At 41.0% G+C, this 60,960-nt stretch overlaps 5 protein-coding genes and 1 long non-coding RNA gene across 17 annotated transcripts in view; 2 read left to right on the forward strand and 4 right to left on the reverse strand.

The window, feature by feature from the left end:
- Window positions 1-3,388, reverse strand: part of LOC127008606 (prohibitin-2-like) — a 9,412-nt gene extending 6,024 nt beyond the window's left edge. Inside the window, exons 1-2 of one of the 2 annotated variants that reach the window (XM_050880824.1) lie at window positions 3,222-3,388; window positions 2,340-2,494 (exon numbers count right to left, since the gene is read on the reverse strand). In XM_050880824.1, coding sequence (XP_050736781.1) covers window positions 2,340-2,466 — 127 coding nt within the window. In that variant the 5' untranslated portion in view covers window positions 2,467-2,494; window positions 3,222-3,388. Of the gene's footprint in view, window positions 1-2,339; window positions 2,495-2,892; window positions 3,037-3,221 lie in introns of those variants that run through there. The other variant, XM_050880825.1, reaches the window with a different exon arrangement.
- Window positions 3,389-8,487: 5,099 nt separating this feature from the next.
- LOC127008604 (uncharacterized) lies at window positions 8,488-24,048 on the reverse strand. 2 transcript variants are annotated; one of them, XM_050880817.1, is made up of 8 exons: window positions 24,005-24,048; window positions 22,025-22,096; window positions 21,053-21,168; window positions 20,493-20,608; window positions 19,246-19,418; window positions 17,716-17,912; window positions 16,857-16,967; window positions 8,488-8,794 (listed from the first exon to the last, which is right to left on the reverse strand). In XM_050880817.1, the coding sequence occupies exons 2-8, from the start codon at window positions 22,083-22,085 to the stop codon at window positions 8,612-8,614; spliced, it is 957 nt and encodes a 318-aa protein (XP_050736774.1). In that variant the 5' UTR covers window positions 22,086-22,096; window positions 24,005-24,048; the 3' UTR covers window positions 8,488-8,611. The 2 variants fall into 2 exon arrangements, with proteins under 2 accessions (XP_050736774.1, XP_050736775.1); XM_050880818.1 differs by having other exon boundaries at window positions 23,998-24,041.
- On the reverse strand, window positions 11,793-14,368 carry LOC127008605 (uncharacterized). Of its 9 annotated transcripts, none has more exons than XR_007761211.1 (4): window positions 13,824-14,348; window positions 13,468-13,626; window positions 13,165-13,257; window positions 11,793-13,005 (listed from the first exon to the last, which is right to left on the reverse strand). XR_007761211.1 is itself a non-coding variant. In XM_050880822.1 (4 exons), exons 1-4 carry the CDS (start codon window positions 13,996-13,998, stop codon window positions 12,527-12,529), a joined length of 906 nt encoding a protein of 301 aa, XP_050736779.1. In that variant the 5' UTR covers window positions 13,999-14,368; the 3' UTR covers window positions 11,813-12,526. The 9 variants fall into 9 exon arrangements, 4 of the variants coding, with proteins under 4 accessions (XP_050736779.1, XP_050736777.1, XP_050736778.1 ...); XR_007761208.1 differs by having other exon boundaries at window positions 11,813-12,684; window positions 13,006-13,257; window positions 13,824-14,354; XR_007761210.1 differs by lacking the exon at window positions 13,468-13,626 and adding an exon at window positions 13,627-13,692 and having other exon boundaries at window positions 11,813-12,846; window positions 13,006-13,257; window positions 13,890-14,348.
- A 4,982-nt stretch (window positions 24,049-29,030) lies between the features above and the next one.
- LOC127008607 (glucose-induced degradation protein 4 homolog) lies at window positions 29,031-42,849 on the forward strand. Of its 2 annotated transcripts, XR_007761212.1 has the most exons (5): window positions 29,031-29,264; window positions 32,603-32,770; window positions 34,283-34,515; window positions 35,013-36,494; window positions 37,203-42,849. XR_007761212.1 is itself a non-coding variant. In XM_050880826.1 (4 exons), the coding sequence occupies exons 1-4, from the start codon at window positions 29,109-29,111 to the stop codon at window positions 35,074-35,076; spliced, it is 621 nt and encodes a 206-aa protein (XP_050736783.1). In that variant the 5' UTR covers window positions 29,031-29,108; the 3' UTR covers window positions 35,077-42,849. The 2 variants fall into 2 exon arrangements, 1 of the variants encoding a protein (XP_050736783.1); XM_050880826.1 differs by having other exon boundaries at window positions 35,013-42,849.
- An 896-nt stretch (window positions 42,850-43,745) lies between these two features.
- Window positions 43,746-47,186, forward strand: LOC127008609 (uncharacterized). Its single transcript, XR_007761213.1, has 4 exons — window positions 43,746-44,119; window positions 46,432-46,529; window positions 46,655-46,726; window positions 47,111-47,186. It is a non-coding gene; the product is annotated as an uncharacterized LOC127008609 (long non-coding RNA).
- A 7,952-nt stretch (window positions 47,187-55,138) lies between these two features.
- Window positions 55,139-60,960, reverse strand: part of LOC127008608 (proteoglycan 4-like) — a 9,684-nt gene continuing 3,862 nt past the window's right edge. Inside the window, exons 2-3 of the mRNA XM_050880827.1 lie at window positions 60,568-60,741; window positions 55,139-56,956 (exon numbers count right to left, since the gene is read on the reverse strand). Of these exons, the coding sequence (XP_050736784.1) occupies window positions 55,406-56,956; window positions 60,568-60,741 (1,725 nt within the window). The 3' untranslated portion in view covers window positions 55,139-55,405. The remainder of the gene's footprint in view (window positions 56,957-60,567; window positions 60,742-60,960) is intronic.

Consider the following 60,960-nt stretch of genomic DNA (forward strand, 5'->3'; position numbering starts at 1 on the left):
AAAAAGTTTTAAGCAACAAAAGCTATTTCCAATAGGTAAGGTTAGGTTTAAGGAACTTTCAAACACATGATATCCAGACACCTATAGCATAAATTAACAAAGAAAGCCTTCACTTTGTTAGAGAGAAAGTCTAATTAGTAAGGAAGAATAGATGATTTTTCTGACTCAAGACATGGTAGCTTTTTGTGGTTTTGTTAGGATAGGTTAAGTTTAGGGTATCTTCCAACACATGATAGCCAGCAACTTATGGGATAAATCACCAAAGAATGACCTCACTTTGTTGTATAGAGTCTCATTCATTAGTAAGGAAGCATATATGAATTTTCTGAGTCAAGACCTATCGTAACTTTTTGGGGTTTTGTTAGGTTAGGTTAAGTTTGGGGTATCTTCAAACACATGATTGCCAGCACCTTATGGTATAAATCAACAAAAAATGACCTCACTTTATTGTATAGAAAGCCTCATTAGTAAAGGAGCATGTATGAATTTTCTGAGTCAAGACCTATAGTAACTGTTTGGGGTTTTGTTAGGTTAGTTTAGGGTATCTTCAAACACATGATTGCCAGCATGTTATAGTATAAATCAGCAAAGAATGACCTCGCTTTGTTGTGTAGAAAGTCTCATTAGTAAAGAAACATACATATATGAATTTTCTGAGTCAAGAAAGACCTACAGTAACTGTTTGGGGTTTGTTAGGTTAGGTTAGGGTATCTTCAAACACATAATAGCCAGCACCTTATGGTATAAATCAACAAAGAATGACCTCACTCTGTTGTATAGAAAGTCTCATTAGTAAGGAAGCATATATGAATTTTCTGAGTCAAGATCTATAGTAACCATTTGGGGTTTTGTTAGGTTAGGTTAAGTTTAGGGTATCTTCAGACACATGATAGGCAGCATCTTAAGGTATAAATCAACAAAGAATAACCTCACTTTGTTGTATATAAAGTCTCATTAGTAAGGAAGCATATATGAATTTTCAGAGTCAAGACCTATAGTGACTGTTTGGGGTTTTGTTAGGTTAGGTCGTTAAGTTTAGGGTCTCTTCAAACACATGATAGCCAGCACCTTATGGTGTAAATCAACAAAGAATGACCTCACTTTGTTGTATGGAAAGTCTCATTAGTAAGGAAGAATATATAATTTTTTTGAGTCAAGACCTATAGTGACTGTTTGGAGTTTTGTAAGGTTAGGTTAAATTTAGGGTATCTTCAAACACATGATAATCAGCACCTTATGGTATAAATCAACAAGGAATGACTCACTTTGTTGTATAGAAAGTCTCATTAGTAAGGAAGTGTATATGAATTATCTGTCAAAATCTATGTGACTTTGAGATTCTGTTAGCTTTGGTTTGGTTAACCAGAGGGCAGCATGTGCCTCAATAGGCATCACTTAAGAAATCCTACCTGCGCTGCCACCAGGCTAAGGGACATTCACTAACAGCCCCTTAAAACTTGAGTCTAAAGAGGCAACAATAACCTAAGCCTCAAATAAAAGCCCAAAGGCACCAAAGGCAAACTTGTAAATTTCTCTCAATTCTCAAAGTCCTCAAAAATTCCTGAAAATTCCCATGGAAAGTTTTCTAGTTCAAAATTCCCAAGAATTTTACAACCCTAGTCTGGATTAGTGATGAAGTGAAGGTGAAAAAAAAAAAAAATGGCAGATGAAAGACAAATATTTTACCAAACCATTTGAGGGAGTACAAGTATGCAAAGTATGTATACAGAGCTCATTATACACAAACAAGTGACCCATGAGAGAAGTGTGTGCTTTGATGATTGAATGAATGAGTTGCTGGGTGACTGGCTGAATGGCAAGCTGGTACTCAGGGGCTGGCTGAGTAACTAGAGAAATTTGTAGATGACTAGTGAATGGTGTGTCTATTGGGGTGATAAAGATCAGTACAAAACTTAAATAAAACTTTAGGTGAAGAGCTGAATTACTGATTATAAATTAGTAATTAATACTATGAGAGAATCAACATTATAATACTTTGAACAACTTCATCAACTGAGCAATTATGGCAAAGATAAAAAAAAAAGATCTTTGATTATCAACTCAAATAAAAACTCAAGAGAAACTGAATAAAACTTGGCAATCAATACTAAGAAAATGAGCATTACAAAACTTTAAGCAGCCTCACTAACTGCTCAATTATGCCTTGCTTTTTTTATTTCCTCTTATTTTTCCCCTTCAACTTCCTCTGTTTTTTTCACAACAAAGGAGACAGCTCAAGGGCACAAAAAAAGGAAACAATAATAAAACAAGCCCGCTACACACTACTCTTGTAAAAAAAGATAAATAAAATCACATCTCATCCTACATCAAGGCCCCACCTGTGTACATGGACTGGCTGATGCCATATGCTGCAGCCCCGGCCACTGCCAGCACCTTCAGGCCAGTGCCCATGCCTCGGGGCCCCTTGCCCAGCCGGCCCAACAGATCATTCAACTTGTCCGCCATGTCTCAGCTGCTAGGGGTCTCTGGAAGGCTGGAAATAAAGGGGGAGTGTCAGTAACCATAGTTGATATATCATACTATTCCTTTATCCTCTTTTAACCTCTCTGGTTACGTTTCTTCTTGTCATGATATTCTTGATTAATCTTATGATAATAATAATAACGATAATAATAATATTAATGATAATAATAACAATAATAATAATTTCATTTTCCCCTGAGGCATATAGAACAATAGCATACATAAAATATATATAACCAAAAGGAGTGCAGATATACAGTGCTGCACTCAGGCATTATTCCAAAAGTACACCCTTCTCACTGTGAAGGACACTTTTGAGCTATATACATGAAGTAAGTAGCTACTTAAAGCACATACAACACACTGCCATGTTGCTTTCTGTCTTAAATCACTTGTCTGGTAAGGTACCGTAAGGTAAAGCTGGGGGCATACGCTGTAGCAGCTTCTGGAATACCGACGTTACACCCTTGCGTAAGCCTTGGCAACAGAAGCCGGGCCGCGAAAATGTTAATGAATAGGGATGACACGGCGCCAGAAACACCCATGCCCTCTGAAAACACACTCAGGACCGGAAGAAAAAAAAACCTGTCGCCATTAAACCCAAAACAGCGAGCCACGAGTTAAACCCCTCCCAGCAATGCCAACCCACCATGCCCCCAGCGACACACGTGCAGCACAGCGTTATGGCGTTGTATCATGAGACCTTAACTATACCAAAACATGCCAACACCCATTACCTTTATTTAGGGGAAGACACGCTCAGGAACACGGGAGGGCGAGGGAGTAAAAAGGAATAATGTAGGAAGGTCGAGGAGAGATACAAGCCGCCTCCCGCACATGTAAACAAGGCATGGGCAGTCTCGTCTCATGGCTTACTTCATTATTATCGCTATTTTAGACATATTAAGAAAACTAAACACAAAGATATCATGATCAGGTAGTACTAGTTCTTTTCTGATGTCTTTATTTGGATTTTCTGGTCGGTATGCGTAAGGGGAAGGTATAATATGAGGACAGTCCCGGGTCTTGTATTAGCCATGGTGGTCTGCAGCCGGCTGATGTAACTTACAGGATGGTTCTATTCTTAGGGGTAATTTCTTTTGTAATGACAGTTTTAAAGAGAAATATACGATACTGCTGATATTTATTACCCATGAACATTTTTTAGTTAGGCATCTTTTTCCTATTTTCCCATTTGTGCCATATGTTCTACTCTATGCTGCCATTTCTACGATACCTTTTCTTTTTCTCCTCTTTTATTTGTGCCATTATTACCTGCTATTCTCTTTCTGCCTCTCTTTATCTATCTACCGATCTGTTCCCCTGAGAGATATTGAAAGCCGAGCACTAACTTCCATCTCCCTGTTGACTTCCATAGCATTTTTTCCCCTATACTACTTGTTTGCGAGCGAAATAAATAAACTTCTTTTCTTCCATGAACATTGCTATCTCTAATTTCTTTTATTATTAACAGAACGAGGCAGAATATATAGCGAAAGACACTTGGTACAATCTCTTCAGTGACCACCATGGCGTCCTGGGCATCCAAAAGACAGGTAAGCATAAACAAGGTTGTTGTGAAATGACGTAAGGCTTTTAAACATGACAAATAATTCAACGCTTACAGTTCACTACCTACAATTAACCTTCACCTCATCATCATCATATTCAGCTATTACTATTATTACTATTACTGCTATTATACGTACATATACTACTATCATAAAAGCGTAGGCCTCAAATTTTATTCCTGCCCCCCCTCCCCCAAACGATATGTCTCTCTCGCTCTTATCTTTCCTACATGTTATTCTTTTATAGTCCACTTAAGAACAAAGCCCTTTCCAAACGTTCTCCACATCTCTGTTGATATTACGTACTCCATCCTGCTTTTGCAAATATTTTACTTTCATAGTTCGATTTTTGTTGTGGGCAAACCTATTTACGCACATGGGATAGCCTCTAATAATAATGTAGAGGTTTCATTTAGGTTTAAGACTTATAGTTCAAGATAAATTCAGTCCATCTTTTTATAATTTTCCACAGTTCATCCACATACGTTTTATATTTCCTTTTTCCTCTAGTTGGTTCGGCCGCTGACACACACGAAAAAGGGCAAGCTATATAATGGACTGGTTGACGGTCGATTTTTTTTTCAGTAAACATTTTATTAGGGGTGACATATGCATTGAATTGTTATATATTAGTACACAGCATCATGAAGCCATAATTATCGGTGTTACTGTCAATAAGCGTGTAATACTTGTTAATCACCGTACGTAGGCTGCGCAGAGGCGTAGGTCAACATTCTCAGACGCTTCCGCCTCTCACATCAGTTATTTTCAAAGGCTAAAAGGAACTCAGTCGGGTTCTAATGGGTGTTTTTTAGGTTCGTGATACAGAAGAAGGGTTTGCCTACCACCAGGATCATAAAACTACCCCTGAAAATGCTCAAAACTCCTACAAAAGCCTTGTCAAATATTTGTGCTTGAGCGACGAAATGAATAAGAATATGACCTTTATAATGGACCCATCTCTTCTTTTTTTTTTTTCTTATGTGCTGCCTGAAGCGCCGGTAGGCTTTCTTGAGGGGCCATGTTGGACGGTCCCACCCCGTTAGTCGCGCAGGCTAATTTTATTCATAATGGCTGCCGTGATGTTTTATTCCTGCTCCTCTTCCTTTTCTTGATCACGCGTGTATCGAGGCTCTTCTGTCAAAATGCATTTTTTTTCGTCATATTTGTTAATCCCTGCAAACTCTTTCATATACAGCAGACTCTACTGCTGCTGCTCTTGAGGAGATCTCCCCCCAGGCTACTAATGATTCACGGTTTGTTATTCACACAGGTACGAACGACGTCACCACGACCCGGTCTGAGGAACTCCTGGACTAAATCCCCTAACATTTTTTTTTTTTTCTACCCTTACCACGGACTTAGCGAGAGCGACTTTTCAGTAAGGCCTTCAGCCTAACAACCCGCAGCACAGACTTTGTGGGAGCTTGACGTGGGTTCTAAACGCATGGGACAACAATTATGGGACAAAAACTCTTCTTCCACAAGGGACGGATTGCACCTTTCTCCAGCAGAGGCAGACTCGGAAGGTCCTCAAAAGCAGTGCACGAGTCGAGAGCAAAAAAGAGTCAAAACCGAGTCACCCCACGTCCCCCAATAATAGCACGCCGTGCAGTGATCGTGCACCATAACCCACCCATAACCGTGATCCTACCACCTCCCCCACCCAACTTAGTAACCCTTTCAATCACTTAAACATTGCGCGTAGCCTAAGAAACAAATTTGATGAACTGAGATATGAGAATTCTGACGAAAATTTTGACATAAAACATTTATCGACACCACATATAGATTCACAATACGATTTTGCATGATATGAGATTCAACATACAACAAGATCAACTCTTCAACAAAGATCAGATCAGCGAAGTCGTACTTTATGTCAAGCGCCTTTATTAAACAAAACAAAACCCGGAAACACTGATGCTGAACATTAAAGTAAAACAGGTAAACATTTGCAAAAGTCAATTTAAATATATCAAACAATCATCAATGACCCGGGCAATCACTGATACAGACCTCCAGGCAATACACATACTTAAGCGCGAGTCTTAATAACAGCGACTAATCATATTAAGGAGCTTTAAGATCCCCATATCGACTGGGGCGACACTATCCATTGGAAGACACAGTCAAGTAAAGAAATCAATTTCTAAGAGAAATTATCTCTAAGCCAAAATCTAAGCCAAACAATTTTGAACCAACTCGACAAAATCCATACTATAACGGCCGAATAACGTGGTAGTGTACTAACCGTCAGGAGATTACCTCACCAATCTTCGCGCGATCCATATAAAATCAATTGTTGCTGATCATCAAAGATGAAGTCCCAATCAGCTGAAAAAGAAAAAAAAAAGTGAATTTCAAAAAAAACACAATAATAAAACTATCAAATAACAAACACAAGGAAATCAATGAAACCTGCAGCAAAAGCAAACTTAAGCCAGCAGAACATCACACACAACTTGAGCAACGAATGGACAAAATTCGAAAGTGAATAAAGCAAATTTATTCTAATAAATTTAACCGTAAACAAAAAGTGTTAATTAAAAAATCAAAGAACAAAAAAAAAGAAAAGAATGAAAAAAGAAAGAACAAAGCAAGCCCCAAAAAACGAGTAGAAGACTAATAAGGCGTAGAAAAGAAAATATTGTCAGCCAACTGTAAAATAATGTAAAATTTCTTCAGTTACATAAAACTAAAATAATCAAAAAATCTAAAATCAAACATAAACAAACAGCGAAAGCAAAACAGTGTAATTGCGGACAACAACCAAGCGACGGTGCACTAGTGACTGACAGCCAACACAGGCGCAAACAGCCTCTCCAAACCACCTCTTTTCCACCTTACTTTAATAATTCGGCTCTCCTCTGCCCACCTTCACCAGTATTATTGTAAATCTCGAGCATGCATTGCCTAATTTTGAAGTCCTGGACAACCTAAAATCCAAAGCTCTCAATTCAAAAAAAACAAAATACTCCTCCTGAAAAAATATATATATATCTACTCTCTCTCTGTGAAACAAACATCTCCTCCTACTCAACCTCATTCAATATGTCCTTGCGAAAAGAGTACAACAAGGCATCGTCAAGAGAAAGGAAACCTAACAGTCCATTTTGATTTTCAAAAACTTGAGGGCATAATTAGAGACAAATTAGTAAAGTTACCTTGAAAGTTAAATTGTGAGTTAGCTTGATAATTAGAGAAACAAATGGAAGTAAAGAAGCCACTCATTGATTGGGGACTCTGCTTATCTGTTTCACCTCTTCACTGTTTATCACACACTGTTTATTAACTATAGACCCTTCTTAGTTCTTCTAACATTTGATAAAGTCCATCATATCTTATTGCATTAAATAAATGGCACGTATTAAAGTCAAGATCACCAATACGGCATGATAACCAATTTAACATGATGAAAGAGTAGTGATAAAAATCTTTAATGATTATGGATGCGCCCTCCAGAGTGGGCGCAACAGGAGTTCGGACAGTGGCCTGAAAGATCACTAATTTTAGTGGGCATTTGACGATGTTAACTCAGTCCTGGCGATTCTCAATTGTATTATCTTCAAATTCGTGGGCGTTTCAAGATTTTGCCACCGGTTCTTTACCCAACGACACAAGATGTGCGACACAAGATTTACTGCAAAAGATTGCAGTACGAATAGATGATTAATATCCAAAATTTAGCCCTTTAGCAAATTTCAACTGCGAGATTAAACAAGACAATTTGAAAGGCGTACAAGAAGAAGTTGCGAACTTAAAAAACAAGTTGATATGAAACAAAGTCCAAACACAAAATAACGGCAAATAAAAAGAAAAATGCATTGACCGAGCGAAAAAAAACGTCGAATTCAAGAAAAGAAATACTCCAAAGAACAATATTATTCAGAATAAAGACCAAATATAAAGAGAATGCATGCTCCCAGAATCTTCCTATTGGATTACCTAATTGAGGTACCGTTCTCCTAGTGCAGATGTCTCTAGAACCCAGTGCGGTATGCCCCTTGGGCACCGCAATCCAATCCATGAAGACCCAACCCATACGAAAAAGGTGTTCTATCTGGCATCCGAAAATGATCCTTCGTCGCGCAACAATCAAAGCGATCTATGTTTTTTACCACTTGAGTGCGACTCTGAATTAGATGCGTCAACTTGGAAAACATGATCGATGTTTAGAAAATGACGAGGACGAATGTAGACAGATCAACATTGTTTAGAATCGATGACAGACTGCCAAATGAAACTCAGTAACTAAAACCAAGATGTAGACAAGTAAATTCAGACAGCAATCAAATTTTTCTTCACCAACGTTAGAAAAGTGCGATGGGACTTTATTCCAACAACATCTGGTAGAGTGATAAACGATTGACTCTTTAAAAACAATATTACAACCACTTCTCCTTCAAATAATATCAATCTAAGGATCTAATTCAACTCCTGCTCCTCTTGTAATGCTTTTCCTGAACACGCTTTAGATGACTAGTCTCTTCTTATATTCCTGCCCCTCTTCTCTTCCGGACTGTTCTTGAGGTTTGACACTCCGTATTCATGTGTCAGTACTTGTAAGTCTTGGCGTACATGTTGAGGAGGTGCTGGCGGGCCTTGATGGGCGGCGGAGAGGAGGCGCCGTCGATGGGCCGCACCACCACCTCGTTGTCGGGATGCACGAAGAAGGCGGCGGAGAGGCGCGAGGCTCGCAGACGTGTTTCCTCCTTAGGGATGATCACGCGGTGCTCCTGTGGGGAGAAGCACCTATTACGAGGGCATGTTGGTATGAAGGGGGGGTATTATGGGGGTCATTTTTGTATTTGTATTGAACGGGCATTTTTGTATGGGGGTATTAGAGGGGTCATGTTTGTATGGGGGAAGTATTAAGGGGGTATTTTGTATGGGGAAGTATTGGGGCATGTTGAGAGGGGAGTATTAAGAGGGAGTATGGGGAAAAATTATAAAAAGGGCCATGTTTCTATCGTATACGTATAAATAAATAAATATATATATATATATATATATATATATATATATATATATAGATATATATATATATATATATATATATATATATATATATATATATAAGAACCTAAGAACGTAAGGAGTCTGCAAGATGCCGATAGGCCTATACAGGGCAGGTCCTGTACACTCAACCCCACCTTACCTCACCATCCATGGCTTTATCTAACCTCTTCTTGAATGTATCTATGGTATTGGCACCCACAACATGGCTCCCAAGCCTGTTCCATTCATCCACCACTCTATTGGTGAACCAATTCTTGCCTATGTCTTTGTTGAATCTGAATTTGTCTAACTTAAAACCACTGCCACGCGTCCTACCTGGCTCTTTCACTCTCAAAATATTATTGACATCCCTTTTATTAAATCCCTTCATTCATTTATAGACTTCGATCAAGTCTCCTCGCAACCTTCGCCTTTCTAGAGAGTGTAGATTTAACTGCTTCAGCCTGTCTTCATAAGGCAAGTTTCTCACCCCCTGAATCATCTTTGTCATCCTCCTCTGTACAGATTCTAACATCTTGATATCCATTCTATAATAGGGGGACCAGAACTGAACTGCATAATCGAGATGAGGTCTAACTAGTGCTAAGTAAAGTTTGAGGATGACTTCAGCGCTCCTATTGCTCACGCTCCTTGAGATGAAACCAAGTACTCTGTCTGCCCGATTTTTAGCCTGTATGCATTGAGCTCTAGGACGGAGGTCAGCGCTCACTAGGACTCCTAAGTCTCTCTCACGCCCAGACCTGCTTAGAGGAGTGTCATTTAAGGAGTAATTGTGTAAGGGGTTATTCCTACCTACACTCAAAATGCTACACTTCCCGACATTGAATTCCATCTGCCACTTCCCCGCCCAATCATATAGTCTGTCAAGCTCATCCTGTACGGTAGCGTCGCTGTCTGATTGGATTACTCTACCGATCTTGGTATCATCTGCGAACTTACTGACATCGCTACTAATTCATGTCTCCAAGTCATTGATGTAAATAATAAAAAGCAGAGGACCTAGCACCGACCCCTGTGGGACTCCACTCGTAACACTGCCCCATTCAGATTTCCCACCATTGATTTGCACTCTCTGCTTCCTACCACTAAGCCACGCCCTGATCCAGTTCAAAACTTTCCCATCTATGCCGTGAGCCTGTAATTTTAGTAATAGCCGGTGATGAGGGATTTTGTCGAACGCTTTACTGAAATCTAGATATAATATGTCATAGTTTTCATCTCTGTCAACCGCCTCGATTACTTTAGTGTAGAAGGACAACAGGTTAGCAAGGCAAGACCTACCCTTTGTGAACCCATGTTGTGAATCATGAATTAAATTATGCTTTTCTAGATGGTCCCGGATGCTCCGGGCTATAACTGACTCCAACATCTTTCCTACAGCTGATGTTAAGCTCCTCGGCAAAACCCCACAAACAGCAGGCACCCCTCGAAGTCCCTCACTTTAGCGAACGATTCCCTGAAGCGCCGAAATATCTCTTCGCTACCCACCTTACTGATGTCATTACCACCGAAACTGCAGAAGACGATTGGCTGTGTCCCCTCCCCTGCTAAAATTTCCTCCATTCTGTCAGATACGTGCTGGATGCCTGCCCCGGGTAAGCACACTCGAAGCCTATTTTCCTTATCCCTTGAACAAAAGTACCTGTCAATGAACCTGACTTGAGTCCCCAACCACCAGTACTTTCCTCTTATTAACTTTGTCAGTAGACGGAAGGGAAGCCGCTACAGGAGGAGAGGGAGGGGCGGCAACAGGGGAGGAGGAGGAGGAGGAGGAGGAGGAGGACGATGAGGAAGAAGACTTGAGAAAGGGAGAGAGTGGGGGAGACTTGTGGAGGGTAGAGGGAAGGAGTGAGAGGGAGGAAGGTTAGATCCTGGCCCCGTGTTACCGTTACCCGCCACGCACAATGCAGTGACTCCTGATGTGGGAAGCGACCCCAGATCTTTAATCAACCCTAACTTCAGCGAGCAGCTACAGCGTATGCCTCCATTATAGATAGATAGATAGATACAGATAATTTTCCTCTTACCCTTCCGACCATATCACAAAGCTTCCTAACAAAGAGCAAATCGCAGCAATTGGAAGAACGCAAATTATGAAACGGACTTTGAAACACTCCAGCTAATAAAGTAGTTTGGGACGAACAGAACCTCCACCAGTGTACTATGCGAAAGAGCAATTATGTCGTCTGTTCCTATACGTAGTCCTTATAACTCTTCATTGGTAGGACGGGAGGAGAGGGAAAAGAATATAGTAAGTGTGATGAGTAAGATAATGGTGAAAGATGAATAAAAACAGCTATGAGAAGGAACGAGGAATAGAAATGCAAGGAAATGAGCGAAAGGAAGGAGAAAAAACAGAGAGAGAGAGAGAGAGAGAGAGAGAGAGAGAGAGAGAGAGAGAGAGATGCAATGATAAAGCGGGAAGGGGAAAGGGGGAAGTTCCAAGTGAAGTGACGTTAAGCATCCTTGTACCGGACCCCTGAGCCTCGCATCCTCCTTAAAACACACACACACACACACACACACACCAAACTTGATATCACAATTCCTTGCCGTCGTGTGTGTGTGTGTGTGTGTGTGTGTGTGTGCTTTCTTTCGTTCGACTCTCCCTGTTCTACAAAAACGAATCCTACGGCGGGGGAAGACCCAAGAGGATTTTTCTCCCTGCCGGTCGGCGTTCCGGAGGCCATTCTGTTTTCAATCCCTGAGCTGACGAAAGCGGTTTTCTGCCACAAAACCGTAATTATTTTTAATATCATCTCACAAGCGTCAATTATGAAGCTCTTCGTTGTTTGGACGATCGTCATTATCCTAGGGAATCTGGCTGCCAGCAGCCAGCACTTGGCCGGCGGGGCGGGCTCCACTGGGGTCCCAAAGGACGGGGTGCCCTCTGCTAGCCTGGAGAAGGCCGGTGAGGACCTATGGAAGAAAATTGACGAGGGGGTACTCAAAGATTCCCCCAAATTCTCTGATCTTGAGAGAATGAAGACAGGTTTGCAAAATGGCGCGGATGACACTATCAAGACCATGGAAAGGAAAGTGACCGAGAAAGAAGAAAAACTACCTTCACAGGAAACCATTATAGAGACATCTGTGGAGACTGAGAATGTAACAGAAAATGGCGCTGGGCCTCAGAAGGTAGAACGAACAGAAAAAACAGTGGAGATTCTGCCCGGCAATAAAACGAATGAAGCTTTCGTAACAGAGAAAGAAGAAAAACTACCTTCACAGGAAATCATCAACGAGACATTTGTGGAGAGTAAGAATTTTACAGAAAAGGGCAATGGATCTCTGAAAGTAGAACGAACAGAGGTAACAAAGGAGATTCTGCCAGGCAATAAAACGAATCAAATATTAGCAACAGAGAAAGAAGAAAAACTGCCTTTAGAGGAAACCATTAGGGAAACATGTGTGGAAAGTAAGAATGATACGGATCAGAGCGACGGACGTCAGAAAGTAGAACGGACAGAGAAAACCATTGAGATTCTTCCCGGCAATAAAACGAATGAAATGTTAGTAACAGAAAAAGAAGAAAAGCTACCTTCACAGGAAACCATTAAGGAGACATCTGTGGAGACTAAGAATGTAACAGAAAATGGCGATAGACCTCTGATAGTAGAACAGACAGAGAAAACAAAAGAGATTCTGCCCGGCAATGAAACAAATGACATTACAGTAACAGAGAAAGAAGAAAAACTACCTTCACAGAAAAGCATTTCGATGACATCTGTGGAGGAGAGTAGAAATGCTTCAGAAAATGGCGATGGACCTCAGAAAGTAGAACGAACAGAGAAAACAATGGAGATTCTGCCCGGCAATAAAACGAATGAAATTGTTGTAACAGAGAAAGAAGAAAGACTACCTTCACAGGAAAGCATTTCGATGACATCTGTGGAGAGTAGAAATGCTTCAGAAAATGGCGATGGACCTCTGGTAGTAGAACGAACAGAGAAAACAAAGGAGATTCTGCCCGGCAATAAAACGAATGAAATTGTTGTAACAGAGAAAGAAGAAAAACTACCTTCACAGGAAAGCATTTCGATGACATCTGTGGAGACTAAGAATGTTACAGAAAATGGCGATGGACCTCTGATAGTAGAACGAACAGAGAAAACAAAGGAGATTCTGCCCGGCAATAAAACGAATGAAATTGTTGTAACAGAGAAAGAAGAAAAACTACCTTCACAGAAAAGCATTTCGATGACATCTGTGGAGACTAAGAATGTTACAGAAAATGGCGCTGGACCTCTGATAGTAGAACGAACAGAGAAAACAAAGGAGATTCTGATGAAACAAATGCTGATAGTAGAACGAACAGAGAAAACAAAGGAGATTCTGCCCGACAATGAAACGAATGATATTTCAGTAACAGAGAAAGAAGAAAAACTACCTTCACATGAAACCATCAAGGAAACAGCTGTGGAGAGTAGGAATGTTACAGAAAATGACGATGGACCTCTGATAGTAGAACGAACAGAGGAAACAAAGGAGATTCTGCCCGGCAATAAAACGAATGAAGTTGTAGTGACAGAGAAAGAAGAAAAACTACCTTCACATGAAACCATCAAGGAAACATCTGTGAAGAGTAGGAATGTTACAGAAAATGACGATGGACCTCTGATAGTTGACCGAACAGAGAAAACAAAGGAGATTCTGGCCAGCAATAAAACGAATGAAATTTCAGTAACAGAGAAAGAAGAAAACAAACGAATGAAATTTCAGTAACAGAGAAAGAAGAAAAACTACCTTCACATGAAACCATCAAGGACACATCTGTGAAGAGTAGGAATGTTACAGAAAATGGCGATGGACCTCTGATAGTTGACCGAACAGAGAAAACAAAGGAGATTCTGCCCGGCAATAAAACGAATGAAATTTCAGTAACAGAGAAAGAAGAAAAACTACCTTCACATGAAACCATCAAGGACACATCTGTGAAGAGTAGGAATGTTACAGAAAATGGCGATGGACCTCTGGTAGTAGACCGAACAGAGGAAACAAAGGAGATTCTGCCCGGCAATGAAACGAATGAAGTTGTAGTAACAGAGAAGGAAGAAAAACTACCTTCACGGGAAACTGCTGTGACGCCACCGAAAGTTGTTAAAAAGCTTAGGAGAAGGAAAGCTTGTAGGTGTGACTCGTTGTTGACCCTTGTGGTGGTAACAGAAGAGTTAATTGAAAGAATTACTCGTGTTGTATTGAAGGAAATGACAACAGAGTAGTGATAATGTGTTGCTGTTTCTCTTATCAATTTCTTTAAAAAAAATCAAAATCAAAATAAATATTGAATAAGTTGGGAGACCGTGATCCATTCAAATATGTCACTTATGAACACGGTGATTGCGGCCCCGGTTTAGATTCGAGAGAGTTTGTTTCTTTTAAGAGTGTACACACACAATGCCGGTTTGTGTCCGGCCCTGGATATTATAGCATTTAGTGCCGTCCTTAGTTAACAGTTAACCACAGTTTACCTTCCGCAGGTCTCCCCAGTGAGCACTGAGGCCACGCGCAGCTATTGAGTTGACCCTCTTACCTATATAGTTACCGCAGCACCCAGATTCAAGGAGCCGTTATTTCAGGCAACATGTATAAAATTTCAGCCTGTCTCCATGCACGCTTTATTCACGCCTAGTTAGTGCCACATCAAGTGTCAAAGAGCCATTTTTTTAAGGTAAAATATACATGATGCCAGTCAGTCTATTTTCATGTATTAATCCAGACCCTGGTAACATCGCATCCAGTGTCAAATACCCATTTTCTAATACAATATATATACATAATGACAGTCTATTTCCATGTATTAGTCCGGACCCAGCTAACGCCGCATCCAATTTCAAAGAGCCATATTTTCAAAGATAATATATAGGTAATTCCAGTCTGTCTCCATGTACTAAACCACACTCAGTTAATTTCTGCACCTGTATTACGTTTAGGAGAGCCAGGTTTTAAAGGAAGACCTGCATACATAACGTCGGTCTGCCTCAGTTCAGTAAGCCGCCACAAATGTAAAACAAGAATATGAACGGGCATCGTATTGTTCCACGCCCAGTTAACGTCGCCTCCAGTTCCAAAGAGTCACAATTTTTAGGCAATGTGTGTGTGTGTGTGTGTGTGTGTGTGTGTGTGTGTGTGTGTGTGTATATATATATATATATATATATATATATATATATATATATATATATATATATATATATATATATATATATATATATATATATATATATATATATATATATATATATAGATAGATATATATATATATATATATATATATATATATATATATATATATATATATATATATATATATATACACACATACATACATACATACATACATAACCCACATGCATACATCTGCCTCGTAATATTCAATAAATCTGCATCTAGCTAAACCTAATAAGACACTTCCTTCCTCTTTGGCAGTGCAAACAGTCTCCAAGTAAAGGCATCACAAGGGGTCACCGTGTGGAGTGAGGGAGCAAGGGCGGCAAGGTAGCAAGATGGCCAGTGGAGCGCTTCATGTATACTGTTCTACCGTATATTATAGGGCGTTATACACTCGCACGTTCCCCCACTGGATGGCGATGAGGAGAATGAGAAAGCTCATCTTGAGTGTTGGTTTGTTAAACTGTTGACACCTCCACCTTGCATAGACGAAGGCTGATAAGCAGGTCGCGTACCCTGAACCCTATACCCTGTCAACACGACGCTACCGCCGACAGCATCTTCTTGTATCTGGTTCAGAAACACTCATAAATGTGCCTGTAGGGCCTTTCTTTAATACATTCAGCCATTGTTAGACCGTGAGTGGTGGATGGCAGGCAACGCGCGATATTATATGCGTTGTTTATGTTTTTCTAAATATAATGGTAGGAGCAATGACGCCAACGGAATATAAATGAACAAAATTACTACAGATATGATTCTGGGGACGCGGTGGTGTGACGGTTCAGAACGTCAATATTCATGGAGAGGTGATTCGAATCCGAATGCCGGCGCGTGGCACCCCAAGCCACGACCCCTAAACCAACAACCCCAAATGAAAATAGGTAAAAAGCTATGAAGAAGAAAGAAAACACAGGAATGATTAAAAAAAGCGTAAGTAAAGAGATATAAATTAATTAGATCAACCCTACCGTTGCGGATGATTTAAGAAGTATGTTTAATAAGATATAAATCAATTAGACCAAGCTTACCGTGGAGGAATGCTTCAGTTAGTATGTATATAAAAATATGAATTGAGATGAATTAGACTCTGCCTACAGTGGCGGAAAGATTTAAGAAGTATATATGTATAATAAGATATTGAACTAGATAAAGCTAACCGCGAAGAAACGATTAAAAAAGCAGATACAATTAGATACGAATACATTAGACCAAGCTTACTGTGGGGAATGATTAAAAAATAGATAACATGAGATACGATTGAATTACACCAAACTTACCGCGGAGGAACGTTCAGCAAGTGTACACAATATAATATAAATGACTTAGGGCCGCTTTCACAGTCACTTCGTTTGTTTTGGTCGTTATCAAGGGCGGCGATCGACACTATAGTTTTCCACGTGAAACTGGCTTATGGGGTGGTGGCGGCTGCAGAGGAAACGAGAGGTGTTGAGAGTGTGTGGTAAGGTGCGGGGCTAGGCTAACCCCGCAGCTGCCACTACCCCATCGGCCAGTTTTACGTGGAAATACTATAGCGGCGATAACAGCCATTGGTAACGATGAAAACAAACAAAACGACTGTGAAAGCGGCCCTTAGATCAAACTTACCGTGGCCTTCAATCTGTTCGCCGTCCATATCTGCAGCAAATCCCCAGCGTTGACCAAAACAGTGCCTGGGATGGGTCTGGCGTGCACCCACTCCCCGGCATTGCCTCGCACCTGTCCAGCACGAGAACACCTTTAGGTCGGCAATGGCAAACGCTTCCGCACGTCCTGTAACATTAGCTATCTCAAAAGGCCGAAAAGATCACTCGGTTTTAATTATTATTATTTTTTTTTAGGTTCATGTACTACCCCAATACTCCCAAGATACGCCTGTCAAAGTTTCCTGCCCAGTCATCATTCATTTATGTTTTTTTATAGTAAATCACCGCTCTTATCTACTTTGTTGTTATCTGTCCCATCGCCCATCAACGGCTTGGCCAATACACGATCCTTTATCATTATTATCATTCTTCTTCTTCTTCTTCTTCTTCTTCTTCTTCTTCTTCTTATTATTATTATTCTTATTCTATTATTATTATTATTATTATTATTATTATTATTATTATTATTATTATTATTAGTAGTAGTAGTAGTAGTAGTAGTAGTAGTAGTAGTAGTAGTAGTAGTAGTAGTAGTAGTAGTAGTAGTAGTAGTAGTAGTGTTGACGTATTTGTTGTTGTTGTTGTTGTTGCTGTTGTTGTTGTTGTTGAGATCCATGAAAGGACATGGAGTGAAAAAAAATGTATAGACCCAAATAAATATAGATACGAAAAACAACAGAAAGTGACAATAAGAAGCAAGTAAGAAGTAAAGAGCCGTAAGAAGAAGAATAAAAAAAGGAAAACAAAATCAGTACCCTCCCTGCCATTCACCTAACCTTATTATCTAATTTATCCTTTTTATCCTCAACGCCTTCCCGTACCTGTAAGCCGCCCATTGAGTCTTGGAAGAGCAGCGTTATGGAGCCGTAGTCTGTGTGAGCCCCGCAGCGGATGGCGTTCTCGGGCACAGCGGCGGCCAGCGGGGGGTAGTGGTTGATCCTGAGCACGGAGGAATTGGCATCAGGAGAGCGGTTGCAGATGTACTGATGTGTGGACGTGAAGAAGTCCCGCTCCAGGCCTTAAGGAGGGAGGACACAACAGGATGAGGGCTAAGAAGAACGTGGGGAAGGGTGAGGTTTGAATCTATATATAAATGTCTCCGCTATTTTTACCTGCTATTCCAGTTGCTCTTTTTTTTCTCTATCGTTATGTCTCTCTGCAGGTCTTAAGGAGGGAGGACACAACAGGATGAGGGTTAAGAAGAACGTGGGAGAGAGTGAGATATGCTTGTGAATGGCTCTCTTTCATTTACCTTATTTTCCGTTACCCAGTCGCTCTTTACTCTCTATCGTTATGTCTCTCTGCAGGTCTTAAGGAGGGAGTATATAAGAGGATGAGGGTTAAGAAGAACGTGGGAGAGAGTGAGATATGCTTGTGAATGGCTCTCCTTCATTTATCTTATACTCCGTTACCCAGTCGCTCTTTATTCTCTATCGTTATCTGTCTCGCTGCGCATCTTGAAGAGGGAGTATACAAAAGAGTGAGGCTTTGGGAGATTGTGAGGGAGGCCGAGATATGCCTCTACATGCCTCTAATTCATTTACTTTCTACTCCGTTACCCAGTCCCTCTTTATTCTCTTGCGTCATCAGTCTCGCTCCAGGTCTTGAGGAGGAAGTATTTAGGAGGGTGAGGGTGAGGGAGAATGTGAGGGAGGCTGCAGAAATAAGAGTCTGAACAGTGAAGGCCGGGTAGTTTCGCGCGGGTGGGATGCTGGGTCAAAATGTCTCTACTTGCGCATGACGTCAGTAAGAAAACGGACATGTAGAGGCATTTTTATGATTAAGAAAGTGAGGTCAGTCACTCAAAACCTGCATACCTATACACGTACTATATTTGTCCCTATTGTTCTTAGTTGGTCTTTTCTTTAAATTCCTCCATGCCTTATTTATATTTCTTCTGCCCTATACTTCGCGCTCTGTTCTCTGTGCTTATTTATATGCAGTGATATACGTCTTCTATCCCTTCCCTCCCTCTCCGAAGTTTGCTAACGTCACTCAGTCTGCGCGGGCCCGGGTTGAGGTGCTGCAGTTACCTAGGTCCATAGTGCTCAAACATTTCGGAGTTTATACACACGCACATGTGGTAAGGCTTTCGTAGAGATTGTGTTAGTATTTCCATGGGTAGTTTTATGACCCAATAGATAGTTTGACAAGGCCTCTAAACCATGAACGTGAAAAAAAAAAGATCTCGAGAACCCGACTAACCTCCTGTGTGACCTTTGAAAATATAGTGGTTGTGAGAGCCGCAAGAGTCTGAGATTATGGACCCTGGTTTTCCTCTCTGTATGTTGGAAAGAATGACGTTCACCTAAGATGGAAAAGAGACAAGACAGTGAAAACAAATAACTTACCAAGGCCAAGGGCAAGGGCGGTAAGGACGCGTTGGGCCAAGGCGGTGCTGGAGGCCACGAAGGCTGCCGCGGCGGGTCTCAGCAGTGGCACCTCGGCGTCGGGAAAGGCGCCATCCATGTTCTTCATATAGAAAGACTCCCGGAGCTCCAGGAGACTCTTGGCCGCGTCCAACCTGTGAAGGAGGGAGGTGAACCATACTCGTGAATATTAAGACATTTTACTGTTATTATTATTATTATTATTATTATTATTATTATTATTATTATTATTATTATTATTATTATTATTATTATCATTTTTTTTATTATAACTTATTATTTCTATTATCATTATTATTATCATTAGACCCTATCATTATTATTATTATTATTATTATTATTATTATTATTATTATTATTATTATTATTATTATTATTATTATTATAGCGATCAGGCACTATCCTTTACCCTCCTCAGCTCTCCTTAAGCTATGATGGAAGAAGAAATGAAAAAGTTGATTGAACAAAATATGATGAGGAACGTGAAAATAAAAACTCAGAGGAGGACCATGGAGTAAAGAACCATTGTGGATAACAGAAGGAATAAAGCAAGAGATAAAAGAAAGGAAGAGGAGAAACAGAATTTAAAGAAGTACTCGAAATAAAGATAAAAAGGTACAGTTAGAGAAAATTACCAGCGTGCAGACACCGTAAGCCGCCTGTTAAGCATTCACCAAACCCTGAGACGCCGAGAAGGAGAAAATTTAAATGAAAACCATGAGAGAAAAGGAGAAACAGGACGAGAGAATATAGAAGGTTATATAAATCAAGTGACAGAGGAGTAATAAACATTCTTAAAATACACAATCAACAAACAAACAAGTAAAATCAAGAAGTAAAGACAACAAATAAATAAACAGTAGATAAAATAGGACACTCACGCCTTGGTTAATGATACCTTAGTTAATTAAAGACTCATTAGCCTTGTCCAACCCGTTAATGAGGCAGGTGAAAATCATACTCATAAGCTTGGAAGCAGTAGATTAAACAAGACCACTCGAAATTGACCTCTCTTCTGGCCTCTCGTTCTGTTTTATTTTATTGGAGCAGCGGCTAACTGTCTTTTTTGTTCCTATTTTCTGTTTTTTTGCCCTTGAGCTGCCTCCCGTGCCGTAAAAAAAAAGACACTCACTGCAGGCTCTAGGGACAATGTGATAGAGATGACCACCTGAGTCAATCACACCTGAGTTAATTAGTTAAATACTCACTCTTCCCTCCCGATGCTGTTGTAGCCGTGTTGACTCTCCACGTCAGACTCATAGGATGCTTTGGTCTGCTCGGGGAGGCTGAAGAAGGATGCTGAGGTGTTGAAAAGGTTGCTGATCTGGAAGGGAGGATTAGTAAATGGAAATCTTTATAATATGTGTGTGTGTGTGTGTGTGTGTGTGTGTGTGTGTGTGTGTGTGTGTGTGTGTTGCGACGGAGATGAGCACCGAGGCCAAGCGTAGCTATAGCGTATGCCCCGAGCTTTACTGTTTGTCAATGTGTGGGTTTACTTTTTTTTTTTTTTTTTGCTTTCTTTTTTTCACTAATGTAGTTAATGTTAGTAAGTAAAAGTTTAAATCAATCAGTCAATCAGTCTCTCTATATATTATCTATCTGCCTATCTATCTATTTATCTATCCATCTATCTATCTATCTATCTCTATCTGTCCATACCTGTTTATGAATAAAGGTTTAAATCAATCAATCAATCAATCTCTCTCTCTCTCTCTCTCTCTCTCTCTCTCTCTCTCTCTCTCTCTCTCTCTCTCTCTCTCTCTCTCACCTGCTCATCAGTAACGCCGTGGTTGGACAGGTAGACGAACCCAACGCCGGACAAGGCATCGTGAAGCTCCTTGCCAACCCTCTGCCACTCGGCCTCACTAGCGACCCCCTTCGTCCCTGTGTTAGAGCGGCAGGGAAAGGGAGACTAAATTGGTAAGAAGATGAAGATGAGGAGGAATAGGAAGAAAAGAAGATGATGATGATGATGAAGAAGATGAAGAAGAAGAAGAAAGGGAGACTAAATTGATAAGATGAAGATGAGGAGGAATAGAAAGAAAAGAAGGAGAGGATGAAGAAGAAGAAGAAGAAACTATTTTGTAACATCCCGAAAACTAGATTGATTTAAACATTGATAAAAACAATTCTCTTTTTGTGTTTTATTAGAGCAGTGCTGAGTGGGCTTTTGTTGTTGTTGTTTTCTTGTTGTTTCTTGCTTTTTTTCTTTTTGGCTGTTGTTGTTTTTGCCCTTGAGCTGTTTCCTCTACTATATATAAAAAAGAAAACACAAACATGATTAAAATATACAAAAGAAGCAATGAGATAGACGGTCTACACTTGCTACTACTACTACTACTACTACTACTACTACTACTACTACTACTACTACTACTACTAATAATAATAATAATAATAATAATAATAATAATAATAACTTACGGATTTTTCCTGCTTTCTGAATGTTACACGAAAAAAATAAGGAGATTTTTTATAACTGCTTTCATTTTTTTCTTCCGCACTTTTCTTCCTTTCGCTGTTTCCTCTTTCTTCGTCTTTACCTTTTTCATATTTTTCTTCTTCCTCCTCCTCTTTTTCTTAATGTTCTTGTTCTTCTTTTTGTACTTTTTGTTCTTGTTCATTTTCTTGTTTTCTTCTTCTATTTTCTTCCCCCTCCTCCTCCTCCTCCTCTTCTGCTTGTCGCGTTCTTCAGTGGTTACAATCTCCTTGCAATGATTTTAGCGCTTATGCGACTCACCTATTAATCCTCCGAAGTCGACCACAGGGATCTCGCAGGGTGGAGAGTTCGGGGAATCCATCTTCTCGACACCTGGAACGAAGGGATTTGTTGAGCACTCACACTTATCTTTGCTATTTGGACGTTTCTTCCTCCACCATTTGATTAGCTACATGGATATATTTTTTTACTTGCTTAACTTTTTTTCCCGCACGCACCCCCGTTATAAAGCCCGTATACATTTTCTTAAGCGAGTCGGCGCCATAGTTCGCCTGCTTGTCAAGACTCCCGTAGAAGTTGCTGAGATTTTCATGGAATGTTTTGTGAATCCGGTGATTTTTTTTTTTTTTACACGACTTTGCATAATCTTGAACGCGAAAAACACACATGAAAATCCGGTCAAGAAATATGGGCTTTAGTATTTTGATATATATTTTTTCACTGTTTAACCCGTCCGCTGCGATTGGCACGGATTTGGCTTTCAGTTATAGCCTAGTCACACATAGCTCCAGGTCTTTCTCTGCCTCTGTGGTGGATAGTGGAGTGTTTCTCATGTGGTATTGGTGTGCTGGATATCCCCTCCCAAGATGCGGGGCTTTACACATTTTTCTTCATTGAATTGTAGCAGCCACTTTTTGTTCCACTCCTGTAGCTTGGTGAGGTCTTACTGTAGGAAATCCACAGTCGAGGGGTTAAGGGCGATCACACCGAGGTATGTACTATAATTACTGCACTGATTGTAGACACTCGCATAGATTTAAGACAGTCAGTGAGAGAAGAGGAAATGATGATAGAAATGACCCTGGCTCCACTATCTTTCGAAGAGCGACTACTTTTTTATATCCCTCTCTTTCCCTCCATACCCCTTCCCCTTTCCCCTACCGCCCTATGCTCCTTCACTTTGCCCCTTCTCATTCTTCCTTCCGCCTCAACCTCTTCTCCCTTCCATGCACCTATCTCATGCTTTTTCTTCCGCACTTATTTCATCCTTCAACCTCCTTTTTCCCTTGTTCTTTCCTCCTCCCTCTTGTCTCCAGTCCCCCTCTTCATCTTCGCTCTTTCTTCATCTCTTCTTTCCCCACAACTCCCGACTATACCCTTGTTCTCTCCTCCCTTCCTTCCCCTCCATGCTCTCCTCGCCCTTGCCCCCTTCCCTTCCCCACCCGTATAAGTTCACTAAACCCAGGACGCATCACTCGCGTACCTTATATAGAGGCTGATAAGACTTGCATAATCTATGTTCGGCATCTATTGAAGACGATACGCCTAAATTCAAAGAAGCTGATTACGTGAGAGACGAGATATGGAGTTGCCAGACAAAATTTCGAGTAGACAAGATAACGTTGAGAACATCGATATAGCTGCGCGAAGCCGCGATGTTCTTCTCCGTCCCATTGGCCCTTGAGCCTACGTGACACAGTGCTACATTCGGGTTACCACAGTTCACTTTCCCCAGGTTTCTCCAGATCGACCAGCCCGAAAGGAAGGATTAACAGCTGTGTGGGCTGCACGCTGACTGCCCGGGCCCGCATATTCATAGGAAGGCGTGCTAACCACTATACCATGGAGGCGAATATGCTCAATAAAGAAGAGATTTATGGCACCTGAGAAGTACTAAAAAGTACCTTGAACACTTGTCTGAAAGACTGAGTCGGGTTGTCATGCGGGGCTATTTAGATTTTGAAACACCAAAGGTCATTAAATTCTGAAGGAATGTAATGACCTTCGCCAAGATCTGAAGTTCAGCTTCCAGTAGCGTCTTCCTCGAATGTTGGGGTTCATATTGGGGTAGTCTTCTGGTGAATGAAAAAAAAAATGCAGAGTAGGGTCATCGGAGTAGGAGTGGACGGTACAGTTAATGTGGAAAAAAGACCATTAGTGAATGAATGGGCGACACTACTACTACTTCTACTACTACTGCTACTATAGTACCACTACTACTTATACTACTTTTGCTTTAGTCCCTGCTATAATTATACTACTACTGTTCCTACCACGCACCTCGCGGCCGTCCTCACACTATGGAAGCTTGAGGCAGACTGTAGGAGTGGGCAGGTACCGGTACCAGTACCTGTACTAACGGTACCAGCTAAACGGTACGGTACCGATACCAGATTGCTCGGTACCGGTACCAGTTGCTCGGATTTATTTATTGGATTTATTGATAATTCTTCATGTCCGATTTTTTTTTTAGGTTGCTAATAAATATTGTTATTGTTATTAGACCATGATCGAGTACATCCATAATAACTATACATGCTATTTTTTTATCGAAAAAATAAATATTCACTTCATTCAGAGAGAGAGAGAGAGAGAGAGAGAGAGAGAGAGAGAGAGAGATCACCACTCAGTGAGTGGATATCTCGGTGATATGGGTACTCGATCATAGTCTAATAACAATAAAAATATTTATTAGCAACCTAAAAAAGAAAAATAATCAGACATGAAGAATTATCCAGTTACTCCAATAAATAAATAAAATAATAAAATAATGGAAACGGGAGCTGTGATGGAAACGGAAAGCAGGACAAAATGGTGGGAACTTGGGGAGACGGTCAGCGGGGCAGTGACTCCGTCTACACACAGGGCCTATACCCATAGCTGGGCACAATAACAGAAAACCTTATTCCCGATAACCGATAACTGATAATGAAAAACCTTATCGGTGATAACCGATATTCGTTAACTGGAGACACAAATATAGGCGATAACCGATAACCGATAGTCGATATAAATCCACAATTCCGATACTAGCTAGCGATAAGTCCGATAGGCTAAAACGATACTATATTGATATTTCAAATAAAAAAAAACATAGATGAATTCAAATTTTCATTATCTGTATTTCAGAAAACTTATAAAACCTGAAAACCACACGTTAACACGTACATATGGACGATAATATTAGAAACGCCTGAACCGGTGTTGTGTTAGTTGGCGTCCCCACCGTCAAAACCTGGCGCTTTTGTTTATAAACACTGGTCTCTCATTAACTGCGCATGCTCAGACCAGCAAGCGTAGACCTGTACAGTCTCAAATCTTTTTAACCGTAGTTAAGAGTTGCTGGAAGGCTGATTCAGATATACAGTACCACTACCACCATCCTTGCTGTTTCTAGGACGACACTGTACGAGTTGTACTTATATGCACAGAGTGTCGCTCTAGAAATGGCGAAGATGGTGGTAGTGTATGTCTGATTCAGCCTTCCAGCAACTCTTAATGTGCTTAAAAGCTTTGTGAGACTGTACAGGGCTACGCTTACTGGTCTGAACATGCGCAGTTCACGAGAGACTAGTGTTTGTAAACAAAAGCGCCAGCTTTTGACGATGGGACACCAAATAACACAACACCGGGTGCCTTCAATACCATGGCATGCTCACAAACGAATATGGAATATCAAATTTGAGGCAGTGAATAATCATTTTGGGGGCAAAGTTAAATGATTTTACTCTTTGATATATTGATTTTTGAGTCTAACATAAAAAATAACCTAGTGATTTAATGTTGATAATCTAAGTATGAAATCTCTTCACCAAAGATATTTCATACCCCGAAGTTTTTTCATACAACACCGGGCGCCCGGCCACGCATGCACAGTAGGGAGGAAACAACGTTTTTTTTTATTCTGAGGCAGAAAAAAGTATCGATTATCGCTAGTTTGGTTACAAAAGTAACGAAGATACCGATATATATTTAAATAAGTAGCGGATAGCCGATAATCCGATTTTGTTATCAGCGATAAAGTATCGCGATAACTTATCGCGATAACGCCCAGCTATGCTTATACCACATGGAGGCGGGCGAGCGCCGAGCGTCACTAAGATCCAAACGGTACCGGTACTAGCGGCAATGCGCAGTGCCGAGTGATCATTAAGCTTCCCGGAACCCAAGTGATCATGAGGCTTCGCGGTACCAGTACCGATACCAGGTACCGGTACCAGGTACCGGTACCTGGTACCGCGAAGAATCGATTCCTCGCGGTACCCGGTATCGGTACTGGTACCGCGAAGCCTCATGATCACTTGGGTTCCGGGAAGCTTAATGATCACTCGGCACTGCGCATTGCCGCTAGTACCGGTACCGTTTGGATCTTAGTGACGCTCGGCGCTCGCCCGCCTCCATGTGGTATGGGCCCTGTGTGTAGACGCTGAGTCACTGCCCCGCTGACCATCTCCCCAAGTTCCCACCATTTTGTCCTGCTTTCCGTTTCCATCACAGCTCCCGTTTCCATTATTTTATTATTTTATTTATTTATTGGAGTTACTGGATAATTCTTCATGTCCGATTCTTTTTCTTTTTTAGGTTGCTAATAAATATTGATATTGTTATTAGACTATGATCGAGTACATCCATAATAACTATACATGCTATTTTATATCGAAAAAATAAATATTCACTTCATTCAGAGAGAAAGATTTACATAGATTTACATAGAAAATCAGACCACACAGACCCCATGGTCCAGACTAGGTGGTCTGTCCTTAAACCTAAGTGATTTTACATTAATCAGAAGGCTCCTAAACGTTGCATTTCTACTCTAGTTGATATTAAGTTGAAAGAGAGAGAGAGAGAGTTTTCTTAACAGGAAATTTATTTGGGAATTTCATCAGAAGTCATTAAGAAAAAAAAAAAACTCCTTCGGGTACCGGTACCGGTACCGGTACTAACGGTACTTGAGTTTTCGGTACCGGTACTACCGGTACTCAAATTAACGGTACTTGCCCATCCCTAGCAGACTGAAGTGAAGCGTGACTGAACTGTGAACACACTCGCCTGAGGCCATAAAGATAGCTGGTGGCATATATGTTCATTTGACCTTGACATGACCGTTCCTTTCGTACACTTACCGCTTTCAATATATATATTTTTTTACAGTTAAGGAAGCAGCTCAAGGGGAAATTACTGTTTATATAAAAGAAAATATAGTGAAGAGCGACGAAACGATCGAGAAGTCATGAGTTTCGGGCGGAGAGGTTTCTTGGTACTTGATACTTATGCTTATTGGATTCTCTCGCAGTTTTCTTCTTGCCTGTAGGTGATGTTTTGTGGGTACATATGATCACTGCTGTATTGTGTGTGTGTGTGTGTGTGTGTGTGTGTGTAGGGACGTATATATTGCCAGCACACAGCCAGGAGCCCACCATCACCATCACCATATACATCACTGTTATATCGTCACTATTACCAGCACCACGTACAATTATCTCCACCACTCCTTGCACTCTCTATTTTTATTATATGTCTGTCTTTTCAACTATCTATCTATCTAACTATCTATCTATCTCTATTTACTTATCTATATCTTCGTATCTCCAGTCATCAGTCTTTTATACTTATCATGCAACAACTCCAGTCTATCAGAAAGGACAATGGCAATGGTTATAATCTTTCCTTAGGGCATTATTTGAGGTTAAAGTTATATTAGGTAAAGCTGGGGTAAGTTGAGGTCGTGTTAGGTAAGGTTAGGTTAGGTTAGGGTTAGGAAAGCTGCGCGTGGCCTCGATGTTCATCTCTGTCGCGTTGTCCTTTGAGTCTGTGGGGGAGGGGAAACTATACATAAATAAAGGTGACTCATAAAACTTTTCATCGGATTATAGCTGCTCTTAATTAATTGCATCATATGTGGTCATACAGTGAACTTTAATTATTGTACGAGTTAAATTGTCGCCTGTGGGATTTATCGATAAGAATGTAAGCTCCTCCCTTCTCCTTTGCTGTGTACTTTTGCAACACTAAACCATCAATGAATCAACGAAGACAAAAAGAGAAGTGATTAAGACTGATTCATATTTCCTTTAAAACGTATATCCCCCCAAAACGCCACTTAAAGATCCATTATGAAGTGCTAGCAAACAAATCATGAGCGTATAACATCAGGTGTATTTTTATTTTATCACGTCATGGTGTAGTGAAGTGAACACGAAGCATAGTATTATTTTAGAAGACTATGCGAGAGGGAGGGAGTGTGAGTGTATTCCAAGGTTACGTTTTCGGATGTGATGCAACTTCGGTTCTTTCTGAACTTTCTATTCTAAATTAACTTTTTTTCCTTTAAAATTACATCATGAACATTGTCTCGCCTTGAATATCTCGTTATTTTAGTGTATATATAAATAAAAGCAAAAAATAAATCGTGACTCGCCACTTGTCGCCCTTTTTTTTATTTCTTAACTACGTCTCCTCTTAAACTCTACTATTTATTATGAGTAATTTTCTTTGGAGTCAAATAATGCGTCTTTTCTTGCCCTAAAGACCTCGTTTCTCCAATGTTTGCAAAAAAAAAAAAAAAACGTCATACTCTTATTTACTCAGTTCTTTGACCCTAAAACCCCATTACTAAGCAAGATATTTATCACAGATGCTCTTTAATATAAGTTTTCTTTAATCTTGCTGTTCTTTTCTCCATTGTTTGTATGAGAAGGCAATATTTGGGTGGCTGTGAGGCCCATGGAGAGGGACGGGCAGCGTGACCAATGAATATCGTACATCGTGACACAAAATTGTCGTACTCTGGCCGTAGTGACTCATAAAACCTATCTTTGCGGTATGAATATGTGAGCACAGTGAGTTCATGGGTATTTTATAACCTTATTTTACCTCTCCACCTATTCAAATGGATTTCCGAGGGATTTGGAGGTCTGTAGAAGAAAACGCATTATACATAAATGGTAGCTAGCCTATAGCTGTATATACTGTGCTCTGTGTAAGATAGAACGCTACGTCATAAGGCTGAGCAAATATAACTAATCTTAACTGTAATTTACTTGTTTTAGCACTGAGAAGCAAACGTTCTTCTTTTATATATAACTGATTGATTGATAGTTTAACTTGTATTTGTATTTTTGTACAATGGATTTTTTTTTAACAAGCTTAGTCAGAGGTTTGTCTGCAAAGACCAGCAACCCCAATTTGTTGTACTTTACAACAATAAATATTTCAATTCAATTCAATTCATCATATGGGCGTTATCGTGTATCGTACCCAGGCAAAACATTATCGTAGTCGGGTGATGATCGTTGTGCATCTGGTCGCGCTACCAGAGAGAGAGAGGGAGAGAGAGAGAGAGGGACGAGCAGGGAGGAGGAGGACGGAGACATTTTCCACCATGCCTGTCAAAACGGAGATGGCTTCCCTGGACCCGCCGCCCCCAGCAAATTCAGGGCAGCCAGGAGTGACGCGCAGCCTGCTCTACAACGGCTCCAGGTTCCAGGGCCACCAAAAATCCAAGGGGCAATCCTACGACGTGGAGGTGGTGTTACAGGTGCGATTGTGATCTGCCTTATTTTCCCACCTGTGGCCTTGTGGAGGTGTTTAGAGGGTCATTAACGTGGAGTAATTAACCTTTGCGGGCGTGGGATCGTATGGAGAAGATTTGGTTCGTGGGGAATTAGAAAAACGAAATCCGAGGGTCGGGTGATATCTGCCTTATTTTCCCACCTGTGGCTTTGTGGAGGTGTTTAGAGGGTCATTACCGTGGAATAATTAACCTTTGCGGGCGTGGGGTGGTATGGAGAAGATTTGGTTTATGAGAAATTAAAAAAAAGTAAAATCCAAGGGGCAGGTGATATGGTGTCTTATTTTCTCACCTGTGGCTTTGTGCAGGTGTTCTAAGGGTCATTAACGTGGACTAATTAATGGTCATACACGTGAAATGTCATGGAAAAGATTTGGTTTGTAAGAAATAAAAAAAGTAAAATCCAAGGGTCAGGTGATGTCCCTTATTTTCTCACCTGTGGCTTTGTGGAGGTGTTCTAAGGGTTATTGAGGTGGGATAATTAATGTTTTTAGGCGTGGAATGTCTTGGAGAATACTTGGTCTATAAGAAATAAAAAAAAGTTAAATCCAAGGGTCAGTTCATGTCCCTTTTATTTTCTCAGCTGTGGCTTTGTGGAGGTGTTCTAAGGGTTATTGAGGTGGGATAATTAATTTTTTTAGGCGTGGAATGTCTTGGAGAATACTGGTCTATAAGAAATAAAAAAAAGTAAAATCCAAGGGTCAGTTCATGTCCCTTTTATTTTCTCACCTGTGGCTTTGTGCAGGTGTTCTAAGGGTCATTAAGGTGCAGTGATTAATGTTCATACACGTGGAATGTCATGTAGAAGATTTGGTTTGTGGGAAATAAAAAAAAAGTAAAATCCCGTCGTCAGGTGTTGTCGGGGTGGTGATTTTTCCACCTGTGACCTAGTGGAGATGTAAAAGTCATTAATGTGGACTGGTATCATAGTAATATACCTGGAATATCATAGAAGAGACCAGGGTTGTGGAAAATGTGTGTGGCAATAGGTGTAATCTCTTTGTGAACGTCCATGTGTGTGTGCCCTTGTGTACCCATTTGTCACACTCTTTCTGTAACTCCTGTCCTTGGATGGGGTATGAGTGATGCATGTGGGCCAAGGACTGTGGATGCTGCCCCCGGAGATGAAAGGGAAGCTGGAGAGATGAGAATAGTAATGAAAGGCTAATGGAAACTTGTATGGACTAGTTAGGTGTGTGTTTCTGTATCATCACAACACTGAAAATAATAACCACAGTACTCGTGTATTTTAGAAGTGACGATAATGCCTTTGAGAATAAAAAGAAATCTTGAAGGATACAGGAAAACTATGGAAATGAAGGATATAGAAGGATTCATATGGGCAAGAGTTGTTTTTATGTATTGTAGCACAAAAATAAATGACGTGCTGTAATATTATCCTTCTTTCCTCATGGCATCCATAAGCGATCAGGATGCCTTACCATGAGGTGTGAGTCAACATAGAGATGAGCCAATAGAAAGTGAAGGGGTGAAACTAGATGGCCCATTGAGAAGTGAAAGTTGGGAGTGAGGGAAGGAAGGGAGGGGCAGGGATGGGGGGGACATGCAATGCACCAATATGCTATGTGTGTTGTGGGTTATTTTTAGGTTGTGGTGATGTGGTAGGTCAGGGAGGTTGTGGTGTTTATTTTTATACTCTGGTTTGTGTGATATGGGGTTTAGGGAAGGGAGTGGTAGGGGGGGGCACATCCATTGCACCAATATGATATGTGTTTTGTGGGTTATTTTTAGGTTATGGTGCTGTTGTGATGGGTCAGGGAGGTTGTGGTGTTTGTGTGCATGTGTATTTTGGGAGCTAGGGAAGGAGGGGAGGGGCAGGAAGGGGGGGGACATGCATTTCACTAATATGTTTGGTGTGTTAGGGGTTACTTTTAGGTTATGGTGCTGGTGTGGCAGGTCAGGGAGGTTGTGGAGTTTGTTTTTATACTCTGGTTTGTGTGATTTAAGAGTTTATGGGGCAAGGATGGGAGGGGCAGGGAGGAAGAGAGGGGGAGGCAGACTTGCATTGCACCAGTATGTTCTCTGTTTTTTTTTTTTTTTTTTTTTAGGTATGGTGCCAGTGTGATGGGTTAGGGAGGGTGTGGTGTTTGTTGTTAGAGGATGCTCTGCTTGTGTTTTTGACTTCAGATTTGAGGTACACTGATGAGGCAGTTAACCCGTCGCTCAGATTTGAGGTACACTGATAAGGCAGTTAACCCGTCCGCTGCGATTGGCACGGATTTGGCTTTCACTGGTAGCCTTGTAACATTATACTCCCAGGTCTTTGTCTGCCTCTGTGGTGGATAGTGGAGTAGTTCCCTTGTGGTACTGGTATGCTGGATATCCCCTCCCAAGGTGTATGACTAAATTTTTCTTCATTGAATTGTAGCAGCCACTTTTTTGTTTCATCCCTGTAGCTTGGTGATGTCTTCTTGTAGGAAATCCGCAGTCAAGGGGTTAATGTAGTCTGTCACGTGCCTCCTATTTCAGTGGTTTTTGATAAGTTTCTTGGGAGTTGCAAGGAAAGAATGACACTTATAATTGATTTGTGTAATTTGGATGGCAGATTCGAGGTACACTCATTGCTTTATGTAGTCTCCCCTCACCCTCCTATTTCAGTGGAGTTTTTGATAAGTTTCTGGGGGATTGTAAGGAAAGAATAGAATTTACACTTTGCTTTGTGTAATTTGGAAGTTAGATTTGAGATACCATACACTTATAATGCAGTTCATATATCGTTCCCTTCCCTCCCTTATGGTCATAGTTTGTTGTCCAGTGAAGAAGACTGCATTATTAAAAGTTAAGTTAGGGTTGGTCAGGGCAGATTAGATTAGATTAGATCAGTCTGTGTCAGAGGGAAGGGATCGAATGGGATAGAAGCCTTGCACATTTAAGGGGCTTCGTGGTGCAGTGGTTAGCACACTTGGCTCACAACCGAGAGAGCCCAGGTTCGATTCCCGGGTGGAGTGTAAAAATTTGGACGGCTTTTCTGATACCCTACACCCCTGTCCACCCAGCAATGAATGGGTACCTGGTATTAATCAGGGGTAGTTTCCCGTCTCCTGGGATCTGTTCCCTTCTCCTACAATTCCTTCCCCTTCTGCCTCTCTGGCATATGACCACGGATGTTGCGCCGACTAAACGAAACTTTCCAACTTGCACATTTAAATACTTCCTGTACTTAAAAGCTTTTATTGAATAGTTTTTGCAATCGTGGATGTCAATACCATACACAGAGATGCAGCAATGGGTATTAGGTGTATTAATAAATATTTTGATTACTATTTCTTTTCCTTTTTTTCCAGCACGTGGATGAGGCTAATTCGTACCTGTGTGGTTACCTTAAGATTAAGGGCTTGACGGAAGAATACCCAACCTTAACGACTTTCTTCGACGGTGAAATTATTAGCGAAAAATATCCGTTCCTCACCAGAAAGTGGGATGCGGACGAGGAGGTTGACAAAAAGCATTGGGTGAGGATTCTGCCTTTACTTTTCTGCTTTATATTCATAGTTTCAGCACTTTACCGTATGTATTAGCACTGCATCTCTATATTCTCATTTTAATTTTCCCTAGGAACTTGTCTACATTATATACTCTACCTAGCCTGAAATTTTGATTCTGTAATGATTTGTGATGCATAGTAACAGTATCAACATTTGTCTTATCTTAGGTAATGTTTCTTTATACCAAATTATGTTACTAAAAAAAGATTGACTAATATACCATTTCTGTAATCATCTATATTCTGTTCTCATCATCATCATCATTTCATCGGCGCCTGCTCCTAGGAGCTCCCACCAGGGGATGGCCACGGCAGAAGAGCTTCCAACTTTCTTGATCCAGACACTCCCTCCTTGCCTGCTCAAAGTTTCTCAAAAATCTTTCCCCCCTCTCCCTAACGTACTCTTGCACCCTATCCCTCCATTGCACTGGAGGTCGTCCTCTAGCATTCCCTCCCTCTATCTCACTCGCATACACCCTTCTGGTCATCTTACTCTCCTCCATTCGCTTCATGTGGCCAAACCACTTTAAAGTCTGTCGCTTCACTTCTTCCACCACTCCACACTTCTTCCCTTCACCCCTGTGACACATTCCAAAATGCTCGTACACAATTTCATTACTCATTCCATCCATTCTACTCACACCACAAGCACTCCTCAAATAACTCATTTCCACTGCCTGCACTCTAGACCTCTGACTTTCATTCCAGGCCCACGTTTCACTTGCATATGTGAGGGTTGGTACTATTATTGTATTTCTCAAATCCTTCTTTATCTCCATGCTCACACTTATGCCATTCATGATTCGTCCCAAAGACCCTACCACTCTTCTTCCTTGCAATGCCCTTTCTCTTATCTCTCCCTCCATACCACCATGCTTACACATAACTGTACTTAAACTCATTGACCTCCTCCATTTCTTCACCATTCAAAATTATTTTGCATTCTTTTTTACATTCAATTCATACAAATACAGATTCAACAAAGACATAGGCAAGAATTGGTTCACCAATAGAGTGGTAGATGAATGGAACAGGCTTGGGAGCCTTGTTGTGGGTGCCAATACCATAGATACATTCAAGAAGAGGTTAGATAAAGCCATGGATGGTGAGGTAAGGTGGGGTTGAGTGTACAGGAGCTGCCTTGTATGGGCCAACTGGCCTCTTGCAGACTCCTTACGTTCTTATGTTCTTATGTTCTATATGGGTATACAAAATCTACAACCTCACTTTTACTTCGGTCACAAACCATCGCTTTCACTCTCATTTTCCTTTTCTCAGTGTCTCAGGTGTTTGGGAGTTGCTGAACAGGCAGCTCATTGTGTCTGCACTCCTCCCTCTCTACCTGCGTTGCCTCTCATAATAATAATAATAATAATAATAACGATAAAAGTTTTGCTGCACTATTTTAGGTAATTTTTCTATTTACCTTATTGCAGTACCAAATATGGGTTAAAAACTAAACCATTTTCTTATATTTCAGGGTAAGTTTCCTCCCTTCTACCAGTACACCAAAACGTTCAACTCGGACACATTTGACTACTCACTCCTGAAGGACTCGGAGCACGTGTTCATGCGGTGGAAAGAGCACTTCCTTGTCCCGGACCACACCGTCAAGGACATCAACGGGGCATCCTTCGCTGGCTTCTACTATATTTGCTTTCAGAAGAGTGCGGCAACTATTGACGGCTACTACTACCACAGGACCTCAGAATGGTGAGTATGGGCAGGTTTTTAGCACTGACTCCTGGCTCTGGCCTCTCACATCACTTTGGATTTTTTATTTTTTATTTATTTATTTATTTATTTATTTTTTTACATGAATGGAGGTAGCTCAAGGGCAAAAGACAAGAATAGCAACAAAAAAGTGTGCTAGATGCTGCTCCGGCAAAAGAAAAAAAATGAAATGTCAGTTTTGGGTGGCACACTTACTTGTTGGTTGTCCATATTTATTATGAGAAGTTAAGCTGAATGAGAGTAGATTAGTGGTAGGCCATCACTCCCAGCTAAACTTGAGTCCACAGAGTATTAAAAGTCAGTGGTGATGGGCAGATCATTGTGAGAGCTGCCAGAAGTGGGGCTGACAAGCGAGACCAGCAGTTTGGGAAGTAAAGGAACCAAGGTGGATATGTTACTCTGGACAGGTAACAACTGTACTAGTCCCTGTGTGTGCATGGCCAACACCCTGAGTACATCCTTTTCTCCCTCCGCAGGTACCAGTCCCTCAACCTGACTCACGTCCCCGAGCACAGTGTTCAAATCTACGAGTTCAGATAAGTGGCTCCGAGGAACAGCGTGGCACTTGTGGAGACTTGTTTCATATATGAGTCGTTTTATTTGTTCCTCTAGAAAAAAGTGTCATTGTTGTCTTAGCTGGGCAGTCTTTCTCCCAGTGGTGAGGCCTCTGTGATGTGACTGTGGTATGTGGCTACACGGTGTGGTCAGGCGGGAGTGCCTAGTGTATCTTTATTTAAGACAGTGTTTTTTTTTCAGTGCTTTAGCTGTATCTTGGAATTTTATTTTGATGGAAAGTGACTTAATATATCTGCATTTATTCACAAAAAAGGTTGCCTTTGATATATTGATAAAGATATTGTTTAGTAATTTAAGAATCTACTATTCTGCGTTGACTAAATTTCATGACCAAAGAAATGACCTCTTTCCTGATGGAGCAGTAGTTGCTGTGTGTCAATCAGTGGAGGAGTTGACTGACGTGACCTGTGCTTGTATTGCAGGCTGTTGAGGCCTCAGCCCTGATTGATTCACTAAAAAGGACAGGACTTAAAAAAAACAAAAAAACATTCAGCCGCTAGTTGTGTGTGGATGGTTGCCGTTTTATTTTTTCAGTTATGGAATGACGTTCTAATAAGTAATTAGCTGTAAGACTGGTCATATATATATATATATATATCTGAGAGACTCGGTAATATGCAGTCATAAAATAAGTACTATCATCGGCACACCCTCCTGTTGGTGCCCAGTGACGTGGACAATGAGAAGCAGTTCAGCGTTACAGGACAGTGTGGGCAGTGACACATAGGTGACCAGGACAGTGACTCTGGAACCCTCTGGGCCAGTGAGGGATTAGTGCCACCTCCAAGTGTCAATGCCACCTGTGAAGGGCAGGTGGAGGGGAGCAGTGCCATCCCCAGGGGTCAGGGTTACCTGTGTAGGCCAGGTGAAGGGGGGGAGGGAGGGCAACATAACCTTTGCAGGACAAGGTGTACTGAAGGGAGAGCCTGAAATGGATGTATTTTTTTCCAGTGTTTTGCCTAATTGCTGACTATAGAGTTATTTACAGTATATTTTATAGAAACTGAGCTGCATTGTATTTTGTATAAAAACCCTCTTTGCTAATTGTATGTTGTGTGAGACAAGTCAAGGTGGAAATTCTGCAGTTTGATTTGCTTTGTGTAGAAAAAAAGACCTCGAGTCAGTTTGTAAAAGATTTATTTGAAGTTCATCTAAACTAGTGGTGACTGCTTGTGATGGCTGTTAAATAATACTTGATCTTATTACTTTCCTCTAGGTAGTTTAGAAGTACCAGTTAACACTTAATTTGTGTATTTGTGTAAACCTTTTCTTGTGCTGTCTGCAACCCTCTTAGCTGTGCCACAAGAGGCGTCACAGGGAAGCAGCGTTGCCAGTGTGCCAAGGGTGGGGTGGTGAAGGCGAGTCCTCGTCAAGAAGAATAGGTACCTCTCCTCCTTACCTCCCTGTCTGCCTAACACTGGTGCAAGGCCTGACATCAATTACTCAGTACAGTCTTGAGAGCTGCATTGATTTTTTGTGGTTAAATATGCACAACTTTCAAGACTGAGGGAGATATTGATAGTGTTTTCCTGTTCTTCCTTCTGGCTTGTTTACCTAATCCTCTTGTGGAGCCTTTCTTTCCTTTTGCTTTGAATTCTGCTGTGAAGTGGTGCAGTTGTCTTATGTCTGCACAACTATCTCTCGTGCATTGCCCCTGCCCCCCTTTGCCTTCTTAAATATATGCCTAATACTTCCTAGTACAAATTAATTTCCATTGTATCTTCTTTTTCATTTATGGTCCATCTTCTTCCATTCTTGGGGTTGGACTTGTGATGATCCTCCTCCATCTCGCTCGATCCAGTGCTAAAGCTTCCTCTGTTTCTAACACTTCCATTTTTTCCCTAATGTCTTTTTAATAGCACAGGGCAATGTCACTGAATGCAACCAAAGATTCATCTCCCTTCCTCTTAGTGCCATCACACTCATCTTGAATTTACTCGCAGTTGTTTTAGTACATATGTTAATTATTTATCCATACTGACTTTGTGAATTATAGTGATACAATATCTCGTACCAGTGTTATGTTTTCCCTCTATATACTGTACTGCAATACTTTTCATTTTGTAAGTGTGTTTCTTTCTCTTTTGCAGGAGCCTTGAGCATGCTTCTTTATTCACTTGACCTCATCCTTCCACCTCCCACGGGAGCTTCTCTTTCCACCTCAGTCATGGCGTAATTACTAAAGAAGGATTTAAAGATGTGCAGAACAGCTTCAGGTCAGTTTAAAATTTTCTCTGTCAACACAATCAATTCCTCTTGCCCTCTCTGCCTCTCTGGAATCCTGTTGATCATAAGCATTTACCAGTGTCGTCAGACTCGTTTGGGTGTACTGAAATTTATCCAACTTTTCTTGCCATTATTTGTGATGTTTCTGTCCTTTACCTTCTGTTTAGTGAAGGAGGGTGTTCTTAATAGTGAAGAGGATTCAAAGGGATGGGAACCAAATTATCATGAAGCCTTGGAGTGAATTGTTCTATTATGAAACCTACAATTAATTAAAAATTATCAGTTACATTTTATACCCATTGTCTATGAACATCAATAATTTCAATCCCAAGTTTTGTTGTATTTAGAGAAAAGCAAGTCATGTACTTAACAGAAAGGATGTTACTCAAGCCTGGTACTGTACTGTTTGACTTACAATAGAGAGGGAGAGAAAAGTAAAAAATAAGTAATTGGGTACCTTGTTATTTATTTTCTCTTTGTTTCTTCAGTGCAGATGAATAGCATTAGTTGATGCATGCTCTGACTCTCACAGGTGGAATTGATTGTGTAGACTGTGAGGAATCCAAGGATAGGCTCTGAACCCTCATTTGCATAAACTTAATGTGATTCTTATCCATATTGAGAACATTTTTGTAGTAACTTTGTGGAAGCCATCGTTTGACCTCAGGCTAATTTGATGGTTCTTCATTTTCTGACAGCATTTTACTTCATCATTAATCTGTGACACATGCAAAAACAAATGAACTATTATTAAAAGTTTATTACTGATGTCCTTAAGTTAATTTGAGGGTTCTTCATTTCTTTACTTTATCATTTATCTGTTGAATGTTAAACGAATGGTGAACCGTTATTAAAGGTTTGTCACTGATGCCTGACTACATGGGTAATATTGACTGCCGGTAGAATATTCACTGTTTCTACGTCACTCCTGTCAGTTCTCTGTTATGTCTGTTGTTATCTTGCTGTAACGAAGAGTAATCTGCAGTCTGAGGATACACCTATACATATACACCACTCGGAAACCATGTAGGAGTGTTATCAGCAGACTGTTTTTGGCAGTAGCAATAAAGTCAATCACATACATAGGTTACATAAGTATCTGCAAGTCTACATGTACATACCAGTTTTGTATATACAACTCATGTAGTTAAGATGCCATGAGTTTGGATTCATTCTGTATTTGTTTCGTTTCCATTGGGAGGGAATACAGGCAGAAAAGAGTATACGGGGTGTGCCACAAGCAAGGTAACAAATTAATACACATTGTTTTGTTCTTGTTCATGCACATCGATGAAGTTGTTGATTACTTTCTTATGGAATAAGTAAGAAATGTCAGTTGCATAGGTGGAAAAGGTTAGTGTTGGTCGTCTCTTGAAAGCAATAATGGAAGACACTGGTCAAACAAATTTTTTAGAAAAGAATGGTGCCATAATTAGGTTGTGAAGTACCCTAATTTTTTTTAAAGAACTTTAGCTTCTGTATTTAACAGCATGATTGGTTCCCTGGGTGAAGCACAGGGGAGATGTTTCAGCTGTTTCCTCCTGGCAGTGTGTTGTTAGGTGAAGCTGCCTTCATCAGTTAGTGTAAATACATGAGTCAGGCAAACTGAAAACTACAGTGTTTGTAAAAATGCTCATAGTTTTTGCATCTGTGTAAGCTTTATGCAAGTAATTTTCCACTGTATTATATAATGGTTATTGAAGATACACTAAAGTGTTTATTATTTAAAGTTTAAAGAAATGGGGTGATGAAACACCCATGGAAGATGCTTACATAATCTTCTTTAAAGGAAGTTTAAAGTTCCTTGAAAGTTGTTATGAATGTTGTCTCATATATCTCATTTTGATATAGCCAGTGTAGCATTGTGCTGATGTGTAAACAAACAATTTACACAAACAAAAATTTTATAAGTGTTTTATGAAAGCACTAGAGTGTTAACTTTGCCTGATTCATACAAGGAACAATGATTATACAACTTCACGTCAATGCTTTACTGCGTGGTATAAACGGGTGTAGCCATGCAGCCCTGCTTCGTCCGGGGAAATGTAGACACCAGGATTGGATTGACAATATAGCTGCTTAATTTTCATTGGAAACTTAATTAGAATTCCCTTTATAGGGAAAAGTTTATTCCATGATGTTGTGAGACTAGGAAATGCTAGAAAGAGGTGTAGCATAAGTAAATTATGTCACAGAAGCAAGAACCAGCCACTTGAATTGGGAGGTAACAGTGCAGACAGCAATAATGTGTTGCACAGGAAGGCATTCTGTTCATTGTGTTCATTTTCCTGGTTAGTCAGATGTTTTGGATCAATTTAGGTACTGGAGCATCTGCAATACTCATTTTTAATATTGTAGCTTGCTTTTGATGTGGCCAGTTATGAGAAATGTGTGTGCCAGTAGTCTGGAAAGTCCATATGTATTATATTTTAGTATTTCTACATCCTGAGGGCTGAAGGGAGCATAAAGAGTTAGGTCCTCAGTGGGTGACTCAAGTGATGCATCATGGTGACTTGGAAAGGAAAGAAGGTTGTGACGTACAGCAGATATTTGTGATTGTTGGCGTGACTACTTCCTACATTACCCTGCATCAAAATTGTTTGTTTACAATCAGACTGCTGAAACATTTCCCTTACAGACGTTTTCTTTGTTCATGCCTAGCCTTGAGGATGAGTTAAGTTGTATTCGTGGAGTAACCAAGTTCATAACCATTTTAAACATCCACAGGAGTGTTAGAAAGATGAAACTTTGAGGTATATTTTGTGGAGTGACCTTAACATGTGTAGAGTAGGTGACGCATAATCATTACACAGCCCACAGTGTGACGGTAACACTTGTCTGTTATTCTTTGTTTCTGAAGGCCTTTTTCCTCAAGGCCTCAATTTGCTGTTTACTTCTCTTTGTCAGGCTGCACATTACTCTTCCATTTCGTTTATGGTTTGCTATACCCTCTCATTTTAATTCCTTTATATCCTTTCAACATATTTTTCCAATTGTTTCTTACTCCTTGTTTCTGATGGTCATCCTCTTGACTTTTCCATGGCAGGCTACACATTACCCTCCATCTCATTCGTGGTTTGCTGGATCCTTTCCTTTCCTTTCTTTTATATCAGGTAACTCCTCTCAACATGTTCCTCTTCCCTTCAGGTGGCACATACTTTAGTCCTGCTTGTGTTTCCTTTGGCTTTTCATCAACCATAGTGTATGTGTTATATTGAGATTAATAAACCCATGATCCCCCGAGGTGACACGTTATTGGGTGACTTTGAGGATAGTGGGCTTGTGTTCCGTAGACAGGGATAGGTTTTGTTATTTTACTGGTAACATACTCACAAGTGGTGACATGTTTCATACTGACAGATTGTGTTCATAACTGCCTATGTGTTCCCTGACAATTATATATATGAGTGCTTTAGCGAATTATTATCATGTTGTTATGTTTATTATTATTATTATATGGGAAAGATGTATTATGGATGTAGGTTCTTTAAAAGGCAGCAGTGCAAATTTTCCCTTGTGTAATTTGTTCATTAGCGACCATCATTTTCATTTGCTGTATTTCCTGTATTTGTGACTTAGAGGTGAGGTGCGGTGTGGAAGGTGGACTGAGCGCCTCCGGGTGGAATTTAGGCCATGCGAATGTGTAAATAATGATGAATCCATGTGGCCGTGAGTGGTGGCCGGGGTTGGTGAGTGTGTGTGTGTGTAGCTGCTAACTTGTCTTTAGGGCCTGTCCTGGGGCCAGATTCATCAAGCTACTTACAAGACCTGTCGTTGGTAAGTCTTCCGGTAAATCTGTCCTCTACTAACGATCCTTGTGTTTGCGCAGCTCTGATGACAATGAATGAAGTGCTGGCCTGGTCGTCACTCCATTCATTGCCATTGGAGTCACCTAAAGATCAAGAGCTTTCATAGTGGATGGAGTTACCAGAAGACTTACCAACAACAGGAGTTACCAGAAGACTTACCAACAATAGATCTCATAAGTGGCTTGATGAATCTGGCTCCTGCAGTTCAACACAGTGAGTTTGTGAGCTCCCAAACCAAATACCAAAGACTACAAAAATTTCTAGTGTAGTGTTCAATGGTTACTAAAAAAGAGTGAGTTAACTATACAGATCTCCTTAGTACCTGGTGCCTAGTAGAAAATCTTGCCATTATAAAGAGTATAGGAATGTATAGTTTCGTTTGAGAGCTTACAATGATGCTGTGATGTACGGTTAGTAAAATAAGTATTGAACATCCATGGGTTGATTGAATAGAATTTGAGTTGAATCTATAGTGTTGTTTTGGTTAGGTAGTCCAATGCCTAGAGTCTACTTATTAGCATCCAACTAACCAACACAACACCATGGCTATAGATGATGCTTAAATCCTACTCAACTGACTCATGGGTGTTTGATACTTTTTTGCTGAGTGTTCAGTGCAACTGGCCCCTTGTGTCTGGGTATGAAGTTTCAGTGGATGGGAAGACACACACAAAAGCCACAATCTCGCAGCCTCATACAATCGGGCTGACTTAGAGCTGACCTTATGCTTAAATCAGTTAAATTATACATGGTGAAATTAGCCCTCTGTATCAGTACAGCTAAAGTGGATATGAAGCTACAGTGGAGGGGAAGACACATGGAAAAGCCAGTGTTGCATCCTCCAACAATCGGTCCTACTTAAAAGTGATCCTGGACTTAAATCAGTGAAATTATAAAGTATTGCTCTTCGCTGTGTGTGTGTTCCCCAGGTGAAAAATGCATGGCTATCAAATAGGATAAAAAGCCATGCAAGGATATGACACCCTGGCATGCTGAAGGGCTTTGATATTAGTGTGTGTGGTGTACAGTGATGCGGGTACAAGTGTTTCCGAGGAAGTGACGTGGATTGAAGTGCATCCGTTGTTTTGGCATGGCATAAGTCGGAGTGTGACTTGCAAAATGGCATGGATATATTTTACATTGTGTGTGTGTGTGTGTGTGTGTGTGTGTGTGTGCCAGTGTCTGTGAAGCTGTGTGTGCCACCTCTAGTGTGCTGCTGATGATAATGATTTTTGGTTTGAAGAACAGCCGGAAATACAGCTTCTGAGTCCTGTCGGGCGGTGTTCGAACTATATCTTGGTAGACCTATAACTTACGAGGCCAGACTTTTAACATAACAGGTCTAGCGTATAAGACCTGTAACTTATAAGGCCTATAACTTGTTTAGCTTATGATTTGTGAGGCCTGTAATTTGTAGGACTTTCTTCAGCAGGCTAGGTCTATACTAAACTGCTAGGCCTATACCCCATGAGGCCTATAACTTGTGTTGGAGTGTAATACTATGTGAAGCTAGACTCCCTGGACTCAAGGATCATAGTTGTTGAAAGACCACAAGATGTATTAGGAATTTCAGGAGACTGGAATGTTATATGTATTTTTATGCAGCTCTTCAAATGTTCTGTGAATATCTGAAGAGTTGATAGAAGTCTTATGAGAGCCAATTTTTGCTGTCTCAAACATTATAAAACTGAAACCTTTACCAGTGATGAGTTTTTATTCTGAGCCTCCCGGTGATGGTTGATTCCTTTGCAAGCTGTCAACATGCTGCCTCCCACATCAACAAGAAGCCGAAAAGAAGATTAATTGAGTTCTAATGAGTGGTTTTAGTTACCCATGGAAATGACCCAATCTCGTACAGAAGTGTGTCTAGTGTGTGTGGTTGGGTGCCAGAATGCTTAAGATAATGACCCTATAACTTGTGTTCCTTAGTGATAATTGACACTTGGTGAATCTTGAATAAGTGGATATGGGTTAGTAACATCAATATTAAACTAGGATTTGCATGCTTCATCATTATTTAGTAGGCTATATCAACTTTTTCTACAGTCGCAGTCCTGATGAATCAATCGAATATTCGTTTTTGTTGATGGATCGTAATTAATAACCACTGTCTTAAGATCCATGCCGGGTAGCAACAGCATGAGTCTCTTTCGAGTGATAAAAGATAAGGGTTGCCTGTCTTGGTCTCCTCGGTAGTCATGACGAGCAAGGGACTGAATGGAATTTGAAAATCGCGCCTTTTTCATGCCAATTTTATTGTAATTTGAAACTCATGACAGTTGTATATCAAGGTCAATGATTAACGTAAGTATACTCTGGTGTAAGATAACGAGATCCATTGCGCAATAAAGGTAAGTCTGGAAGCGCACACAGCTGCGCGTGGCCACGGTGCTTATCTCCGTACCATATTGGCCCTTGAGCTTGTGGTGAGTTAATTATGTAACTTTAAAACCAAGGAATCTAGAATCTTTAGCCTAAATGTACCCTCAGCAATGGAAAGTCATTATCTTACATCGATAATATAAGAAAAATCGTGCATGAGTACAAAGCAAGTCCCCTCAATATGAATTTTGGCGCATGCGCAGATGAGGCCCTCCAACGATCCTCTGAGCTCAGTACTCTAGGAAAACTCACTTACAATCCCATAAAACCCCCAAATTTGATATGAATACGGAACATGAGACGAGCACAAAGGAATACCAAGTTAGTTCAAATACGAATTTCCGACGCATGCGCAGACGAGGCCTTCCGTCAGTCCTCTGCCAGACCTTGACGGGTGAGGAGCTCCGCCAGGCCGCCTCTCCCCCCTGCCCTGCCTCCTCTCCTCCCGCTGGGTACCGTGGCACCACCAGGCCTTGAAGATGAACTTAAATCCGCAGTTCCAGCAGATCGGAGAGACCTTTGTCAAGCAGTACTACCTGATCTTTGACGGCGAGAGAGAGGGGCGGGAAAAACTGGTCAACTTCTATCACGTGAGGATTTATTTGATTTATTTACCGTGTTTACTATTTAACTATTCCAGGTGTTAATTTTACTACTGTTTCGCCTTTGTCAACCTGTAGAAATTATCTTTTAACGGGGAGAGAGAGAAAGGGAAAAAATGTGGTCAAGTTTTATCACGTGAACATTATCTATTATTTACTTTTTTTGCTAATTAACTGTTCCAGGTGTTAATTTTAGTACTGTTTCATCTTTGTCAAGCTGTACAAATGATCCATTATCATTATCTAGGAGAGAGAGAAAGGGAAAAAAATGTGGTCAACTTCTCTCACGTGAGCATTTATTTCCCTATATTATTTACCTTGTTTATTAATTAACTATTCCAGGTGTTGATTTTAGTACTGTCTTACCTTTGTCAAGCTACAGTAGTAATTATCTTGAACGGGGAGACAAAGGGAAGGGAAACAACTGTTCGACTTCCATCACGTGAGGTCTATTTATTTACCTCGTGGACACAATGAAACCACCTGACTAATTAACTCTGGCAGGTGTTGGTTTTAGGCAGGGATTAGCGGGGTCACTTGTCAAGTTGTCATTGAGGTCAGCTGAAGGTCATGTGTTAAGGGTACGAGAATTTTCTAGAACTTTATCCTTGTATGCAAAGAGTATTTTTAGCTGGCTGCCTCTGCTTGAACCTGTCCCCGGGGGTGATTGAATGTGTCTACCTCGGGGCGGTGTTCACGGTGTTATTTGTCCCTTCCTAGCCGTTGTTTGAGGCCAGGGTGGGTGCTGGGGGACGGTGGGGCTGCAGTCCGTCCCCGGGTGTGATTGTTTAGGGGTTCAAGTTGATACTTCATTGAAGTTTCACCTCCACATATGCTCTCTTGCAAATAAAGCTGCAGGAATTTCGTTGAGTTTATGAAATCTCTTCTCACCTCTCATATCCGTCCTGTGCTGGAATTTTGTTCAGTTGTATGGCACACAGGGTATGTAGGTGATACCGACATGCTTGAGAGAGTCCAACGACGATGGACCAAGGAGATTGTTGGACTTTCGCATCTTGACTATGCCTCCCGACTGGATGCCTTGGATCCCTTTTCTGTGCATGGCAGACTGCTTAGAGCTGACATAGTCAAGGTCTGGAAGATTCTCAATGGCCTGTCTCCTGTGCAACCCTCTGAGTTATTTTCCCTCCAGACATCACCTAGGACCCGTGGAAATTCACACAGAATATTTCTACCCCACAGCAACACAGAAATACGTAGGCGATACTTCTCAGTCCGAGTGATTGCTTTGTGGAATAGCCTGCCAGACACTTATCTTGTCAACATCCTTAACTGTGCTTAAGAGAAAACTAGCAGAGTACCTTGGTTAAAGGCTATACGAATTTTAACCTCTACATACTAATACCAATGTATTCTCATATATAATTTAATATGATCTCATTTTAACTATAGTCCCTAAACACTCTGGTCAAAGAACATATTAACTGTAAATTACTTTATTCTACTTACAGCAATATAAATATAAATACTTATTTCACTTATATACATATAAGTCATTATATTTTATAACTAGTCTTTACTTAGTGCAATCAACACACATTCCAGCAGCGGCTTAATAGTTTTAGTGTTAAGTAAGATGTCTAGGTAAGATCCACCACTGGGGCCTGATTGTTGTGTCTTTTGTCTTGCCTTGCTCAGTGTTTAATGTTTTGTGGTGTGTTCCTGCTGGTGGGTTGGTGTGTCAGGAATCTTGTCCCCAGGGTGAGTTTTATGCCCCCCCTTGTTGTCAGTTAGGTTGGGATTGGTTTTACTAATGTACCCATTTCTCATTTCTTACCTTACAAAATACTTTTCTTTTGCCATAAATGTCTCTCAATAACCTTCAAACCTCCCAGGTAACTGTAGGGAAGAGTGTAGAGATGAAAATCATGTGACAATAGGCATGAAGTATGTGGGAACCCACATGGCCACAGGGGGCAGAGTAGCTGAATGTGATGAAATGTGGAGACATTGTGGGCAAAGCCCCCCACGTCATGAAGTTTATCTATATTCACCTGTTTCTTAGTGCATCTTAGTAGGGTTTAGGGGGTGAAACCTCCCTAATTTTAGCTGTAGTGAGTTGTAGGTTTTGGCTGGCATGGGACACTGGACTTCTCTGCTGCCCCCAGCCGTGTGGTTTTCCCCAACACATTTCACAGTTGTTTTGATCTCAATACATTCCTTTGGATTTTCGAGAGGTTTGAAGTTTAACATAATAACTAACAAGGAGTATACACCAGGACCTACCTCTCCTTGCCCCCATTATTATAATCAAACCAAACCTAACATTACCTCTAAAGGCTGACTCAGCAAGGAAGTGACCAATGGTAGCCCAGGAGCTACATCCAACATTTTAAAGACAATTGGCTTGACACTTGCTGCTGAAATATAGATGTAGGTATGTTATCATTCATTATCTGTAATATTGTGTCCACAGCCATAGTTGGGAACTGTCAGCACCTCTCATAAACACATGAGGAACACAATGGCCTACAAAAATAATGTTAATGTTATTCATTTCAGGCAGAACTATCGTTAATGTCCTTTGAGGGAGTCCAGGTCCAAGGAGCAGCTGCAATCCTAGATAAAATTAAGGTGTGTATCAGTGAATTCCTTTAAATATACTTGGAATTACTGTGTTTTGTAAGCTGTTACTGTAATGTGAAAAAACTCATGCAATATCTTTCTTTTGAAATTCTCAGCATAAGTTTACTGTTAATTTTTTTTTTTTCAATCCTTTTTTTATATTCTCAAAGATACTATATATGTATTTTGCTGGTAGAATGATAATTTATGGGACATTAAGTCTACACAAACCTATGGGAAGCTTTCCATTTAGTGTTGTGTTAAACAAGAATTTTTTTTTAGTAATCTTAAGTGTTTTTTTACACTAGATTGAGAATCATATTCTCAACTATTCCAGTAGTTTAAACCTGCTGTGAGAATGATACGCAATAGTCATAATTTTTGTCTTTGCAGACTTTGAGTTTTAACAAAATCGCACGAGCCATCACGACTGTGGACTGCCAGCCCACGTTTGACGGCGGCGTCTTGGTCAACATTCTAGGACAATTAAAGGTGAGGAGGAGGCTACAAGACTTAATTTGCCATCTATTTTCAGGTTATCTCAATTACCCTTTTATGTCATTGTCATTATCAGCTCCTCCAATTAAGCAGAATATATATTTTTTTAGTCTTTACTTTTTCCATTCCAGGCTTTAATTTATTGTTGGTATGCATGAATCTCATTTCAAGAACTGATTAAGTGTGGCACATTTTTTTTATTGGTTTCTTTCGCACAAGGAGCTGAGGGAGTGCCTGCATACCACTTGTTTTTCATGTAAATAATTGCAGTGGCTCAGTGTTGTGCAGCAGGTGACAGAAATGAAAGGCACTGAAGCTGTAACATAAGCTCTGATTGAAGAGTCATTTCAAGCATAGTCACTTAATAGTTCTTGGTACTTTTGACTTTTTGAAAACCTTTTTGTGTTTTGAATCTTCAGTTGCTGCATTATCTTTACCCAATCAAAGGTGTTTCAGACAATAATTTTGAATGTGTGGGAAGCTGTTGTGTTTGGGTCAGGGACACTACTTATCAAGGCTTTATCTATGGTGGCCTAGGGATTCAGGCAAACATGATAGTGTATTTGATAATGGATATTTGTTTTATTGTTAATTGTTCCTTGTCTAACTTTGGGATGATAAGGGTCTTGGGTTGCTTGGTAGGGTGTGGGGCAGGGAGGGAGGAAGGTCTCAGTGCAGCGTGCAGCAGTGCAGGGAGGCAGTGAGATGTGCTTAAGGCTCGCCAGCATGATATCACCATGATAGTTGTGTGGGAAGCTGGGCTGGAAAGGGATCTTGCTTCCTAAATTTTGCCGCTTTATTATACATAAGCTTTTATGGCATCAGATATTATGAAATTTGCATTTAAAATTTCACTAGGGGTGCTTTTTTATGTCACCCGTTTTTCATACAAGTGAAATTTGATTGTTTCAACACTAAAAGTTCATGGAACGTTACTGCCAGTGGCAGTCTGAAGGGGTTTGGCTGACGTGGTGTTCCATTATTCTGAGATGCTGCATGTATGTGCTTCTTAAGTGTTCCAGTGCCTCTTCTGTGTAGAGAAACTTGCTTTTTATAAATCCAATTTTTTCCTTGCTTGCACCTTCTTGGGCTTTTATTTCTTTTATACAACCATCCATACACGAGGTCTGTCAAAAAGTCACAGATCACAGACTGGAAAAAAATAGCTTGCATTTTGTGTTCAACCTCTATATCTCCTTCAATATAGTCCCCATATGACCGCACACTTAGGTGTGTAGTCCTTCCATTGCTGGAAGCATTTCTGGAAGTCCTGTTTGGAATGGCTATTGGCTGCACAGTTGCATTATGCATGATATCTCCTTGACTCAACTCAGGACTTTGAGCTTCATCTTCAGGTTGGGGAAGAGCCCAAAATCACACGGAGTCATGTTTGGAGAGACGGGAGCCTGATGAACCTGATGAATTCTGTGCCTGGCTAAAAAATCTTGCAAAGTTTGCTGAATCTTGCAGATTGTTAGAGCTTAGGTGTCACCAAGTTTTTGGCAAAACATGATGCAGCATTACTGCACAACGTGTTTTGTAATCACATGTAATGTGAAAAGGCAACAGTCAGAGGCTACACAACCATGTGCATTGGCTGCCTGATAGTGACTGATTCAGTCTGAGAGATCTAAAAAAAGATATAAAAAACACATGTATATTAAGGTGAGGGGCACCAAAATTTGCTATCGGAGAAAAACTCGGAAGACAGACTTTCCTCCACACAAGGCCACTAGTAAAAAAAACTGTTAACAATGACTCCAATGATATGAATACTTGACTTACCTGCTTAGTCAACCTTGGTCATTTTATTTATTATTATTTTATTGCTGCTATGCTGGCAAGTTTTGAAATATTTTCAGTCTTTTTCAGTTTCCTTTGTCTTTTAGGATCATGCTTGGGGTATCTCATTTGTCTTCCTATGCCTGTATGTAATCCAGTTATGTATACATGCTAAATATGGTGCTTGTTGGTGCTATGTAGGTTGAGGAATGTGATTTTAGTTGCTGTTGTGAGAACTGAGGAGAGTGCAGGGGTGATGTTTTCAATTGTCATTGCACGTCTCCAAGGGAGTGCAGATTCATGGAGTGATTTTTCTCCAGCCTTATGCATTCAAGAGGGCCTCTGCTAGAATGCACAATTGGTTGGGCATAAAGCTGACGTCACAAAGAATATGTTTTTTTGCAAGCTGCTTTCTGGGTGCCACGTGTTTGCTGGCGAGCAAGTGAGCAACATTGTCACACTCAAGAACCCAACGGTTTAGCAAAGGTCGAGCATCATCGCCTGTGGTGGCCTATAAGAAACAAATCACACAATTCAGATAATGTTTTCTGCCTAGCAAGCAGCTTGCAAATAACACCCAGAGTGACTCAAGCTTAAGATATAGGTGTGTATCTTACTGGCATTTCATGACAATAAATTCAAAGCTGGATCTTGATCAGGAAAGTATTTGTTATGTGGTTAGATCAGTTATTTGATTCCTGACAAACAATATAATTTAAATTTATAAAAAACACTTAATGTTTGGTGTTTGAAAGTGATGATGTTTTTCACACTTGACCTTTGGTCCATTGTTTATGGTGAAAATACAGCATCAGGGTTCCTTCATGCTAACTTCAGTCCTTGCAGAGGATTAGTATAGTGTTTGGCCTTCAAGAAGTGACTTTCTGTACACATAATTGAGGAGGAGTGGACTTGTGCATGATCCTGATGATAATATCAACAGAAGGGTGAGAAGTATCTTTTATCAAATTGAATAACACTCTTCAGTGTATATACTATATAGGCTTTCCAGAAGTAGTTCCTCTTACTGAAACTAGTTTTTCACTTTTGTGAATTCAAACTATGTATTTCTTGCTTCTTTGGAGTTAATGCTTGATTCTCTTAATTTGTCAACTCTCACACTGCACTGGCTGGTGGTGTGTGACTGTCTCACCAACACCACCACCATCTCCACCTCTGCCACCACCATCACCACCACCACTCCGTAGATGGATGATGACCCTCCTCATGGGTTCAATCAAACCTTTGTGCTCAAGCCCCTTGGCGACAGTTTCTTCGTTCAGCATGACATGTTTCGGCTGGCGCTCCACCACATTGCGGTGTGAATCGAAGGGCCAGCCATTGCGTCTCAAGGAGGCAAAGAGTGTGTGTAGTTGATTCTCTGCTCCATCATCTTTGTGGAAGGTACTCCAGAATGTCGTCATTCTCACACCTAGCATGATTGTCGCCCTCTGTTTCACATTTTTAATGTTGATAACCTTAGAGAAAGAGTTCATTAAATGCACAAGATTTGATAATACATTTTTTTTTTTTTTAAAGCTTTCACTTATGAGAACAAAAGAAATGTTTGATGCAACAGAAGCAAGATCACCAAACATGACCCACCTAAGAAAGGCTAAATCCTTGCTCTCAAGATGAGCGCTGTAGAGGATGAGGGAGGCCCACAGATGGGCTTGCCTTTGGTGGATTGCTGAACCTTCTCTCTTTTGCCTATGTTGCATGAGACACCTCTAGTTGGGGACTTGATTTGCTCGTTTTTGATCAGTGTAACATTTGCTAGTGTTCAGTAGTGTTCACTGGATTTCTTTGACTGATCTGCTCCCTGCATTGGTGTTAGTTATGCTACTCTTGGTGATAAATTAGTCCCACATTTTTAGTATAAAGGGGCTTCTTTATCTATACTTGACCCTATCGTCTGGCTGAGAATAGGGAAGGTAAGTCGCCTGACTTGTTAGAGTCCAAGTGGCTTCATAGCAGCATTTACCTCGTGTTTAGGAGGATGCAAATTGAGCCCTGAACCAGACATGGGGCGATTACTTATGTTATGTAATCGGTTACGATTACTTCATATTTTCAAGATTACGATTACAATAAAATTAGGTGTAATCGATTACGACTAAGTGATGTATTAATCGTGATTACAATCATGATTTCAGGAAGGACTGAAACGTGAACTTGCAAATTTCATACATATGTACCATACTAAATATTTAATTGGTTGAATTACTACAGATATTTAGAGTACATACTTGCTGTACGAGAAACTATTAACTAAAACTTTGCTAATGTAATCGCAGAAGTAATCACGATTACGATTACATTTATAATGTATTCGATTACGATTATGATTACTTAAAAAATAGAGGGTAATCGACTACGATTACTTGAAAAATTGTAATCGATTGTAATCAATCACGATTACAGATTATGATTACCCCATGTCTGCCTAGCACTCAACTTGGTGGGGGACTTAAGTCCTGCAATCCTAGAAAGGCTGCATGGTGTGAGCTCCCTAGATTGGGGATTATCTAATATCCTTTTGAGTTATTTCAGAAATTGCATGAGTTGGGGTGCTTAGAGTTTTGCAAACCCTACCTTCTACCAAGCTATGTAACTGTGTTATTGGAATAGTTTGTAGAAGGTACAATATCAGCTTGCTTGACTGAGTAGCGCTGCTGAAAATATCAAGATGGCTTATTGTGCAAATAAGCCAGAGGGGCCATGAACAGCTGATCCATGTGGTTACTTACATGGAAGAGTGTTGGTATGGTAATTTTAACCCGGTAGCAGCGATGGGCCAAATTTGTGGCTTTACTGTGTAGCAGCGACGGGCCAAATTTGTGGCTTTACCATGTAGCAGCGACGGGCCAGTTTTGTGCCATGATTTTAACCCCCCAAAATAAATGATACATAAACTGATCACAAATGCTTTGACATATTATGAAATGGTTTGTGTGAGGGGTGATTTTTTCTCATTTTTCTCACTTAGAGGGACCTTGAAGAATCATGATCCCCGCTGCTATCGGGTTAAGGGTCACCACATTTCAAAATTTTGCAGTTTCAAGGTTTTGGTTTTCATAATGGCCTTTCTCACTGTGGGTTGGCCCTCTTGACTGCTCAGTGTGAGAATTCTGTTAAAATTATGACAATGAAAAGTTTTGGTCTTAAGCTTTTGATTATGGGGAGCTGTTGAGTCAGGAAATAGTAGGTTGTGATATTGCTTTGCTTAGTCCCTTAAGTTTTGTGTAACTACCTTAGCAGTTTTGAAAATATTATGAATTACGATTATTTATTAGAATGATACCTTTGCAACAAGCATCCATATACTACTCAAGATGGATGAGGACCAGGTACTTGCACCTGTATAGACATTCATCATCAGACCCATGAATGACATTGTCCTCATTCAGCATGATTTCTTCTCTGATTGTCCATAAAAAAAAGAGCATAGAGGTTTGCCAAGCTTACCTTTGACCTAGCTTTGTAGCTGTGTTATTGGAACAGTTTGATCGAGGCAAAATGTCATTGTGCTTGAATAAGTTCAGCAGCTGAAAATCATAAGATGCATAATGTCTGGGTAAGCCTGTGATCTGTGAGCAAGTGATCCATGCAGTATTTGCTTGGAGGGATTGTATGATAGCTTTTAAGTGTTACCATAATTAAGAAAAAAAAACCCAGCAGTTTCAAAGCTTGGGCAATATTTGCTTACATTTACAGCCCTTCTTACTGTGCAGTCTCTTGTTAGACAGCTCAGTGTGAGAATGAAGTAAAAAGAATGAAAATAATTGGTTTTAAGTTTTTAAAACATTTTTGAAAGCTGTGCATTTAGAAGAGAGTAAGCTGTGATATTGATTTGCTAAGTCACGGGTTATTGTAACTCTACCTTAAGAGTTTCCAAAATATGCTACACCATGCCATGGTGATACCTGCAACAGGTTTTCATGTTTCCCCCCAGATGGACGAGGACCCGGTACATGCGTTCGCCCAGACTTTTGTCCTCAAACCCATGAACGACTCTTTCTTCATCCAGCACGATTCCTTCCGCCTGGTCATCCATAATAACTAGAGTATCATCCACCCACCCACCCACCCGCCCACCCGCCCCTTGAGCGGCTCACCGCCCCAGCAGCCTGCGGCTCATCCTCACCAACCATGGCCTCGCAGTCAGAGTCTAGCGGTGGCAACAGAGTGACTTGTGCCATGCAGTTAAAGTTGGATAAGTTTTTGGCCTTCTTGCTTAGGAAATATGGAGGTGTGGAAAGATGTTGGAGCATGTATTCATTGTGCTTTGTTTTATTTCCTCTGATTTGGGCATTGGCTAGTGGTGCCTCGCTTGACAGTTGGTCGGCAGAAAGGTGCACTTAGCATATCACAACACGCTGCTACTTCCTCAGAGGTGTGGCTGAACCTTGAGGTGGAGAGATAGAGTTTATCCTCAAGGTGGAGCACTAGACAACTTAGATGGAAAATAGACAGTCTCTAGTTCGAAGAATGTATTTTAAAATGTTGCAGTCAAGTTTTTATATTAGTAAGTGTTGCCATTGAGCTCATTGTGCTTACCGAGCATTGCTTAAATTTTTTTAATGTGCCTGCGGTGCACTGAAACTGATGACCCATTTGGTCATTGTCATCAGTAAACATAATGCCACTGAGTGCTTTCCATTGGGCATTTTGAGTTCCCTTCTACAATGGCCACGTCACTCCCGGCGTGCAGCTGCTGTCTAGGCCAAGTGTTTGTTAGGTAAGTGTGATGTGTGCTGGCAGGCCATTCTGGTGGAGCGTAGGCTCTGCTTGACAACAGAAGGGGCCGGCAGGGGTGAACACGAGGCTCAAAATGGTTCATCTCATTGTTAGTACTTAGCACCAACACAACCTTCTTGCCTTGTTGATAGTAATAAGTATTGTCCATGTAATTATTATATCACATAAGCCAGTCAATAGAAAAAGGTTTTCTCTGAGTGAAAACTGAATATTTTGGAGGTCAGGAATAACAGTGGTCAATGAGTGTTTTGTTTAATGTAAGGGAGCTTCTTTTCCAATCACTCTGCTATTGCAAGAAATTTTGCCTTTTGGTTTAGATTGTAACATTAGAGGATACATTATTTCTGAGGATCTTGTATGCTGACACTGGTGATGTGGCTCACATCCCAATGAAGGGCTTATCATCACCTTTAACATGTAATTTTTGCCCCGCGAGATGCTGCTTAGCATGACTTCTTAGACAGTGATTTGGCAGGAGATGCACATTCTTTGCTTCACCATTTCAGGTTGTTACTTTGTTCCAGAATAATGAAGCAAATCAGTACCATACAAGTGCTTGAACTCATCTGTTATCCAGTGACCTCAGTGTAATGTGCTGTTTTCTATCCAAACGATTTGTATGATGATTTTGTATGGATTTTATGCATAGTATACATTTTCAGGAGATATGGTGTATTTGCTATTTTGCATGGCTGATCAAAAACTCTGTTGTTGTCATATATCATTAGGGTAACTTTAAATCATCAGCTTCAGGTTAGGAATGGCCTGCTGTTCCCTGAGTGCTATGTAGGTTTAATGGTTTAAAAGAATCTTATTGGATTTTTTGTATTAAAGCTACAATATCTTGGCACTGCAAAGATAAAAAGTTGGTTTGGTGTGGGCTGACTCTGCAAGGCGTTTGGGACCAGGGGTACCATTCTTCTCTTAAAGGATACCATTGCCACAGGTTGATCAGTTCATTTGAAATACAATAATTTTCTTAAATGGCATAGTATCATTTTACCTTCTTGGTGTGGGATTCACCTGCTGACCGTCTCCAATCAGGGGCCTCTCCTTGGACTCCCACTTCACACACAGATCCTTCCCCTGGGTGTAGAGGGCAGGGTGAGGCTGTGACGGAGGTTTTGTCTTCCTCGGCCGTGGGTTGGAGTCACACACACCACGTTGGCAACACAGGGGCCAGTGTGAATGGATGATACATAGCAGTCCATGGTTACTTTGTTTTGGGTGTGTCAGGAGCAAGATAACATTGAATTTACGTCCAGTTGTTGTTTTATGAGACAGGATGCAATAGCTATTAAAGCCTTGTCTGCTGTCACAGTTTTGCTTTGTAGTTTTTTTATGTTATGAGGGATGATGAGTTGTTGCCATACACTTACATAAGAAACTTTACTTTTTATTTTTACTTGAAGGATATATACATTGTCTTGATCTTAAGTAAAGTCTTCAACACAGCAGCACACATACACAGCAAACTTTTCCAAACATCACCCACTACAGTAATGACATCTGGTTCCTAAAACTTGAAATGTGCTGAAAGTAATTTTTTGTACATTCATTCAAGCTGTTATTTCTGTGTCTGGCACGCAAATACGCTATAATCCCCTGGGTATAAAAAGTCTTGACACCCCCCAAGCCTTCACCCTCTTAACCCCTCGTCCTTGATCTCCTGCTGGTACTGGTGGGGGCCTCGGTGTCCTCAGCTTCTGGCACGCTTGCTGTCCTTGATGTTCCTCTGCCTCGTGAGCCCCCTCTGCTGCTTGATCCTCCTTGGGTCTGAGCTGCTTCTGTGGCACTCGGCTGCTCCCCTGCTGAGCTCCTGGTCCTTGAATTTCCCCCTCTGATCCTGGCAGGCTCCTCCAGGGTGGCAGCTCCAACTTCGGGTGCACTTGCTACTTTAGGCTCCTTGGGAATGTTGACTTCAATCTCAGGGGGAGCAAAGGCAGCTTTCTCAGGTGTCTCTGGTCCACTCTTTTCATCCTTCATCACTTCTGGCTTTGTTCCCTCCTCCATCTCCCCGGCTGATGGCTCCATTTTCTTCTCCGTGGCTTCCTCCTGCTGGCTTGGCTCACTAGCTTCATCTTCCTTGGGCACGGAGGATTTTTCACCTGTTGGTGCGAGGGCTGCGTCTGTTTCTTGTGCCTGTTCGACTGCACTGATTATCGTCTCTACTTGACTGCTGGCCTCTTGTTTAATCAAAGTACTCTCACTCTCCTTCACGGGCTCAGGTATCTTTGCAGCAGCTACTGTGGCACCTAGTATCTCCTTTACAGGTACTCTAGGTGTGGCTTCAATGACAGGAGGAGGCGGTGTCTGTGAGGGCCTCCTTGTGGGTGGGCGAGGGTCCTCCTGCCCGGCCACTGCTACAGACTGTCCACGGCCGGAGGTTTGTTGCACGGCGGGTCGTATGATGCTCCTTCCAGCACCAAGAGTACGGCCTTCACGGGCTGGTGTATCATCTGTTTTCCTCACCTGGACACTACTTGACTCTTGCCTTGTCTCGCCTGGTTGTTTTATCCTCTTCCTGGTCACCATGGGGTTGATGGAAGCATCGAGGCGCCGGGAACCCTGGGACTCTGCCACCATGACCTCATGAGTAGCAACCTCCTGCCGGATGTCTGCTGTGGCCGGACGTCTTGTTACCTTCACCTGACTGCCTGGTTCTTCTTGTGACTCGAGCTTCCTCCTCTCCTCTTGGGCCTTTCTGTTAGCCAGGAAGCCGAACTTGGGACGAGTCTTGGGTTTGTCATCATCGCCATCTGGCTGGTTTGGCCCAGAGACGCCAGTCGAAGGCTCCTCCTCCTCCTCAGGACCTTGTGGCTTTTTTAAGCTTTGAGGGCGCTCAGGTCGGAATGTTTTCTTGGAGAGCTGAGGGCGATTGAAGCTTGGTCTCTTAGGTGCTGTGATTGAGTCTTGGTCCAGGTTGTCAGTGGTCTGCTTGGGTGCCGAGAAGGCCGGGCGTGGCGCTGGGCGTTGCGCTGGGCGTGGTGCTGGGTTGATGGCCTCCTGCAGGGTTGGCGGTGGGACGTGGAAACGGTGGACGATGGGGAAGTTGACGGGCTCCTGCGAGTGGCTCTTGGATGAGGAGATTCTGAAGGTCTCCCTGAAGCAGCAAAGGTTGTAGAGGGCGCAGCACATCCCGGGGCGCTCCTCCACGGCACTCACGTCTCCGGTGTGTACCCGCGGCAGGCAATCATGCTGGGGGGGGGGGTTATGGCTGATTTTTTAAATGTACAAGTATTCATTAAGTTACATGGCCAGTCTGCTTCTTCATTCCACATTTGGGACAGTTAATTAAAAGTGTTGGATTTTCACAGACTTAAATTAATATTGTACATATTCAGTTGTAAAAAGTGAAATAAAAAATGAACTAAACTAACTAATCATACCATGGAAAACAGGTAAAAAAAGACAAATCGCCCACATTCTTATTGATGACTAATTTGATGTTTCAAGAATCATGCATTAGTCCGTGCCTTATCCCTCGCCCTCTGGCTTCCTATGCTTGATACACTCCTAGGTGTAGGTGAAGGGGTGCATGGAAGCCTTACCAAGCCACACTAACACAGGCAGAGGTGTGTTTCATCATGCGTGGCCTTCCTCCCATGCACAGAGGTGACTCAAACAAGAGGTGTGAGCGACATTACCAGATTGCCATACCCAGAACATTGCATACATCGGTTTCAGACCCAAGACTGGCATACCCACACATTATAACAATATTCAGTTAGTCATTGTTAAAATTGTTAGTTACTGATGTTCTTTTGCCATACTTATAGGTCAGAAAACAGAAAATACAATGTTCTGAGTATGGTAAACTGGTAATGCTGGGTTTGAGTGAGTGAGCAATAGCCTCAGTGACCTGACCTGATTTCACCCACGTTGTGCAGTAGCTGCTTTCTCAAACATTTCATATTTATTCACACTGTACTCCTTACGTTTTTCAGGCTAGTTGTTCCACTGAGGGGTAAGTTTGACCTCTAGAAAAAAGTGATGAAAAATTCTAAACCACTAAACTTTGCTGTGAAATTGTCTTTGAAGGATTAAACTTGTTCTTGAGTGTATAATTTGTTGCTTGTCTTGCTGCTTCCACATGCGTCTGTTATTTATTCACTCTGTACTCGCTACCTTATCCAAGCTATATGTTCCACTGAGGAGTAAGTTTAACCTCTAGAAAAGAGGCCTTAAAAATTTGAAACCTCTTAACTCTACTTAAAATTGCCTTATTATTATTATTATTATTATTATTATTATTATTATTATTATTATTATTATTATTATTATTATTATTATTATTATTATTATGATAAGCTACCAAAGCCTCCCTTCAGGGTGCAGATACAACAAGTTGAACCACACAAAATACCAAAAGGTACTGCGGAAAATCAAAGGCAACGAATAGTTAAGAAACTGGCCAGTCAAAGCCAAAAGGAGGAAAAATAAAATTACTGTTTCAAAAAGACATTCACACGAGCCTTAAATGTAGAAATGTCTGCAGAAAGGACAATCTCATTGGGTAACTGATTTCATAAACTTGTCAACGACGGAAGAAAACATCGTGAGAATTGTGTCATACAAAAATTCACAGGATTAAAAGCAAAATCGTTTTGACTAAGAGCAAACCTGGTGACCCGGGCAGGAGTAAAAGGATCAGGCAAAGCATCGTGTAAGGGATGCCGATTATTCTTAAAAACTTTAAATAAAATGCTAAGGGCACCAACTTGACGGCGATGATAAAGAACATGTGCCGGAGAAATAAATTGAATTGAATTGATAGCTGTCAAGTACTTTAAATGGTAATTGGCAGCAGACACCCAAACAGGAGCACAATACTCAAGGTGGGGCAAAATGGATGCATAGCAAGTGTTACTAGCACAAAAACTGTGCAAGATCGGCATTGCATGACGCTCCAACACACCCCCTACAATTTATTTGATGCAACTAGGGGTCTAAAATGGAAAATGCTGAAAAGTAAAGATGGCGCCACTATAAATACTTGCCTGCGCCACAACGGGCTGGGGCCTACTGGCGCCGCAGGCCAAGACGTAAAAACAAAAAAAAAAAACAAAAAAAAAAAAAACAAAAAAAACTAATGCCAAGTTGTAGGGTTCATCAGGGCTAACAAATGTTATTATACAATGTCATGTCTACAATGCATGGGTAAGCCAGGAAAACAACTTGAAGAGAACAACAACAACAACAACAACAGTATGGTAAATTTTTTTTACAGTTGAGTCACAAGCAAATGTCTTTTGTGCAATAGTGGAAGACATGGAACGGATGTGGTTCTCAAATGTCAGTTTAGAATCAAGAGTGACTCCCAACAAACGAATACTGGAAACATCCTTAATCTGTTCACCGAAAATATGCAAACAAGGAAGAGATGGAATCAAGGTACGGGATCTACTGATGGTAATGGAATGTGTTTTATTAGCATTAAGCTTCGCGCGGGATGCTAGAGCGTGAGTTCGAGACCTATCCGGTGCCATGGGGGTGGAAAGGTGGGCTCTTTCCGACACCCTCAGCCCCGTTGTTGGGCCTCCTCCGTGAAATGAATTAGGTATCTCTCTACCAGCCGTCTGGGGGGCTGCGCGGCATGCACCGCCTTCCTCCATTGGGGTATATCCCCAACGAAATACTAAAAAAAAACCCTAAAAAAAACCATACTCTTGCATCCTCTCTATATTCTTGTGTTATAGACTGTTCACTTAAGTCTGACCCAAGCTGACAACATAAACCTAAGCGTGTTTGCAAGCTGAGTGCTGATTGGCTACTGCTATGCTTCCAAGTTTTCTTTAACCTCTGTTTGTGTTTATCTCACGCAGCACTTTCTGCTAATCTGCACTGTGCTTACGAACACGCTTAGGTTTATGTTGTCAGCTTGGGTCAGACTTAAGATAGTAATGAGTCTCTCCTCGCAAAACAAACAAATATTCACTATCTTTCAACTTTCTTTTGTTGGCAGAGTTACATAATACTGGCCTTGATAGAGTACCTTTGCATCCTCCCTCTCCATATTCTGCTGCTGGTAATGAGTGTCTTCCTCCGTGCAAAACGAGCTAATTAATATTCACTATCTTCTAATTATCTTTTGCTGGTAATCGGAGCCGCTTTATCTTGTTCCACACACTAATTGATTGCTTGAAGTTTATTGTTGCGGAGAACCATGACAAACAATGAATTAATCGCTTTCCATTTTCTGTTGTTAGCAATTTGAGTTGTATTACTTTACATTTTCCCTGACCAAATCCAACTTATTTCATCTCGGCGTGGTTTTCTGTCTCCTAATTTACGATTTATGGGTGTATGTGTGTATAGTTACGCATGGATTTTTAAGCGTGGTAATAGCATTTGTTAACAATTACATGGCTAATTTGTCTTTTTTGACCCGTTTTTTAATTCGTATTTAGTTGGTTTTGTTGATTTAATTTTTTGTCATCATACGATTGAGTTTGTAATTTGTGGATTGAACTGTGAAAATCCATCACTTTTAGCTAACTCCGTCCCAAAAATGGAATTAAAAGTCAAATTAGTCAGATACCTGTTAATGAATAATAATATGATTAAAAAAAATGGCGTTAGAATGGTATGCAACTCCCTTCATTTCCACGTGGTTCCCTATTCTGAAGTCCTAACCTACTATTTCTGCTATTCACTTCTAACCTACTTTGGCCTATCATTTCTAGGTGCACGTATGTTTCAGATCGTTCAACTTATATATTTTTTCTCCACGTGGTTCTCTGTCCTAACCTACTATTCTTTTCTAACCTTCTCGCATCCAATTGCAACCTTCAGTAACCAACACTCACCATGCAGGAATCCGCAAACTCCTCACAGCACGTAGTGTGGGCCTCGCAGCAGGATGGCCACAGGTCCTCGGGCACGGCGGAGCACGAGTTCTTGCAGCGGCTGATGTCCACCACGCCAAGGTCCTGCGCGGCGCACACGCACGCCAGCGCCGCCACCATCACCGCCCATCTCACCTGCGCCGGTAAGTAGAGATTGTTAGCGTTGTTTGATTGTTATTATTATGAGAAACGAAACAGGTAGAGAGAGAGAGAGGAGTGCGGACACCATTTCTCTTCTCTCAGGTTAATTGTTAGAGGTTGTTGTTAGTGGTGTTTTTCTTTTTCATTTGAAGTCTATTTACGGTTACACTTATCTCTTAATTGTTAGTGTTGTTTGGTGTAAAATATTTGGTG

The sequence above is a fragment of the Eriocheir sinensis genome, chromosome 38 (assembly GCF_024679095.1).
Source record: "Eriocheir sinensis breed Jianghai 21 chromosome 38, ASM2467909v1, whole genome shotgun sequence".
Lineage (NCBI taxonomy): Eukaryota > Metazoa > Arthropoda > Malacostraca > Decapoda > Varunidae > Eriocheir > Eriocheir sinensis.

Coding starts and splice junctions, on each gene's coding strand:
- LOC127008605 (XM_050880822.1), bottom strand. CDS start 13,998: ATGGTTTCATGTGAAGGTAGTTTTTCTTCTTTCTCTGTTACTGAAATT. Junction 13,693..13,889: donor TGTTCGGTCAACTATCAGAG/GTCCATCGCCAT, acceptor CAACTATCAGAG/GTCCATCGTCATTTTCTGTA. Junction 13,324..13,533: donor TGTTCGTTCTACTATCAGAG/GTCCATCGTCAT, acceptor CTACTATCAGAG/GTCCAGCGCCATTTTCTGTA.
- LOC127008607 (XM_050880826.1), top strand. CDS start 29,109: ATGCCTGTCAAAACGGAGATGGCTTCCCTGGACCCGCCGCCCCCAGCA. Junction 29,265..32,602: donor ACGTGGAGGTGGTGTTACAG/GTGCGATTGTGA, acceptor CTTTTTTTCCAG/CACGTGGATGAGGCTAATTC. Junction 34,516..35,012: donor TACCACAGGACCTCAGAATG/GTGAGTATGGGC, acceptor CTCCCTCCGCAG/GTACCAGTCCCTCAACCTGA.
- LOC127008604 (XM_050880817.1), bottom strand. CDS start 22,085: ATGGATTCCCCGAACTCTCCACCCTGCGAGATCCCTGTGGTCGACTTC. Junction 17,913..19,245: donor CGCCCTTGCCCTTGGCCTTG/GTAAGTTATTTG, acceptor TCCCTCCTTAAG/GCCTGGAGCGGGACTTCTTC. Junction 8,795..16,856: donor CGAACAGATTGAAGGCCACG/GTAAGTTTGATC, acceptor TTCTCCCCACAG/GAGCACCGCGTGATCATCCC.